Source organism: Balaenoptera borealis (assembly GCF_965194805.1).
Source record: "Balaenoptera borealis genome assembly, contig: HAP1_SCAFFOLD_905, whole genome shotgun sequence".
NCBI classification, from domain to species: domain Eukaryota; kingdom Metazoa; phylum Chordata; class Mammalia; order Artiodactyla; family Balaenopteridae; genus Balaenoptera; species Balaenoptera borealis.
Window position 1 is genome coordinate 96815 of NW_028123299.1, and position 60948 is coordinate 157762.

The 60948-nt window shown below is 41.9% G+C and overlaps 1 long non-coding RNA gene and 2 pseudogenes across 3 annotated transcripts; 2 read left to right on the plus strand and 1 right to left on the minus strand.

Moving 5' to 3' along the window:
- Positions 1–5825: 5825 nt before the first annotated feature.
- Positions 5826–17261, plus strand: LOC309621709 (mitochondrial import inner membrane translocase subunit Tim8 A pseudogene; annotated as a pseudogene). Its single transcript has one exon. The product of its transcript is annotated as a mitochondrial import inner membrane translocase subunit Tim8 A pseudogene (transcript).
- A 10685-nt stretch (positions 17262–27946) lies between these two features.
- LOC309621705 lies at positions 27947–35550 on the minus strand. The gene is made up of 2 exons (XR_014240198.1): positions 35414–35550; positions 27947–29623 (listed from the first exon to the last, which is right to left on the minus strand). It is a non-coding gene; the product is annotated as an uncharacterized lncRNA (long non-coding RNA).
- Positions 35551–39936: 4386 nt separating this feature from the next.
- On the plus strand, positions 39937–40908 carry LOC309621707 (heterogeneous nuclear ribonucleoprotein A3 pseudogene; annotated as a pseudogene). The gene is made up of 2 exons: positions 39937–40870; positions 40902–40908. The product of its transcript is annotated as a heterogeneous nuclear ribonucleoprotein A3 pseudogene (transcript).
- Positions 40909–60948: the final 20040 nt, after the last annotated feature.

Here is a 60948-nt window from a genome sequence, read left to right on the forward strand (position 1 = left end):
AACTATGGGATCCATTTTACCTTCTCTATAGATTATTGGTAATCAGAATTTTCACAAAATACTCTGGGAATCCCTAAGACAATTTCCCGAAAATATAGTGGGATACATGGAGTCTGCTTTTATATCTAAAGGATAAAAAGACTCTCAAACCTCCCAATGAACAAAAGTCCAGGACCAGGTGGCTTCACTGCTGAATTCTACCGAATACTTAAGGAAGGATTAATATGAAAGATTCTCAAACTCTTCCAATAAGCAGAACAGGAGAGAACACTTCCAAACTTATTTTATAAGGCCCACATTACCCTGTTATCCAGACGTTACCTAGATACCCAGTGTAGATACACTACAAAAAAATTACAAGCCAATATCCCTGATGAACATAGATGCAAAAAGAAACCAAACAAAACATTAGCACACCAAATTCAATAATATATTAAAAGGATTATACACTATGATCAAGTGGGATTTATTCCAGGAATGCAAGGATGATTCAACATCTTACAAATCAATCAATGTGGTACATGACACTAACCAAATAAAGGACAAAAATCATATAGTCAATAGATGTAGAAAAAGCATTTGAGAAAACTCAAAATCCATTCATGATAAAAACTCTCACCAAAGTAGGTATACAGGAAACATAGCTCACGACCATTTCTGACAAGACCATAGCTAACATACTCAATGTTGAAAAATGGAAAGCATTTCCTCTAAGATCAGGAACAAGACAAGGATATCCACCGGCATCACGTTTATTGAACACAGTATTGGAAGTTCTAGCCAGAGCAATTAGGCAAGAAAAAGAAACAAAAGGCACCCAAATCAGAAGAGAAGCAAAATTGTCACTATGTGAAAATGACATGGTTTTAGATATAGAAAACCCTAAAGACGCCACCAAAAAAACTGTTACAACTAAAACATTCAGTAAAGTTGCAGTATACAAAATTATTTAACAGACAAAGATCTGTTGCATTTCTATACATTAATAATAAACTGCCAGAAAAACAAATTAAAACAATCCTGTTCATAATTGCATCAAAAGAATAAAATACCTAGGAATAAATTTAACCAAGGAGGTGAAAGACCTGTATACTGAAAACATTGATGAAAAAAGCTGAAAAAGACATGAACAAATGGGAAAATATTCTGTGTTCACAGATTGGAAGAATTAATATTGTTAAAATGTCCATACTACTCAAAACAATCTACAGATTCAATGCAATCCCTATCAAAATTCCAATGGCATTTTTCACAAAAATTGAACAATCCTAAAATTTGTATGTAACCACAAAAGACTCCAAATAGCCAAAGCAATCTTTAAAAAGTAGAAGAAAACTGTAGGCATCACACTTCCTGATTTCAAACTATATTACAAAGCTACAGTAATCAAAATGGTATAGTACTGACATAAAAACAGACATGTAGATCAATGGAAAAGAATAGAGAGACCAGAAATAAACTCACACATATAAGGTCAATTACCTTATGACAAAGCAGCCAAGAATATACAATGGGGAAAGGATAGTCTCTTCAATAAATGGTACTGGGAAAACTCGATAGCCACATGCAAAAGAATGAAACTGAAGCGTTATCTTACACCATACACAAAAATCAATTCTAAATGGATTGAAGATTTAAATGTAAGGTCTGAAACCATAAAATTCCTAGAAGAAAACATAGGCAGTAAGAGCTTTGACACTGGTGTTAGCAATAATTTTTTGAATTTGACGCCCAAAGCAAAGACAACAAAAGCGAAAGTAAATAGTAGGAGTACATCCAACTGAAAGGCTTCTGCACAGCAAAAGAAACCATCAGACTACTGAATGGAAGAAGATATTTGCAAATGACATATCTGACAAGGGGTTAACATCCAAAATAGACAAAGAATTCAACTCAAATAAAAACAAACAAACAAACAACCCAATTAAAAAATGAGGGCACAGGATCTTAATAGACATTTTTGTGAAGAAGACATACGAATGGCTAACAAATACAGGAAAAGATGCTCAGCACCAATAATCATCAGGGAAATGTAAACCAAAACCACAATGAGATATCACCTCACACCTGTTAGAATGGCTATCATCAAAAAGACAAGAAATAACAAGCATTAGTGAGGTTATGGAGCTAAAGGTTCCTTTTTCTGTGCACTGTTAGTGAGAATGTAATTGGTGTTGCCACTATGGAAATCAGTATGGAGGTTACCCAAAGAGTTAAAATGCAACTACCATACGATCCAGCAATTCTGCTTCTGGGTCTACACACAAAACAATTGAAAGCTTGGTCTTGGAGAGATATTCGTAGATCTGTGCTCACTGCAGCATTATTTAAAATAGCCAAGACATGGAAACCACCTAAGTGTCCACTGATGGATGAATAGATAAGGAAAGTGTGGTATGGGGGGGGGTGGGAGGAATTGGGAGATTGGGACTGACATATATACACTATTGATACTATGTATAAAATAGATAACTGATGAGAACCTACTGTATATAGCACAGGGAATTCTACTCAATGCTCTGTGGTGACCTAAATGGGAAGGAAATCCAAAAAAGAGGGGATATATATATATATATATATATATATATATATATGTATAGCTGGTTCACTTTGCTGTACAGTAGAAACTAACACAACACTGTAAAGCAACTATACTCCAATAAAAATTAAAACAAAACAAAAAAAAAGAAAATGTGGTATAGAGGAAAGTGGGCAAGATGGCAGAGTAAAAAGACCTTGAGCTCACCTCCTCTCACAAGCACACCAAAATCACAACTATCCGCAGAGCAACCAATAAAAAAAAAACGCACACACACAAAACACTGGAACCCACCAGAAAAGATCTCCTACACCAAAAGACATAAAGAAGGAACGGCAACAAAACCGGTAATAGGGGGAGACTCACAATATAATCAAATTCCATAACCCCTATGTAGGCAACGAAAACTGGAGAGTAAATATATTCCAGAGGTTCTCCCAGGTTGGGGGTCTGGCATTGTTGAGATGAGCCCACAGAGCATTTGGCTTTGAAGGCCAGAAAGGCTTAATTGCAGGAGCCCCACAGGACTGGGGAAAATAGAGATATCACCCTTAAAGGGTGCACATGAAATCTCATATACCCTGGGACACAGGGCCAAAGAAGTAATTTGATAGGAGCCTGGGCCAGACCTACCTGCTCGTCTTGGAGAGTCTCCTGGAGCGGCAGGGGTTGGGGGAGGGTGGCTGCGGCTCACCCTGGGGACATAGACACTGGTGGCAGACATATTGGGGAATACTGTTGGTGGATGACATATTGGCTCATTAGCTCCAAAACCTGGCCCCACCCAACAGCCTGCAGGCAACAGTGCTGGGACGCCTCAGGCCAAAGAACTAACTGGGTCAGGACACAGCTCCACCCATTAGCAGACAGGCTGCCTAAAGACAAAAAAGCTCACAGCTGCCTTTGGACTAGCCCCTAGATATGGCCCAGCCCACCAGAGGGCCAAGACCCAGCACCACCCACCAGTAGACAGGCACAGGACTCTCCCACCAGGAAGCCAGGCCAAGCTTCTAGACCAGTCTCATTCACCAGGATGCAGGCACCAAAAGCAAGAAAACTATGATTCCTCAATGCAGGCCAGAGCCTACCCTGGGACCAGCTGGGCCTTGGACTGGCCCACTAGCAGGCCAAGGAAACCTTCAGGACACTCCAGACCCTGTACCCAACTGTGTCAGGAACCGACACCACCCCCTCAACAATCTGAAATGAGCTCTGGGATCCCAGGACCCTGCAGCTGGACTCCAGGGACCAGCTCTGCCTGCCAGTAGACCAGCACTAACCCCATGATCTGGCTTCAACTACCAGTGGGTAGGCAACAACCCTAGGGTCTTCAGGACCCTGACTCCACCCACCAGTGAGCCAGCATTAGCCCCGGGGCCCCTAGCATTCTGCAACCAGCCACGTTGTGACCAGGCCCTGCTAAACAGCAGCCAGCAGCATCCACACAAGGCAGGACCTGGCAACCAACCAGACTAGGGGCCTACCAGACTGCCCACATAGTTAGCCCACCACAACAGAAGGCCCAAGTAGCCCTCTTAGGGTGAACCCCTAGAGCACACAGCTTGGGTAACGAGAGGGGAGCGTGCTGCTGAAATGCACAGGACGCCTCCTACAGAGGGCCACTTCTCCAAGGTTGACAGATGTAACTTACCTACTACATACATAAAAATACAAATAGCAACTTATTGACAAAATGAGATGGCAGAGCAATATGTTTCAGATGAAGGAACAAGATAAAATCCCAGAAGAAGAACTAAGTGAAGTGGAAATAGGCAATCTACCCAAGAAATAGTTCAGAGTAATGATCATACAGATGATCAAAGAACTCAGGAGGAGAATGGATGCACAGAACGAGAAGTTATAAGTTTTAAGAAAAGAGTTAGAAAATGTAAAGAACAACCAGAGATGAAGAATACAATAACTGAAATGAAAAATACAGTGCAAGGAATCAAAGTAGACTAAAGGATTCAGAAGAATGGATCAGTGAGCTGGAAGACAGAGTAGTGGAAATCACTGCCACTGAACAGAAAAAAGATTTAAAAAAGAAAAGAAATGAGAACGGTTTAAAAGATCTCTGAGACAACATCAAGAGCACTAATATTCGCACTACAGGGGTCCCAGAAGAAGAGAGAAAGAGCCCGGGAACATATTTGAAAGAAAGAGCTCAGGAAAATATTTGAAGAGATAATAGCTGAAAACCTCCCTAACCTGGGAAAGGAAATAGTCATCCAAGTCCAAGAAGCGCAGAAAATCCCATACAGGATAACCCAAAGAGGAACACACCAAGACACGCTGTAATCAAAATGTCAAGAATTAAAGATACAGAGAATACTAAAAGCAGCAAGGGGAAAGCAGCAAATAACATACAAAGGAACTCCCATAAGACTATCAGTTGACTTTTCAGCAGGCACTCTGCAGGTCGGAAGGGACTGGCATGATATATTTAAAGTGATGAAAGGGAAGAACCTACATCCAAGAATACTCTACTCAGCAAGGCTCTTGTTCAGATTTGACAGAGAAATCAAAAGCTGTACAGACAAGCAAAGGCTAAAAGAATTCAGCACCACTAAACCAGCTTTACAACAAATGTTAAAGGAACTTCTCCAGGTGCAAAAGAAAAGGCCACAACTAGATATAAGAAAACTATGGAACAAAAAAGCTCACCAGTAAACATACAGTAAAGGTAGGAAATCATTCGCAAACAAAGCTAGCAGGAAGATTAAAAGACGAAAGTAGTAAAATCATCTGTATCCACGATAAGCAGTTAAGGGATACACAAAACAATTTGATGTAAAACATGACATAAAAAACAGTAATCATGAGGGGAGGAGAGTACACATGGAGGGTAATGGCAAATGCATTTGAAATTAAGACATCAGCAATTTAGAAGAATCACCATATGTATACAGAGACTGCTATACAATAACCTCAAGGTAACCACAAGCCAAAAATCTGTAACAGATACACACATACACAAAAAAGGAATCTAAACATAACACTGAAGATAGTCATCAAATCACAAGAGAAGAGAACAAAAGAAGGGGGAAAAAAAGACCTACAGAAACAAATCCAAAACAATTAACAAAATGACAGTACGAACATACATATCGATAATTACCTTAAACGTAAACAGACTGAATGCTCCAACCAAAAGACACAAACTGGCTGAATGGATACAAAAATAAGACCCGTGTATTTGCTGCCTACAAGAGACTCACTACAGATCTAGAGACACATACAGACTAAAAGTGAGGGGATGGAAAAGGTAGTCCACACAAACGAAAATCGAAAGAAAGCCAGAGTACCAATATTTATATTAGATGAAATCAACTTTAAAATAAAAACTGTCACAGGAGACAAAGAAGGACACTACAGAATGATCAAGGGATCAATCCAAGAAGAAGATATAACAACTGTAAATATATATGCACCCAACATAGGAGCACCTGAATACAGAAGGCAAAATATTAATAGACATAAAAGGAGAAATCAACAGCAGCACAATAATAGTAAGGACTTTAACACCTGACTTACATCAATGGACAGATCATCCAGAGAGAAAATCAACAGGGAAACACAGGCCTTAAATAACACATTAGACCAAAGGGACTTAACTGATATTTATAGAGCATTCCACCCAAAAGCAGCAGAATGCACATTCTTTTCAAGTGCACATGTAACATTCTCCAGGACAGATCACATGTTAGGCCACAAAACAAGCCTTGGTAAATTTAAGAAAACTGAAATCATATCAAGCTTCTTTTCCAACCACAACTCTATGGAACTAGAAATCACCTACAAGAAAAAAAACCTGCAAAAACCACAAACACGTGGAGGCTAAACAATATGCTACTAAACAACTGATGGATCACTGAAGAAATCAAAGAGGAAATCAAAAACTACCTAGAGACAAATGAAAACGAAAGCACGATGATCCAAGACTTATGGGACGCAGACAAAGCAGTTCTAAGAGGGAAGTTTATAGTAATACAGGCTTACCTCAGGAAACAAGAAAAATCTCAAATTAACAACCTAAACTTACATCTAAAGCAAGTAGAGAAAGAAGAATAAATAAAAACCAAAGTTAGTAGAAGGAAAGAAATCATAAATATCAGAGCAGAAATAAATGAAATAGAGACTAAAAAAAACAATAGGAAAGATCAATGAAACTAAAAGCTGGCTCTTTGAAAATATAAACAAAATTGATAAACCTTTAGGAAGACTCATCAAGAAAAAAAGGGAGAGGGCCCCAATCAATAAAATCAGAAATGAAAAAGGAGAAGTTACAACCGACACCACAGAAATACAAAGGATCATAAGAGACTACTATGAGCAACTACATGCCAATAAAACGGACAACCTAGAAGGAACTGATGAATTCTTAGAAAGGTACAACCTCCCAAGACTGAATCAGGAAGACACAGAAAATATGAACAGACCAATTACCAGAACTGAAATTGAATCAGCAATTTAAAAATTCCCAACAAAGAAAAGTCCAGGACCAAATGGCTTCACAGGTGAATTCTACCAAACATTGAGAAGAGTTAACACCCATCCTTCTGAAACCCTTCCAAAAGTTTGCAGAGGAAAGAAAACTTCTGAACTCATTCTAGGAGGCCACCATCACCCTGATACCAAAACCAGATAAAGATATTACACAAAAGAAAACTACAGACCAATACCACTGATGAACATAGATGCAAAAATCCTCTACAAAATACTAGCAAACCGAATCCACTAATAAATTAAAAGGCTCATACACCATGATCACGTGGGATTCATCCCAGGGATGCAAGGATTTTTCAATATCTGCAAATCAATCAGTGTGATACACCGCATTAACAAACTGAAGAATAAAAACCATATGATCGGGCTTCCCTGGTGGCACCGTGGTTAAGAATCCACCTGCCACTGCAGGGGACACGGATTCGAGCCCTGGTCCCGGAAGATCCCACATGCCGTGAAGCAACTAAGCCCGTGTGCCACAACTGCTGAGCCTGTGCTCTAGAGCCTGTGAGCCACAACTACTGAGCCCGCGTGCTACAACTACTGAAGCCTGTGCGCCTAGAGCCTGTGCTCCGCAACAAAGAGAAGCCACCGCAATGAGAAGCCCGCACACCGCAACAAAGAGTAGCCCCCGCTCGTTGCAACTAGAGAAAGCCCGCACACAGTAATGAAGACCCAACACAGCCAAAAATAAATAAATAAAATAAATTTATTAAAAAAAAAACATATGATCATCTCAATAGATGCAGAAAAAGCTTTTGACAAATTTCAACACACATTTATGATAAAAACTCTCTAGAAAGTGGGCACAGAGAGAACATACCTCAACACAATAAAGGCCATATATGACAAACCCACAGCTAACATTATACTCAATGGTGAAAAGCTGAAAGCATTTCCCCTAAGATCAGGAACAAGACAAGGATGTCCACTCTCGCCACTTTTTTTCAACATAGTTTTGAAGGTCCTAGTCACGGCAAGCAGAGAAGAAAAAGAAATAAAACGAATCCAAATTGGAAAAGAAGAAGTAAAACTGTCAGTTTTTACAGATGACATGATACTATAAAATCCTAAAGCTGCTACCAGAAAACTACTAGAGCTCATCAGTGAATTCGCTAAAGTTTCAGGATATGAAATTAATACACAGAAATCTGCTGCATTTCTACATACTAACAACGAAAGCTAAGAAAGACCAATTAAGCAAACAATCCCATTCACCATTTAGAACTAATAAACGAGTCAGCATCGTTGCAGGATAAAAGTTAAATATTAAAAAAATCAATTGTATTATGATATACTTGCAATTAACAAACTGAAAATGAAATTAAGAAAACCATTCTGGGGGAATTCTCTGGCAGTCCAGTGGTTAGGACTCTGCAATTCCACTGCAAGAGGGCATAAGTTAGATCCCTGGTTGGGGAACTAAGATCCCTCAAGTCAAGCAGCACAGCCAAAAACAAAAAGAAAAGCAAAAGGAAACCATTCTGTTCACAACAGCCTCAAAAAAATTAAAATATTAATGTAAATTTAACATAAGAAGAGAAAAACTTCTACTCTGAAAGCTACAAAAAATGACTGCAAGAAATTAAAGAATATCTAAATAAATATCTAAATCAATAAATATCTATCTAAATCAAACATCCCAAGTCCACGGACTTACTGTTAAGAAAGCAATTCTCACCAAAGTGATCACAGATTCAACACAATCCCTATCAGAATCCTAGCTGATTTCTTAGTAGAAATTTTGCAAGCATATGGAATTGTCAAGGACCCAGAAGAGCCAAGACAATCATGAAAAATAAGGTCATGTTGGAGGACTCATACTTCCCAATTTTAACTCACAGAATGGGAGAATATATCAAAATCAAAATTTTGATAAGAATGTGTATCTAGAATACATAGAACTCTTAAAACTCAATAAAAAAGAGAAATAGCCCAAATAAAAACCAGGCCAGGATCTGAATACACATTTCTCCAAGGATAACACACAACTGGCCAATAAGCACACAGAAAGATGTTCAACATCATAATCAGGAGGCAAATGCAAATCAAAAGCAAAATGAGATACAACTTCACGTCCACTAGAATAGATCCAATGAAAAAGTCAGATAATAAGTGTTGGTGAGTTAGTAGAGAAATTGAAATCCTCATACATTGCTACTGGGAATGTAAAATGGTGCAGCCACTTTGGCAAACAGTCTGACAACTCCTCAGATGATGAAATATAAAGTTATCACATGATCTAGGAATTCCATTCCTGGGTACGTACCCAAGACAAATGAAAACATATTGTCCATATAAAAACCTGTACATGAATAGAAAAGCATTTATATTTTATAAATATAAAATCATTATTTTATAAAAGCATTATTCATAGTAGCCAAAAGGTGGAAACAACCAAATGTCCATCAACAAACAGATAAACAAACTGTGATACATACATACGATGAAATATTATTGAGCCATTAGAAGGAATAAAATAATGATACAAGCCCTAACTTGGATGAACCCAAAAACATCATGCTGAGTTACAAGAAGCCAGTCACAAAAGTCCACACATTAAATGATTCCATTTGTATTAAGGTCTAGAATAGGAAAATTTATAATAGAGACAAAGTAGATCAGTGGTTGACTTAGGGCTTGGGGGGAGGTGGGTGATGAGGAAATAGAGGGGTGATAGCTAAGGGGTATAGAGTTTCTTTCTGAGGTGATAAAAATGTTCTAAAGTCAACTGTGTTGATGGTTGCACATATCTGTGAATAGGGTAAAAATCATTAAATGGTACACTTTAAGTGGGAGAATTATATATGTGCATTACATATTAAAAAAGCTGTTTGAAAAAAAAATGTTCTATGAGCATTTGAAAGGTTGTGTTTTAAAAGCATACAAACATTTATACACATCAACCTCAATATTTCCAGATGTTTCTCTAACTCTGCTTTTTTTTTTTTTAATTTCATTTCTATGGTCTGTCATGGGCTAAGTATGTGTGTTCAAGCTCTCTAGTGTTCTGTATTATCCATTTCTCCTTGAGGGTCCTCTAGGGCAGCGGTCCCCAACCTTTTTGCCACCAGGGACCGGTGTCATGGAAGACAATTTTTCCACAGACGGGGTTGGGGGGTGGGGGGATGGTTCAGGCGGTAACGTGAGGAATGGGGAGCGATAGGGAGCTGCAGATGAAGTTTCTCTCGCTCGCCCGCCCGCCGCTCACCTCCTCTGTGCGGCCTGGGCTAGAGTATGCTTCTGCAGGTTATATTTCCATCTTTCTTTTCCAAGCTATGTCTCCTAGACTACCCACTGCAGAATTGCAATGTTGTTTTTTCATCTTACACATTCTTTTTTGTGTGTGATAAACACAGAAGATTAAATTTACCATCTTAACCAATTTTTAAGCATACAGTTCAGCAGTGTTAAGTATGTTCACACTGTTGCACAACAGATCTCTAGAACATCTTCATCTTGCAACACTGAAACTCTATACCCAATAAACATGAACTCCCCCTCCTTTCTCTCCCCAGCCGTTGGCAGCCACTTTTCTACTTTGTTTCTATGATTTTCACTATTTCAGATACTTCACGTAGGCGGAATATACAGTGTTTATCTTTTTGTGACTGGCTTATTTCACTCAGCACAAGGTCCTTGAGATTCACCTATGTTATAGCATGTGACAGGATTTTCTTCTTTTAAGGCTGCATAACATTCTATTGTATAGATATCACATTATATTTATCCATTCATCTGCTGATGGACGTATCTTGATTATCGTGAGTAATGCTGCAATGAACATGGGTGTGCAGATATCTGTGAGATCCTGCTTTGAATTCCTTTGGATATACACCCAGAAGTGGGATTGCTGTATCATATCGTCATTCTATTTTTAATTTTTTAGGAACCTCCACACTGTTTTCCATAATGGCTGTGCCGTTTTATATTTCCACCAGCAGTGCACAAGGGATCCAATTTCTCTGCATCCTTGACAACGATTGTTATTTTCTGTTCTTTTGATACTACCCATCCTAATAGGTGTGCAGTAGTATCTCATTGTGGTTTTGATTTGCATTTCTTTGATGATTAGTGATATTAAGCATCTTTTCATATACTTGTTGGCCATTCATATATACTCCCTGGAGAAGTGTCTATTCGAGTCCTTTACCCATTTTTAAATTGGGTTTCTTTGTTGTTGACTTTTAGAAGTTCCATATATAATCTGGATATTGGTCACTTATCATGATTTGCAAATATTTTCTCCTATTCCACAGGTTGTCTTTTAACTCTGTTGATTGTGTCCTTTGAAGCAGAGTTTTAAATTCTGATATAGTATAATTTATTTATTTTTGCTTTTGTTGCCTATACTGTTGGTGTCATAGCCACGAAATCATTGCCAAATCCAATGTCATGAAGCTTTCCCCCCATGTTTTCTTCTAAGAGTTTTATAATTTTAGCTCTTCTGTTTGGATCTTTGATCCATTTTGGGTTAATTTTGTATATGGTAAAAGGTAATGGTCCAAATTAATTCTTCTGCATGTGGATATCCAGTTTTCCTTTGACAGCTAGGTAGTAATGGCTTGTGTCCTATACACTTTTCTTTTATGTTATTAGAAAAAGGGGGCCATGGGTGAACATAAATAGATTTGATCTTGGGTCTTTTTTATTGTAATTTTTTAAAAGTTTGTATTGAGATTCTTTCTGTCTTTGTCACAGTCATCTGGAATGCCTTAAGCTTTCCCTCCCCTGTTTCAGTGTTGAGACATGATACTTCACTTCTAATACTATCAGCCTTGGGTATTTAATTGTAATTTTGTTTCTAAATTGCCAGTGTCTTTTCCCAGAAGTAACAATTATCTTACAAATAAATACATACATCCACACAGACAAAGAAGCACTGAAGTGATATGCATAAGAAAGCAAAAAATAAAAAGATGGAACTCTGTTTAAATTGTGAGACTATAGTCTCATCAGAATTAAGTGGAAACACGTAGACACAGGCGTTTGCGTGTGCATGCTCTCTCTCTCTCACACCCCCTACCCCACTCCCCATTACCTGCAATATCTATTTGCAAGGATTTCTTCTCTTCGGGCCAGGCTTCCTTAGGAACGGTCCTCTTACTGTGGATCTCCCCTTTCTGTTTAATGGCTTTAGTGTCTGCTAGATTATCAATCTTCGTGTCTTGTAGTTGAGCTGACTGCTCTGAAGCAGCAGCAGCCCTGGAACCTAAGAGAGGGAAATCACGATTCAGACAGGAAGCTGACAAAAATTATTTTAAAATACCTCTCAAGCATCTACTAGTGTGAGAAGAGAGTTACACTGGATAAACAGTGAGATGGATGCAGGACAGGAATAAAGACGCAGACGTAGAGAACAGACGTGAGGACACGGGGAGGGGGAAGGGGAAGCTGGGACGAAGTGAGAGAGTGGCACGGACTCATATACTACCAAATGTAAAATAGATAGTTAGTGGGAAGCAGCCGCATAGCACAGGGAGATCAGCTCAGTGTGGTGTGACCAGCTAGAGGGGTGGGATCGGGAGGGTGGGAGGGAGATGCAAGAGGGAGGAGATATGGGGATATATGTATATGTATAGCTGATTCACTTTGTTATAAAGCAGAAACTAACACACCATTGTCAAGCAATTATACTCCAATAAAGATGTTTAAAACAAAACCAAAAAAACTGAGATGGAAAGAGAAAAGCATTTTGGGCAAAGGTGAATACATATGAAAAAAAATGGAATCAGGAAAGCAATTGAACATCTAAGAAACAGTGCAAGTATATAATTTATTAGATTATAGAATTTGTAAGGAAAAGAGAAAAATTAGCATTTGAAAGGTTCTTTGGGAGCCCATTCTACTGTTCTGAAAGACTAGGCTTAAAAAGTTTAGTTTTCATTCTTTTTCTTTAATAAATGTATTTATTTGTTTATTTATTTGGTTGCATTGGGTGCTCATTGCTGCGCGCGGGCTTTCTGTAGTTGCGGCGAGCGGGGCTACTCTTCGTTGTGGTGCGCGGGCTTCTCATTGCGGTGGCTTCTCTTGTTGCGGAGCATGGGCTCTAGGCTCGCGGGCTTCAGTAGTCGTGGCATGCGGGCTCAGTAGTTGTGGTGCATGGACTTAGCTGCTCCACGGCATGTGGGGTCTTCCTGGACCAGGGCTTGAACCCGTGTCCCCTGCGACGGCAGGCAGATTCTTAACCACTGCGCCACCACGGAAGCCCCTCTTGTTTCCTGTTCTTGTTCTATGTTATTTTGCTTATTTTATATACTCAACAATAATTTGGAAGACAGATATCTAGTTTTAAAATTCTTTTCGAGTTTCATTTTTTGGTAGCTTTTTTCCATTGTGGTAAAATATACATAAAATTTACCATTTCAAACATTTTTAAGTATACAAGTTAAGGCATTAAGTATATTCACATTGTTGGGCAACCATCACACCATCCATCTCCAGAATTAACTCATTTTCCCAAATGGAAACTCTGTACCTATTAAACAATAACTCCCTTTTCCTCCTCCTCCAACCCTTTTGTGACTGGCTTGTATTACTTAGCACAATGCCTTCAAAGTCCATCCACAGTGTAGCATGTGTCAGAAATTCACTCCTTTTTAAGGCTGAATAATATTCTATTGTATGTATGTATCACATTGTATTGATCCATTCATCAGGTGGTAGACATCTGGATTGTTCTCACCCTTTGGCTATTGTTAATAATGCTGCTATGAACCTGGGTGTTCAAAATCTGTTCAAATCCCTGCTTTCGATTCTTTTGGGTATATACTTAGAAGAAGAATTGCTAGATCATATAGTAATTCTATGTTTCATTTTTTGAGGAACCACTACACTGTTTTCCACGGTGGCTATACCATTTTACATTCCCATCAGCAATACACAAGAGTTCCAATTTCACCATATCCCTGCCAACCCTTGCTCTTTTTTATTTCATAAAAGCCATCCTAATGGGTATGAAGTGGTATCTCTTTGTAGTTTTTATTTACATTTCCTTCATGACTAATGAAGTAAAACATCTTTTCACGTTCTTTTTGGCCATCTGTATCTTTCCTGGAGAAATGTCTCTTCAGATTCTGTACTCATTTAAAAATTAGATTGCTTTTTGCTGTTGTTGAACTGTAAGAGTTCTTCATATATTATGGATAGTCATCTCTCATCAGATATATGAATTGCAAATGTTTTTCCCAATTCTGTGTGCAACCTTTTTACTATGTTGATGGTGTTTTTTTTTTTTTTTTTTTTTTTTGGTGCACACAAGTTTTAAATTTTAATCAAGTCAAATTTATTTTTTATGAAAACTTCTTTAACCTATCTGATCACCAAGTCATGAATAAAATGACAGCTCTTTAGTCAAAAAGACAAAAAAATACAATTGTTTTTTCTTTTCATGCCTTTCATTCCAAAATTAACTTTTGGCATTTTTTTTTCCACCTTGTAACTAAATTTGCTATTTAGATGAGTGTTGTGTCAAACTGACTTCAAAGTTCACCACTGATCACTTTCAGCATTGCTTCATTTCTCTGTAATGAATTCTTCATTTTGATTCATCTCTTCAGCTGGGTGAGTCTTCAAGTGAATTTTTCAAGAAGGTACAGAGGTTGAATATACTTTCTAGCTGCTGTGTACTTGTGAAAATGTCTTTTCATTGTCATAGTGCTTAATGAAAATGCACTGGGTCCATAAATCCTTGAATTATATAATTTCCCCAATAAATACAGATTTGGTTCCATTATTTTTACATTTAGTATTTTAAATAAGCCTGATATCAGACTAAATTTTCTTCTCTTAACTTTTTTTTTTAAATTGTATATTTATGGGATTTTCTTCTATTTATTTTGACTCAAAAATCTTTTTCTGATATGTGTCTCAGTCTCTGATTTTTCCCTGGATTTTTATGGCAACTTTCAATCTGCATACAGTGTTCCCCTTTTCAGGAGGAGGATGTTTTATTCAATTAAGTGTTTGAATATTACTTTCTTCTTCAGCTGCAGATATAATTCTTGGTTTGGTTTACTTAGCTATGTTTCTTATGTCTCTCATCATCTTTCACAGCATTTTCATTTTCTTCTCCTTTTTCCTCTGTAATTTTGCAGACTCTCAGATTTGTCCTCATCACTAATTTAACTTCCTTCATGTTAATTCCACCCTTTCTTGCCTGCAAAATGTATTTTAAATCTGTTACCAAATCTTTACAGTTTTAGGCAGTCTTTTCCTTCATATGTTCATTCCTGCCCACCCCCTCCCCCACACACACACACTTTTTTTCTAAATTGAGACAAAACATGAAATTCACCATTTAAGGGTTCTGCCGCGGAGACACGTGAAGGTCGGTGACTTGGTGCGGAGTTTGTCTCGGCACGCGTGGCCGCGCTGGGATGGCGTCCTCCTCGTCTTCCTCCGCAGCGGGTTTGGGCTCGGTCGACCCGCAGCTGCAGCATTGCACGGAGGTAGAGACTCAGAAGCAGCGCTTCCAGCAGCTGGTGCACCAGATGACGGAACTTTGTTGGGAAATGTGCATGGACAAGCCTGGGCCAAAGTTGGACAGTCGGGCTGAGGCTTGTTTTGTGAACTGCGTTGAGCGCTTCATTGATACAAGCCAATTCATCTAGAATCGACTGGAACAGACCCAGAAATCCAAGCCAGTCTTCTCAGAAAGCCTTTCTGACTGACCTGAGTATTACCTCTCTGGAAAAGGAAGGTAGTTCAAGAAATGAAGAGCAGTTGATGGGATGGTTGAAGAAAAGGCTGTGGGGGGATCGGCTCCCACCTTTGTCACTCTTGGGACATCCTGTCATCTGAGAATGAATAAAGACCGATTTTTGTGTGTGGGGGTGGTTTGAGGGTCAAATGTGTTTGGGGTTGTGTTTTTTAATGCTAATCTTGGGAAAACAATTGACAGATGAATGGAAAACTCTACTAGGTGTATGTTACTGTATGTGGGACGATGCTTTCCTCATAGTCCCATTAACTGCTTCCTATAATTTTAATAGTGGAACTGCTCTATAATTTGATATGTGGGACCACATAGGTAATAATCTGTTATTTGTGTGGATTCCTTTCAGATTTCTGGAGAGATCGATATACATCTTTGTGTCTCTCAGAAAGGGCAGCAGTGGGGGAAAGAGTAATTTGGTACTTGACTGTAGGCCTCCTTATCTAGTGTTTGATTATCAGTGCTGGAAAAAAAATGTATGGAGTATTCATACAGTACATTTCACTTTTCTAGATTATCTCCCTCCCTTATACTGTGATTCACTTAAATTTCTATATATAAAGTACAGTCTTGAGCTAGTACAGGTAGCCTGAGAGTCTAGAGGACTTTAGTTAAAGGAATCTAGCCAGCGAACATAATTCTCATACTAAACTGCCACAAGGAAGACGTTAACTTACCCTGTATGTCAGGGTCCAAAAAAATTTAAAGATGTGCCTAAATGAAAAAATAAGTTATAAAGATTTAGGCCAGTCAAAAACTAACAGCAGTTTCAGGTAGAGGTGCATGCCTAACGTAAACCAGCATAGTTTCCATTTACTGCGTTCTTTTCATCACTGAAATAAAAACTTCTACAAGATTCAAAAAAAAAAATTCACCGATTAAAGTAAGTGTACAATTCACTAGTTCTTAGTATTTTCACAACCAATATTGCTATCTAATTCCAGAACATTTTTGTCACGCCCCCACAAAGAAATCTTGTATATGTTAGCTGTTACTCCCTATTTTCCCCTCCCCAACATCCCCTGGCATCCACTAATCTACTTTCTGTCTATATGGATTTGCTCATTCTGGACATTTCATATACATGGAATTATACAATATATGACCGTTTGCTATTGGCTTGAAATATTTCTCCGTTTAATAGTGTCAGTTTTTCGGACTTCCCTGGTGGTACAGTGGTTAAGAATCCGCCTGCCAATGCAGGGGACACGGGCTCGAGCCCTGGTCTGGGAAGATCTCACATGCCGCGGAGCAACTAAGCCTGCGCGCCAAAACTACTGAGCCTGCGCTCTAGAGCCCAAGAGCCACAACTACTGAAGCCCATGCACTTAGAGCCCGTGCTCCTCAACAAGAGAAGCCAGCACAATGAGAAGCCCGCGCACCACAACAAAGAGTAGCCCCTGCTCGCCACAGCTAGAGAAAACTCGCGCGCGGCAACGAAGACCCAGCGCAGCCAAAAATAAAAATACAAATAAATAAATAAATAAATTTATTTATTTATTTAAAAAAATAGTGTCAGGTTTTTTCATTTTAATTCTGTTAGTTTTTCTTTATGTATTTGGGACTTGCTTATACTGCATTTGTCTTTTAAGTCATATAGGAGAAAAACTGACTTACAAACAAAAATACATTTATACTGTCTTTTGTATTTACTTATGTAGTTACCTTTAGTACTTTTTTCATGTGGATTTAAGTTACTGTCTGGTGTTCACCATTCCATCTTGAAAAAAATCTCTTTAGTATTTTCTGTGGGTCAGTTTGCTAGCAGTGGAGTCTTTCAACTGTTGTTTATCTGAGAATGTCTTCATCTCTCCTTCATTTCTGAAGGGTAGTTTTGCTAGGTACAGAATACTTGGTAGGCAGGTTCTTTTCCTCAGCTCTTTGCATATGTCATTGCAATGCCTTCTGGCCTCTATGGTTTCTGATGAAAAATCAGCAATTAGTTTTATTGAAGATTCTTTGTACATGATAACTCCGCTCTTGCTGCTTTAACACTGTCTTTGTCATTTGATGGTTTATGATGTATGTAGATGTGGCTCTCTTTGACTGTATCATGCTTGGACTTCCTTGAGCTTTTGGGATGTGCAGATTAACAGCAGTCATCAAATTTGTGAAATTTTAGGCCATTATTTCTCCAAATACTCCTTCAGTCTCTTTTTCTGTCTCTTCATCTGGAACTCCCATTATGTGTATAATAGGATGCTTGAAGGTGTCCCATAGGACTCTGAGATTCTGTTAATTTCTCTTCATTCTTTTTTCTTTCTGTTTCTCACACTGGATAATCTCAATTGGCCTATCTTCAAGTTCACTGACTCATACTTCTGCCTGTTCAAATCTGATACTGAGCTTTCTCCAGTCAATTTTTTATTTTAGTTATTGTACTTTTCAACTACAGATCTTCTATTTGGTTCTTTTTTGTAATTTCTCTTTATTGATATTCTCTATTTGGTAAGACACTGTTCTTATACTTCTTTTTTTTTTTTTTAAACATCTTTATTGAAGTATAATTGCTTCACAATTGTGTGTTAGTTTCTGCTTTATAACAAAGTGAATCAGCTACAGATATACACACGTTTCCATATCTCCTCCCTTCCGCATCTCCCTCCCTCCCACCCTCCCCATCCCACCCCCCCCCAAGGTGGTCACAAAGCACCGTGCTGATCTCCCTGTGCTATGCGGCTGCTTCCCACTAGCTATCTATTTTACATTTGGTAGTGTATATATGTCCATGACACTCTCTCATCCTGTCGCATCTCACCCCTCCCCCTCCCCATATCCTCAAGTCCATTCTTTAGTAGGTCTGTGTCTTTATTCCCATCTTGCCACTAGGTTCTTCATGGCCCTTTTTTTTTCCCTTAGATTCCATATATATGTGTTAGCATACTGTATTTTTTTTTCTCTTTCTGACTTACTTCACTCTGTATGACAGACTCTAACTCCATCCACCTCATTACAAATACCTCCATTTCATTTCTTTTTATGGCTGAGTAATATTCCACTGTATATATGTGCCACATCTTCTTTATCCATTCATCCGATGATGGACACTTAGGTTGCTTCCATGTCCTGGCTATTGTAAATAGAGCTGCAATGAACATTTTGGTACATGACTCTTTTTGAATTATGGTTTTCTCAGGGTATATGCCCAGAAGTGGGATTGCTGGGTCGTATGGTAGTTCTATTTGTAGTTTTTTAAGGAACCTCCATACTGTCCTCCATAGTGGCTGTATCAATTTACATTCCCACCAACAGTGCAAGAGTGCTCCCTTTTCTCCACACCCTCTCCAGCATTTATTGTTTCTAGATTTTTTGATGATGGCCATTCTGACCGGTGTGAGATGATACCTCATTGTAGTTTTGATTTGCATTTCTCTAATGATTAATGATGTTGAGCATGCTTTCATGTGTCTGTTGGCCATCTGTATATCTTCTTTGGAGAAATGTCTATTTAGGTCTTCTGCCCATTTTTGGATTGGGTTGTTTGTTTTTTTGTTATTGAGCTGCATGAGCTGCTTGTAAATCTCGGAGATTAATCCTTTGTCAGTTGCTTCATTTGCAAATATTTTCTCCCATTCTGAGGGTTGTCTTTTGGTCTTGTTTATGGTTTCCTTTGCTGTGCAAAAGCTTTTAAGTTTCATTAGGTCCCATTTGTTTATTTGTGTTCTTATTTCCATTTCTCTAGGATCTGGGTCAAAAAGGATCTTGCTGTGATTTATGTCATAGAGTGTTCTGCCTATGTTTTCCTCTAAGAGTTTGATAGTGTCTGGCCTTACACTTAGGTCTTTAATCCATTTTGAGTTTATTTTTGTGTATGGTGTCAGGGAGTGTTCTAATTTCATACTTTTACATGTACCTGTCCAATTTTCCCAGCACCACTTATTAAAGAGGCTGTCTTTTCTCCACTGTATATGCTTGCCTCCTTTATCAAAGATAAGGTGACCATATGTGCGTGGGTTTATCTCTGGGCTTTCTATCCTGTTCCATTGATCTATATTTCTGTTTTTGTGCCAGTACCAAACTGTCTTGATTCCTGTAGCTTTGTAATATAGTCTGAAGTCAGGGAGCCTGATTCCTCCAGCTCCATTTTTCGTTCTCAAGATTGCTTTGGCTATTCGGGGTCTTTTGTTCTCCATAGAAATTGTGAAATTTTTGGTTCTAGTTCTGTGAAAAATGCCAGTGGTAGTTTGATAGGGATTGCATTGAATCTGTAGATTTCTTTGGGTAGTAGAGTCATTTTCACAATGTTGATTCTTCCAATCCAAGAACATGGTATATCTCTCCATCTATTTGTATCATCTTTAATTTCTTTCATCAGTGTCCTATAATTTTCGGCATACAGGTCTTTTGTCTCCTTAGGTAGGTTTATTCCTAGATATTTTATTCTTTTTGTTGCAATGGTAAACGGGAGTGTTCTCTTAATTTCACTTTCAGATTTTTCATCATTAGTATATAGGAAGGCAAGAGATTTCTGTGCATTAATTTTGTATCCTGCTACTTTACCAAATTCATTGATTAGCTCTAGTAGTTTTCTGGTGCCAGTTTTAGGATTCTCTATGTATAGTATCATGTCATCTGCAAACAGTGACAGCTTTACTTCTTCTTTTCCGATTTGGATTCCTTTTATTTCTTTTTCTTCTCTGATTGCTGTGGCTAAAACTTCCAAAACTATGTTGAATAATAGTGGTGAGAGTGGGCAACCTTGTCTTGTTCCTGATCTTAGTGGAAATGGTTTCAGTTTCTCACCATTGAGGACAATGTTGGCTGTGGGTTTGTCATATATGGCCTTTATTATGTTGAGGAAAGTTCCCTCTATGCCTACTTTCTGCAGGGCTTTTATCATAAATGGGTGTTGAATTTTGTCGAAAGCTTTCTCTGCATCTATTGAGATGATCATATGGTTTTTCTCCTTCAATTTGTTAATATGATGTATTCACGTTGATTGATTTGCGTATATTGAAGAATCCTTGCATTCCTGGAATAAACCCCACTTGATCATGGTGTATGATCCTTTTAATGTGCTGTTGGATTCTGTTTGCTAGTATTTTGTTGAGGATTTTTGCATCTGTGTTCATCAGTGATATTGGCCTGTAGTTTTCTTTCTTTGTGACATCTTTGTCTGGTTTTGGTATCAGGGTGATGGTGGCCTCGTAGAATGAGTTGGGGAGTGTTCCTCCCTCTGCAATATTTTGGAAGAGTTTGAGAAGGATAGGTGTTAGCTCTTCTCTAAATGTTTGATAGAATTCGCCTGTGAAGCCATCTGGTCCTGGGCTTTTGTTTGTTGGAAGATTTTTAATCACAGTTTCAATTTCAGTGCTTGTGATCGGTCTGTTCATATTTTCTATTTCTTCCTGGTTCAGTCTCGGTGGGTTGTGCATTTCTAAGCATCTGTCCATTTCTTCCAGGTTGTCCATTTTATTGGCATAGAGTTGCTTGTAGTAATCTCTCATGATCGTTTGTATTTCTGCAGTGTCAGTGGTTACTTCTCCTTTTTCATTTCTAATTCTATTGATTTGAGTCTTCTCCCTTTTTCTCTTGATGAGTCTGGCTAATGGTTTATCAATTTTGTTTATCTTCTTGAAGAACCAGCTTTTAGTTTCATTGATTTTTGCTATTGTTTCCTTCATTTCTTTTTCATTTATTTCTGATCTGATCTTTATGATTTCTTTCCTTCTGCTAGCTTTGGGGTTTTTTTGTTCTTCTTTCTCTAATTGCTTTAGGTGCAAGGTTAGGTTGTTTATTCGAGATGTTTCCTGTTTCTTGATGTAGGCTTCTATTGCTATAAACTTCCCTCTTAGCACTGCTTTTGCTGCGTCCCATAGGTTTTGGGTCGTCGTGTCTCCATTGTCATTTGTTTCTAGGTATTTTTTGATTTCCCCTTTGATTTCTTCAGTGATCACTTCGTTAATAAGTAGTGTATTGTGTAGCCTCCATGTGTTTGTATTTTTTACAGACCTTTTCCTGTAATTGATATCTAGTCTCATAGCGTTGTGGTCAGAAAAGATACTTGATACGATTTCAATTTTCTTAAATTTACCAAGGCTTGTTTTGTGACCCAAGATATGATCTATCCTGGAGAATGTTCCATGAGCACTTGAGAAAAATGTGTATTCTGTTGTTTTTGGGTGGAATGTCCTATAAATATCAATTAAGTCCATCTTGTTTAATGTATCATTTAAAGCTCGTGTTTCCTTATTTATTTTCATTTTGGATGATCTGTCCATTGGTGAAAGTGGGGTGTTAAAGTCCCCTACTATGATTGTGTTGCTGTCGATTTCCCCTTTTATGGCTGTTAGTATTTGCCTTATGTACTGAGGTGCTCCTATGTTGGGTGCATAAATGTTTACAATTGTTATATCTTCTTCTTGGATCGATCCCTTGATCATTATATAGTGTCCTTCTTTGTCTCTTGTAATAGTCTTTATTTTAAAGTCTATTTTGTCTGATATGAGAATTGCTACTCCAGCTTTCTTTTGATTTCCATTTGCATGGAATATCTTTTTCCATCCCCTCACTTTCAGTCTGTATGTGTCTCTAGGTCTGAAGTGGGTCTCTTGTAGACAGCATATATATGGGTCTTGCTTTTGTATCCATTCAGCCAGTCTGTGTCTTTTGGTGGGAGCATTTAATCCATTTATATTTAAGGTAATTATTGATATGTATGTTCCTATTCCCATTTTCTTAAATAGTTTATGTTTGTTATTGTAGGTGTTTTCCTTCTCTTGTGTTTCTTGCCTAGAGAAGTTCCTTTAGCATTTGTTGTAAAGCTGGTTTGGTGGTGCTGAACTCTCTCAGCTTTTGCTTGTCTGTAAAGGTTTTCATTTCTCCATCGAATCTGAATGAGATCCTTGCTGGGTAGAGTAACCTTGGTTGTAGGTTTTTCTCCTTCATGACTTTAAGTATATCCTGCCACTCCCTTCTGGCTTGCAGAGTTTCTGCTGAAAGATCAGATGTTAACCTTATGGGGATTCCCTTGTGTGTTATTTGTTGTTTTTCCCTTGCTGCTCTTAATATGCTTTCTTTATATTTAATTTTTGATAGTTTGATTAATATGTGTCTTGGCATGTTTCTCCTTGGATTTATCCTGTATGGGACTCTCTGTGCTTCCAGGACTTGATTAACTATTTCCTTTCCCATATTAGGGAAGTTTTCAACTATAATCTCTTCAAATATTTTCTCAGTCCCTTTCTTTTTCTCTTCTTCTTCTGGGACCCCTATAATTCGAATGTTGGTGCGTTTAATGTTGTCCCAGAGGTCTCTGAGACTGTCCTCAGTTCTTTTCATTCTTTTTTCTTTATTCTGCTCTGCAGTAGTTATTTCCACTATTTTATCTTCCAGGTCACTTATCCGTTCTTCTGCCTCAGTTATTCTGCTATTGATCCCGTCTAGAGTATTTTTAATTTCATTTATTGTGTTTTTCATCGTTGCTTGGTTCCTCTCTAGTTCTTCTACGTCCTTGTTAAATGTTTCTTGCATTTTGTCTATTCTATTTCCAAGATTTTGGATCATCTTTACTATCATTATTCTGAATTCTTTTTCAGGTAGACTGCCTATTTCCTCTTCATCTGTTAGGTCTGGTGTGTTTTGACCCTGCTCCTTCACCTGCTGTGTGGTTTTTTGTCTTCTCATTTTGCTTATCTTACTGTGTTTGGGGTCTCCTTTTCACAGGCTGCAGGTTCGTAGTTCCCGTTGCTTTTGGTATCTGTCCCCAGTGGCTAAGGTTGGTTCAGTGGGTTGTGTAGGCTTCCTGGTGGAGGGGACTAGTGCCTGTGTTCTGGTGGATGAGGTTGGATTTTGTCTTTCTGGTGGGCACGTCCACGTCTGGTGGTGTGTTTTGGGGTGTCTGTGGCCTTATTATGATTTTAGGCAGCCTCTCTGCTAATGGATGGGGCTGTATTCCTGTCTTGCTAGTTGTTTGGCATAGGGTGTCCAGCACTGTAGCTTGCTGGTCGTTGAGTTAAGCTGGGTCTTGATGTTGAGATGGAGGTCTCTGAGAGATTTTCACCGTTTGATGTTACGTGGAGAAGGGAGGTCTCTTGTGGACCAGTGTCCTGAAGTTGGCTCTCCCACCTCAGAGGCACAGCCCTGATGCCTGGCTGGAGCACCAAGAGCCTTTCGTCCACATGGCTCAGAATAAAAAGGAGAAAAAAATAGAAAGAAAGAAAGAAAGAGGATAAAATAAAATAAAATAAAGCTATTATAATAAAAAATAAGAAAAAAAATTAAGAATAAATGTATTCAGAAAAAAAATTTTTTTTAATTTTTAAAAATAGATTTATTAATTTTTTGTAGTAAAAAATAAGAAAAAAATTATTAAGAAAAAAATTTATTAAGAAAAAATGTTTAATTTTTTAAAATAAAAAATATGAAAAAACTTATTAAAATTTTTTTTTAATTTCTAAAAATAGAAAATAAGGGAAAAAATATTAAGAAAACATTTATTAGGAAAAAAAATTTTTTTGAGTGAACAAAAAAACAAAGAAAAAAAACATGGACGGACCTAACCCTAGGACTAATGGTGAAAGCAAAGCTATACAGACAAAATCTCACCCAGAAGCATACACATATACACTCACAAAAAAAGGAAAAGGGGAAAAATTAATATATTCTGCTCCCAAAGTCCACCTCTTGAATTTGGGATGATTCGTTGTCTATTCAGGTATTCAACAGATGCAGGCACATCAAGTTGTTTGTGGAGCTTTAACCCACTGCTTCTGAGGCTGCTGGGAGAGACTTCCCTTTCTCTTCTTTGTTCGTACAGCTCCCGGAGTTCAGCTTTGGATTTGGACCCGCCTCTGCGTGTAGGTCGCCTGAGGGCGTCTGTTCCCCGCCCAGACAGGACGGGGTTAAAGAAGCAGCTGCTTCGGGAGCTCTGGCTCACTCAGGCCGGGGGGAGGGAGCGGTATGGAGGAGGCGGGGCAAGCCTGCGGCAGCAGAGGCCGGCGTGACGTTGCAGCAGCCTGAGGCGCGCCGTGCGTTCTCCCGGCGAAGTTGTCCCTGGATCACGGGACCCTGGCAGTGGCGAGCTGCACAGGCTCCCGGGAGGGGCGGTGTGTAGAGTGACCTGTGCTCGCACACAGGCTTCTTGGTGGCGGCAGCAGCAGCCTTAGCGTCTCCCGCCCGTCTCTGGGGTCCACGCTGATAACCGCGGCTCACGCCCGTCTCTGGGGTCCGCGCTGTTAGCCACGGCTCGCGCCCGCCTCTGGGGTCCGCGCTTATAGCCGCGGCTCGCGCCCGTCTCTGGAGCTCGTTTAGGCGGCGCTCTGAATCCCCTCTCCTTGCGCGCCACGAAACAAAGAGGCAAGAAAAAGTCTCTTGCCTCTTTGGCAGCTGCAGACTTTTTCCCGGACTCCCTCTCGGCTAGCACCGAAGCCCGAGCCTCAGCTCCCAGCCCCCACCCGCCCCAGCGGCTGAGCAGACAAGCCTCTCGGGCTGGTGAGTGCCACTCAGCACCGCTCCTCCGTGCGGGAATCTCTCCGCTTTGCCCTCCGCACCCCTGTGGCTGCGCTCTCCTCCGTGGCTCCGAAGCTTCCCCCCTCTGCCACCCACAGTCTCTGCCCGTGAAGGGGCTTCCTAGTGTGTGGAAACCTTTCCTCCTTCACAGCTCCCTCCCACTGGTGCAGGTCCTGTCCCTATTCTTTTGTCTCTGTTTTTTCTTTTTTCTTTTGCCCTACCCAAGTACGTGGGGAGTCTCTTGCCTTTTGGGAGTTCTGACGTCTTCTGCCAGCGTTCAGTGGGTGTTCTGTAGGAGCAGTTCCACGTGTAGATGTATTTCTACTGTATCTGTGGGAAGGAAGGTGATCTCCTCGTCTTACTCTTCCGCCATCTTGCCCCTCTCCCTATACTTCTTTAGACATGGTTTCATTTAGTTCTTTGAACATATTTTAAATAGCTATTTTAACATCTTCATTTAGTAAGTCCAATGTCTGAGATTCCTCACAGACAGTTTCTAAACTTTTGTATGGTCCATATATTTTGTTTTTACTTTGAATTTCCATATCTTGTAACTTTTTGTTGAAAACTCGACATCTTAAAAAATATAATGTGACAACCCTGGAAATCAGAGTCTACTACCTCCCTACAGTTTCCTGCTGTTGCTTTACGCTGTTTTTTTTTTAAGTAACTTTTCTGAACAAATTCTATGAAGTCTACTGAAGCTGCCACTCAACTAGCTTAGTGGTCAGCTAATGCCTAGATGGAGGTATCCTTAAACATCTAGAAACAATAAATCTCCCAGTCTTTGCCGAGGGACTACGTGCACATAGCCATCAATGCTGAGGGCAGGGAGTTATCAATTCTGCCTTAGCCTTCCCTTTCTTCTTGCCCAGAGCCTCAAGGGCAGCCAAAGGTAAAGGGTAGGCCCCTCTCAGATCTTTCCTGAGCATGCACTCAGGCCTGTGCACACTTGTGGTCTTCTAGAGTCCTAGGAATATATCAATGCTTTTCAAAATATCTATGGACATCTCATCCTCAGTTTTTCCGTTAAAGCTTTTGGTTAGTCTATTGTTTGTCTAAAGTGTTATCCACTGCCTCCTGCATTGTGACATTAAAACAGTTGCCTGGGGACTTCCCTGGTGGTCTAGGGGGTAAGACTCCGGGCTCCCAATGCAGGGGCCCCGGGATCGATCCCTGGTCAGGGAACTAGGTCCTGCAACTAAGGAGTCCGCATGCCGCAACGAAGATCCTGAGTGGTGCAACTAAGACCCGGCGCAGCCAAAATAAATAAATAAAATAAATAAATATTTAAGAAACTAAAATAAAACACTTGCCTGTAAGTGTTTTTTGACAAACACCTCACACATAGACACAGAGGCTCATACGCACTGGATAGCTCTGGGTAAGGTCAAATAAAGATAAGCCTTTTGAGTGGAGTCTTCCAGAGAGCCATCAGACAGATCAAATACTGACAATTCTTTGGGAATGAAATTGTGAAAGAGGTCCAGCTCTGTTCTGCTCCCTCCAGTCCTGGGAATGCAGGCTGATATTTTTCAAGGTTATCACTGAGCTGAGTGTGGCAATGAGAATAGGGCAAGGTAAAATGCCACAAGCTTACTATTCTTATCAAGGTTCAGCCATTTTTCTTGAATAAATGCTTACTACAAAAGCTACAAGCCTTTGGTTAATTTCGAGTTTTGGAAAAGTTTTCCATAAAGTTTTGCCAAAATTCTGTTGCTTTTATCACAGGGCAAAATGTTGGAGGTCTTTACTCCACCATTTTTTTCTGCTATTAACTCCTCACTTTGTTTTAAAAATCCCAACCAGTTCTCTCCCCATGGCTTTTTGCTCCTATTGACAGTACTAGTACACAAAATATTTAAATGTCTTTAAATGAATATAAAAATAACATCTATATTATATATTGGTATGAGGTATAAAATGGCTTACAAAAAAAAAGACATAGTACCTATCTTCACAGAACTTACTGTCAGATATAAATGAAATCCTGTTACTACTTCAGAGTGTTACTTGACCTAATGAGTAAATCTCTAACATCTATCTCTTTCTTTGCGAGGTTACCTTTGCCTTGTTTTTTTGTTTTTGTTTTGTTTTTAATTTATTTATTTTTATTTTTGCCTGTGTAGGGTCTTCGGTGCTGTGCACGGGCTTCCTCTAGTTGCGGCGAGCGGGGGCTACATTTCGTTGCAGTGCGCGGGCTTCTCATTGCAGTGGCTTCTCTTGTTGTGGAGCACGGGCTCTAGGCATGCGGGCTTCAGTAGTCGTGGCTCGCAGGCTCTAAAGCGCAGGCTCAGTAGTTGTGGCGCACAGGCTTAGTTGCTCTGTGGCATGTGGGATCTTCCCGGACCAGGGCTGGAACCCGTGTCCTCTGTATTGGCAGGCGGATTCTTAACCACTGCGCCACCAGGGAAGTCCCTTTGTTTTTGTCTCTAAAAGAATTTTATGAGTTCAATTGTTTACTCATTCTCAACTGAGGAGAAATTATTTGGTCCAAATATCTGCAATGGTTTATGACTTGCCCTTGGCCCCAAACTCTAGTTGGATCTTTCTAGTATCTATAGAATCACAACATACTAATAGACACTATCTATCAGAACAATTCCTAGGCTTTCATCTAGATCAGCTCTACTGGTCTAAGAAACTATTATTTTCTACTGTCAACTCCCTCACTCTCAGAATAGATGCAGAACATGATAAATGACAACCTCAAGTATATATAGCCAACAGATCTCTTCTTGTCTAACTGATGCATTCAGTACTTTATTTATACGGACAGTATTTCTCAGGATACAGTGTACCATCCCTGAGTCATTTCCTCTTCCCACTACTGTCCAATTTTTCTCAAAGTTAATGTCTCCAAAGGGAAGAGTTAGGATGTAAATGAATAGAAGTACACAGGAGGCCTCAAAAAATACTGGAACACCTGATTAGACTTCTATTGGTACATTCTGTCTTCTGAACTAGGGGGCTGAAAGTGAGACTGAGATAAAAGATTTTCCTACCTACAATCAATTAAGTAAGCTTGTTTTATGTCTCGTAGCCACTAAGTGAGTTTTTAAAATCATAGCCATGCAGGTAGTGAAAATTTCTTCCAGTTCCTGGTTATAGGCTTCATAATCAATCCTAACATATGAGCATTTTGTGGTTCTTTTTTTCAGTGGCATCACAGTGGGAAATCAGGAGCAATTATATCGGGGCTTTAACTCAGTTACCATTAGATACTAGTTGGGTCCTCTTAAAATTAACAGAAAATCTGCGTAAGACCAGGGACAACTACTTTCTTTTTAATTTCTACACCTATAAAGATGTCTATTGACAAATCATGAACAATTTATATCTAAACTGAACCAAGTCAACTCCTGTGGACCAATCAATATGTTATCCCAACAATCAAAACCCCGCACCATACCAACTCTGTATCCTTATAATTTTCCACAGAAAATATTTATTCAGTTCCTCCACAGGATGCTATTCATTTTCTAAATCTGCAGTTCTATTGTGGTGATCTCACAGGGATGTTGTGGGATATTTTAAAATTCTAGAGAAAGAGTGATATGTAATATCTGGTGTACAGGACAAAAACTAATCGCTAAAGATAGTTTAAAGTTTCAACATTAGATACTGCTACATTCCTTTCAATGCTGCTGTCTGTATCTCTGCAGAGTTGGATTTTTGACGGTTTCTGTAACAAAAGCAATAAATGAGGGTGGTTGTGTCCAATCTCATCTCAAGGTTTGAGAAACTGTGCCCTAATAGCCACACATATCTCGTTAGCAAGTAATTATGCATATTTCTGAACAAAGTAAAATGTTTTCTTTCAAACACAAAACGAAAAATATTTTTGCTTATTAAGCTGTAAGATCAAAACGCTAAGTATTTTTATACCCTAATAACATAATAGCTTAGTGTCTGAAAAAATACTTCATGTATTTATATGCTGCTGATGATTTATATCCCCACGATGATGAGAAAAGAAATCACCCAAACACTAAGGTGACTGTGAACAGAGAAAACTTGGAAACCTTTGTCCTAGATGGAGTCCACTAACCCAAACAAGTAACTGTTCATACAATTTTCTTCAAATATTTATCAAATGTTTGAGTGTACACAATACATCTGACCAAATAACTCACCTATCTGAACCAGAGCCTGTGTCATGAAAATCTCCATGTTTCACTTAAAGATTAAAGAGCACTGAGCTTTCATATGTCATCCAGAATTAAACAGCCAATCCACAAATAAAATTTCAAAAAATAAAATTTTGAATAATTTCTGCATAATACCTGAGTGTGAGCTCTCAATGGTGGTGTCTGACTTGGAATCCAGAGATGAAGGAATTTGTCTTAATTGGGGAACATAGTACATCTTTGTACTACCAGAAGGCTTATATGGCAACAGTAAAGGCTGGCCTAAGGACATAAAGATCAGAATAATTAATAAGAAAACATTTATTAATTAACTGAACAAATATTAAGCACCTTTAATGTGCCAAGCAGTGGTCAAGATTCTTGGAATGTATCAGTAAACTAGCATTCTAGAAGAGGGAGATAGACAGTAAACAATTAGCATACTAAATAAGTAAATCATCTAGTATTTTTATAAATTATTAGTGACATAAAAAATTAGAAAATACTGGGACTTCCCTGGTGGTGCAGTGGGTTAAGAATCTGCCTGCCAATGCAGGGGACAGGGGTTCGATACCTGGTCTGGGAAGATCTCACATGCTGTGGAGCAACTAAGCCTGTGCACCACAACTACTGAGCCTGCGTGCCACAACTACCAAAGCCCGCCCGCCCTAGAGCCCGAGCGCCACAACTACTGAGCCCATGTGCCGCAACTACTGAAGCCCACGTGCTCTAGGGCCCTTGTGCTGCGAGTACTGAGCCCTCGTGCTGCAACTACTGAAGCCTGTGCGCCTAGAGCCCACGCTCTGCAACAGGAGAAGCCACCACAATAAGAAACCCATGCACCACAACGAAGAGTAGCCCCTACTCACCACAGCTAGGGAAAGCCCGTGTGCAGCAACAAAGACCCAAAACAGCCACTCCCCCCCCAAAAATTAGAAAATGCTGAGGAAGATTAGAAGTATTTGGGAAATTGCAGCAGGATGCAGTTTAAATAGAGTGGTAAGGGTAGGATTCATTGAGAAGACGACTTCCTAGCAATCTATTCCATATTTAGATGGCTCTAACTAAGAAACACTTTATCTTATATTGAACCCAAACCTGGTCGTTGTTAACCCCTACTACTGATCTTTGAAGGTTCTCCCTCCAGAGTCATAGAAAGTAAATCTAATTCTCTTCTATGTGGCAGATTTTCAAAATAAGTTTCCCATTAAAAAAGTATAACTTCTCAATATTAAAAAAATACACAGAAATAAAAAAGACAAAGTCTTACCACTCAAAGATAACTATTATTAATATTTTAATGTATTTCTACAGGTCTTTCCTCTGTATTTCTTATTTGTTTACATAGTTGTGTATAGTATGTATAATGTGGAATTCAGTTTTTCTACTTTACATTGATAATAAAATATTCATTTTATTTCCTATCGTCACATTTTTTATCATTCTACTACACATTAAGTGTATTTAACCCTTCTCATAATGTTAAAAATTTAGGCTGGATTAAATTTTCAATAATAAAGAATTCTGTAATAAAGACTTCCTGTTTATAGCATACCCATTCTCCCCTGCTGCCCCATTTCACATAAGTTTTCTGATTTCAGAGTGAAAAATTATGTCATTTATAAAGTTTCTTTTTTTTAAATACTAACTGCTAAAATTCTTTCTAAAATGTCTGTGACATGGTAGTAATTTGATTATTATAGAAGATGAAATCTTTTTCTTCTTCTTCTTATTTTTTTGCTTCATTGGGTCTTCATTGCTGCACGCGGGCTTTCTCTAGTTGCGGTGTGGGGGGGCTACTGTTCGTTGTGGTGCGCGAGCTTCTCACTCTTCTCACTGCAGTGGCTTCTCTTGTTGTGGAGCACAGGCTCTAGGCACGCAGGCTTCAGTAGTTGTGGAGCATGGGCTCAGTAGTTGTGGCTCGCAGGCTCTAGAGCACAGGCTCAGTAGTTGTGGCACACGGGCTTAGTTGCTCTGCGGCATGTGGGATCTTCCCGGACCAGGGCTCGAACCCGTGTCCCCTGCACTGGCAGGTGGATTCTTAACCACTGCGCCACCAGGGAAGTCCCTGAAATCTTTTTCTATACACTTGTTTTTCTTTCATGATGTGGTAGAAACTCTCTCTCTCTCTGTAACAGCATTTTGATATTTAGCTGGGTACATACTGCTCATCTGTACACTGTATTTCCCAATCTCCCTTGCAGACATGTATGGACATATGACTAAGTCTGGGCCCATAGGTCAAGGGTGAGAATAATGTCTGCAACTTCCAGGCATCCCATTAAAACACTCCACCGGCTGCTGCTAAAATTTATCCTCCCCATTACTCTTCTTTTCCAGTATTTTCTTTATTAGTCTTCCGGAAAAAACTTAAGATCAATTAAACAAGTTCAAAAGAACAATTCCATTAGAATTTTGAGTAGAATTACATTAGAGTTTAAATTCATTTGGGAATAAATGACATCTTTAAATATTCAATTTTCCCATTCAGAAATATCCCATCCCTCCTTTTAGTCTACTCTCCTTTTCTATGCCTACACAAAGGATTAGTATTGCCATCACATGAGTCCTATAAAATTCTTGTTTAGGTTACTCCTCAGTATTCATGGGGTTGTACTGCTCATTCAAATAGAATTTTGTAGATAGCTACCACTTCTCCTGATTAAACACAACAGCTTCTTCAGTTTATCCTTATGGACCATGGTCTTCTCTTGCATCCTGTAATCACCTCTAGATGGACTCCTAGTTGCCCATGTCTAGTTTATAAAAATCAAAATACTCTAGACAGAGTCTGATAGTCCCAGAGTAGAATGAGATCTCCTTCATTCTGGACGCAATAACAACTTTTATATTACTTAGAATTGTGTTACCATCCTTGACCACTCCATCATTCTGATGATTTGACATGGAATCCATATTACTAGTACCCTGCTTCCAACCAAGGAACTGACTTCATAGTGAAGGAAATGAGACAACAGGCTGATGCCTAAAGGGAGTCACTGTTCTCCTCACAAGCCTGATCACCCACAGCTATGGTAAACTCAAAAACAAAAAAGCGAGTGAACAATTTACTGATAACTGTCATGGCACAAGCTGGGAGGCATCACTTTCTGAGGCTGGAATGCTAGCTTGCCAAATACGGCATGTGCTCAGAACCACATATGGCACTTGCCTATCCTACAGACAGAATGCATATATTTAGGAACAAAGGCAGAAGCCTTTAAAATCTTTTGCTTTCTATCTCTGTGACTCTGCTTTGTTTGATGGAAGATCTTAGAAATAAGGGAGGGGCACTTCTACCGGGAGACAGGAGCCATCTAGTCATTTTACATTCTTTATGTCACTGAAACAATACAGGGAATAGGATGCCATAGTGTTGACTAAAACTACAATTGACCTTAACTATCAGGGAGAAATAAGGTTACCTTAAAAGAAGAAAGTCAGTAGGAGTATGGCTTACACCTAGGGGACCACTTTACCAAGCCTGGTCATAGAAATTAACAAAAAATGACCTTAAACCTATGCAGGGCTAGCAAAGCCTTAGACTACTTAGGAATACTTGTACCAACCTATCAGGCAAAGCCCCAGCCAATGAGAACCTGGCTGAATTCAAGGAGAATGAAGAAATGTATAGAGGCTGGAAGAATTTAAATAACAGGAAAAATAGGCTGTAGCCTCTACTTCTCTTTGGACGTTGCTGTAGTCATTATTGTTAGAATATTGACTTAGTAGTTTTCTTCCTCCACCAGTGTATATAAAGCTTGGTGGTGATGGTTAAATTTACCATTTAGTTCAAAGTTTGCAGAAAATGGACAACAACAATTGGGCAGAATTACAATGGACCCAGGGCAAGAATGGCTACCATGTGGAGATGGAGAATTCAGAGGCAAGATAAGTGGCTTTTTGAAATTCTCAACAACTTTCTGTTTGGATGCAGAAGTCTTAAAGTTACTTTGGACTGCCTATCTCTGGGGGAAGAAGCGACTATTCAGCAAATAATGGTTGTTCCTGGGAGAGAAAGAAAGGACTGCAGAAGGGTAAAGAAGAAAGTCCAACCATAAACTTTATTCCTTCAAAAAACTTGCAAATGGAACTAAATATAAACATATAGCATATTACTCTTAATTTGTTAATTCAGAGCAGTGGACACATAGTCATAAATTCAACATGCTATTCTGTATACTTTTAAAATATTTTTAAAATTTTACTTCTGAATCCACAGAGTTAAAAATCTTTTATTATTAAACCAAATAATATTTCTCTTTTAAAGGAGTCTTTTCTACCAAGTACCTGTATGTAAAGGTAAGACCGTGAACTGTGGGCTCTATGTAGACCGATCCATTTGATGTCAGAAGAGGTATAAAATACACTTTCACAGTTGGATTTCCTCTCCTGTGCTCTGCCACCAACATGAAAACAGCATACCCAGAGTAGCCTGGGTTTCAGTACAAGGCATGTGGAACAGACCCAAACCGTTTTTGCATCCTGATGCCAAACTCCAACTGACTCATAAGCCCATGAGTGAGGAAAGCAAATGTCTGTTGTTATAAAGCACTGAGATTTTCGAGGTTCTTATACAGTATCACGGTGGCAATAGGTAACTGACACATTAAAGGTGTTCTGTGTGATATTGATTAGACTATACATTTGGGGGGCATAATTTTATATCACAATAAAAATGTATAAGAAATATAACCATCTCGGGTTTCCCTGATAGCGCAGTGGTTAAGGATCCGCCTGCCAATGCAGGGGACACGGGTGCCAGCCCTGGTCCGGGAAGATCCCCCATGCCGCGGAGCAACTAAGCCCATGTGCCACAACTACTGAGCCTGCGCTCTAGAGCCCGCGAGCCACAACTACTGAGCCCATGCACCGAAGCCCACGCGCCTAGAGCCCGTGCTCCACCACAAGAGAAGCCACCGCAATGAGAAGCCCGTGCACCGCAACGAAGAGTAGCCCCCGCTCGCCGCAACTAGAGAAAGGCTGCACGCAGCGATGAAGACCCAACACAGCCAAAAATAAAATAAATAAAAGTAAAAAAAAAAAAAAAGAAAAGAAATATAACCATTTCAACATATAAATGTATTTATTCAAATTAAATTCAGTGCAATTTACATGTGGAACTAAGCAATTTTCTTTATACATTTAGGCATATTCCATTTATACCTACAGACAGGTAAACTTTTTGCACAAGTAGGAAAACTTAAAATATATTTTGAATAGATTTGTACAAACTGTTGAATACTTTAAAATTAGTAATTGAAAGTTCCCACCCTCATTTGGAGGTAGAATGGGAACTTAACTTTCCAGTTACTGGTCTGAAAAAGAAAATAACTTGCTATAATTTTGAATGTTATATAGTATAAGCACTATAAAAATATCACTGTCATGATAGCATAGGAACACTCTAAATGTAGACCTTATGGTAGAAATTGCTAGCTGTTCACCAAAACTCATTTCTTCTTCATCCTGGAAAGCACAGCTAAACTATTCCTAGTCAGTGGAAAGTGATGTGGGCCACACCTAGGCCTAGCCCATAAAAGCCTCCCAACATGTGCTCCTCCATGCTTTTCGTCCCTTCCAGTTGACTATGATGATGAATCCAAGGTTCCATGTTTTAAAGAAAGCAGAGTCACAGTCAACCTGGGTCCCTGCTCAACGTTTCTTGAGCAAGAAATAGACTGGTATTGTGTTTGCTATCTGTTCACTGTATCATGCAAAACAATAGTAAAAGAAACAATGCCAAATAGTTATCTACCTCCCTAAAATTGAACCTCTATAGTTTTTATGTTTTCATGAACTACTTGCATTCTTATGACAAGTATTATGAGTTGAAAATACGTCAGCCACAAGTAGCATGAGTTTCACATAGGTTGTTAACTTCACTAGAAATTGAAGTAAAAACATAATAAATTATATTCTCTTCATAGCTATGTAAATAAAAGATGTTTTAATCATGTACAACCTAATGCTTAAAATTAAAATTAGGTTTTCTAACTAGAAAGACCCAATCAAGAAATTTCTTAGTTAATGACACACAAAAGTTGGTAATGTGACCTAAAATTCTCTTACCATCTGTGCCATGAAGAACAGTAATCTGTTGGACTGAAGATGATGAAGCAAACTTGACAGGAACTTTGCCCAACTTCTGTGTACTGAGGTCTGGAATATCATGTCCACGATCTTCAGCATTAACAAAAATCTCAGATGAAAACATGGTTTTTCCTGGACTCTCTGTTGTTATCTGAGTGACTGCATCAGATGATAATTTTCCAGAGAAGGGAGAAAACGGGGTCTTAATCTCCTTTGGTGATCTGAACAAAAAAGAGAAAGCACACAGCAGGTCATATCCTTGGCTTATCAAATACTGTAATTTCTTTCCAAATGTGGCTTCAATATTTTTTGGAGACACATCCAACTCAAATGGTTAAGTTATTTCTGCAGTACCCTGTGCTTTTTTACATACTTATTACAGGGTGATCATGCATGAGTTTACTTTTACTTATTTTAAAATCTACTTTTATTTTGGATTTAGAATGCTATTATATAAGGAAAGGGTACTTTTCAGTTGAAGTGGAAAGATATCCATTAAAAAATAATTACTGGAAGTCCACTATAAATTAGGGGACTATGCTAAACGCATAGAGTGTACAAAAATAAAAAAGAAACAGAGCCTTTCCTCAAAAAGTTTATATGTCAGTGGGGGAACCAGAGGTTTTTAAGGTTGTAATTATGTATATAGATTATAAAGAATCCATATTAAAACATAATGGAGTAAATAAATGAGTGTATAAATAAATAAATAATAGGAGGGAGGGAGAAGACAAATCTTGCCAACAGAAGAATTCCATATGTAGGTAACCTCCCCCCCGCCCCCCCCCGGCATCCATCTCCTCCCCAAGGAGGTGGAGGTGAAGCTTAATCTTCCCCTTAAGTCCAGTCCTGGGCTGGCCTTAATGATTGAATTCCAGAGACAGTATAAAATGGGAGAAAAAGTAACTTTACAGTGGAGAAACCAAGCAAACACCATGTTATGCAAGTGATGATGTTTCACATCACCAGTGATGTCACGGAGACACTACATACTCTCTGTTATGATGTGATGAGACGGTTACTTCGCTTCTGCGGTATTCTTTGTCAAAACCTATAACTCCAGTCGAATCATGAGAAAAACATCAGCCAAACCCAGACTGAGAACAATTCTACAAAATATCAGACAAATATTCCTCAAGACTGTCAAAATCATGAAAAACAAGGAAGGAATGAGGAACTGTCATAGACCAGAGAAGACTAAGGAGACATGACAACTAACTAAGTGGAATGTGATATACTGGATTGGGTCCTAGAACAGAAAAAGGTCATTAACAGGAAAACTGGTGAAATCCAAAAAAAGTCTTAAGTTTAGTTAATAGTAATGTATAAATGTTGGCTTTTTAATTTTGAAAAATATACTATGGTAGTATAAGATGTTAGCAATAGGAAAAACTGGGAGAGAGGTAAAGGGAACTCTGTTTGTATCTTTTCTGCAGATTTGAAATTATTTGAAAATGAAAAAGGTCATTTTTAAAAAATGGAGTAATACTGTATTGTATTATATCACAGAAGAAGAAGACCTTTTAAAAGGTCTTTTAAATCTCTACCCTCTATATACTATTCACTAATTAAAAGGACAATTATGAGAAAAGAAAATAGGCCCATCTCCCTTATGTATACAGAAGCAAAAATCATACACAAAATGTTAGACAATCAAATGTAGAGTGTGTGAGTGAGTGAATGTGTGTGTGTGTGTGTGTGTGTGTGTGTGTGTGTGTGTGTGAATTCCTACCAAGTTGTTTTACTCCAGAAATGCAAGGTGAGTTAACATTCAAATATCAATAAATGTCATGCACCACATCCATAAAATAAAGGAGAAAATGTATATGATCATATCAGTATAGTCAGATAAAGCATTTGATAAAATTCAATAATTATGTATGATTAAAAACTCATAGCAAAGGGAAACTACAAAAAACTTTAGAGCCACCATCCTATTTATAGTGAAATGTGGAGAACGTCCACTGTAAGATTAGGAACAAAATAAGAATGCCAACTCTTACCTTTTCTATTCAACCTATTAGTAAAAGTATTAAATGGCATTAGCAGTAAGGCAGGAAAAAGAAATCAGAAATATAAGGCTAAGAAAGGAAGAAATCATACTGTCACTTTCCATAGTTGATATAATTAAGGATACAGAAAATCCAAAACCATCTACAGATAACTTATTAGAATATCAGTTAGTTTTTAGAAGAGTTGCCAGATAAGAGACCAAACATTAAAAAATTCCACTAACATTTTTCTGTGTCTGAAAAGTTATAAAATTAAAAACTAAAAAATATGCCATCTACATTATCATCAAAACATCATATACCTAATAATAAGTGTAATAAAAAATGTAAGAACCCTATTAGAATAGAAAACTATTGATATATCATAGAGAGAAATTAAAGGTGATCTAAATAGGATTTCTGCTTTGAGGCAGGATGTATAGGCATACCTCACTTTATTGCACTTCACTTTATTGTACCTTGCAGATAATGCTTTTTTTTTTTTTTTTTTTTTTTTTTTTTTTTTTTACAAATTGAAGGTTTGTGGCAACCCTGTGTCAAGCAGCTCTACTGGTGGTGCCATTTTTCCAACAGCATTTGCTCACTTCGTGTCTCTATGTCATGTTTTGGTAAGTCTCACAATATTTCAAACTTTTTCACTATTATACTTGTTACATGATCTGTGATCAGTGATCTTTGATGTTACTATTGCAAAAAGATTACAGCTTGCTGAAGGCTCAGATGATGGGTAGCATTCTTAAAGTCTACTTTCAAATTAAGATATGTACTTTTTTTAGACATAATGCTATTGCACACTTAATAGACTACAGTATAGCATAAACATAACTTGTACATGCACTGGGAAACCAAACAACTCGTGTGACTTGCTTTCTTATGATATTCTCCTTATTGTGGTGTCTGGGACCAAAGCCATATCTCCATAATAATATGCCTGCACTAGGTAGGCACAGGCCATCACTCCTGCTGCAACGAGCAAACAAACTTGAATAAAAGATCATCGAGCTAAGGAAGCAATCAAGAAACAATATCAACTAATATGCTAGAGAGGGACATTTAGAGATTTGGAGCAGGGGTTTGGTGTAGGGAGACATACTCCACTGGAAAAGAGAAATCACCATATCTTTTGATGAACTCATTTGCTGGCATGATGGAGTGAAATCTAGCAGAATGTCAAGCCGATTTCCCCCACAGGACATTTCCTTAGTGTCAGGGTGGTATAGGATGATGGGGGACTGAGCCAAGAAAGCAGAGTGAAATTTCCTGCACAGTCATGGCACTAACAAACCAAATCCCGCTAGATAAAGGGGCCTGTGACAATCATTAGGTCTCCTCTTCAAGACATTTGCCAGTTTTTGAACCTATATAAAGCAGGAAGCTAAATACCTAATGCCTGAGGGAGAGAACTTTCCAAAGTGAGGAATTAGAGACCTACCAGACTCACAGTAAAAACCCAGAAGTGCCATCCCCAAGAAGGGGGCTGAGTCAGAAAAAGTGAAGTCATCTGCAATGTTTCAGTGTTTATGAGACAAATTTTCACTGAGAAAGTGTAACGGCAACAAATACATAGCTGGTCTCTCCTTACATTTGCCATACTCTGAAGCTGTGAGAACTGAGAGCCTAAAGAGCTGAATTCAAACATCTGAAAGACTGAAGTCAATAACTGACTGTATTTATTGAAGAATCAAAGACCTGTCAGGCTCACAGCAAAAATCCAGGGAGGCCACAAATTAGGAAAAATCATAGGTAGGATGAGACAACTAAAGCTCCAACCCAGTTCTGACCTAGTAAAATTCCTGAAATGACTGAAATGATCAGCCACTCTGATTAACAGAGAAAAGGGTAAATCTTCTCTGGTGCAAAGTAATAGCATCTTCAGTCTCTATGAATTTTTTATTCACCACGTCCAGCACACAATCAAAAATTATGAAATTCCTGAAGCAGGAAAAAGTGACTAAAACTTAAGACAAAAAAAAAAAAAAAAAAAAAAAACCAAGAAAAATTGATTTAGAGGGAATTCAGATTCTGGAGTTAGCACAGAACTTTAAAATGACTATATTGAGAGTAAAAGATGGGGATTAATAGATTAAAATATGGAGAATCTCAACAGAAAATTGGAATCAATTTTAAAAAATCAAATACAGATAAATGAAAAATAAGAAAACTGATCCCCAGCAGACCTTAGGGAATACTAGAAGAAATTTTTTTGGGCTGAAGTAAAATGGCCCAACATAGAACAGAGCTGGGCTCTCGGTCCCATATTGAACTCGAGTTGGAAGAGGCGAGTCCGGTCTCAAAACGGAGGTAAAACCGCCGCCCGGTCGCCCCCAGCCCGACTCCGGCCGCCGCCGCCGCCGGGGGGAGGAGGGCCATGATCCAAAGGAACCAGAACAGTTGAGAAAACTGTTTATTGGTGGTCTGAGCTTTGAAACTACAGACGATAGCTTAAGAGAACATTTTGAGAAATGGGGCACACTTACAGATTGTGTGGTGATGAGAGACCCCCAGACAAACCGTTCCAGGGGCTTTGGTTTTGTGACTTACTCTTGGGTTGAAGAGGTGGATGCAGCAATGTGTGCTCGACCACACAAGGTTGATGGGCGTGTAGTGGAACCAAAGAGAGCTGTTTCTAGAGAGGATTCTGTAAAGCCTGGTGCCCGTCTAACAGTGAAGAAAATTTTTGTTGGTGGTATTAAAGAAGATACAGAAGAATGTAATTCGAGAGACTACTTTGAAAAGTATGGCAAGATTGAAACCATAGGAGTTATGGAAGACAGGCAGAGTGGAAAAAAGAGAGGATTTGCTTTTGTAACTTTTGATGATCATGATACAGTTGATAAAATTGTTGTTCAGAAATACCACACTATTAATGGGCATAATTGTAAGTGAAAAAGGCCCTTTCTAAACAAGAAATGCAATCTGCTGGATCACAGAGAGGTCGTGGAGGTGGATCTGGCAACTTTATGGGTCGTGGAGGAAACTTTGGAGGTGGTGGAGGTAACTTTGGCCGTGGTGGAAACTTTGGTGGAAGAGGAGGCTATGGTGGTGGAGGTGGTGGCAGCAGAGGTAGTTATGGAGGAGGTGATGGTGGATAAAACGGATTTGGAGGCGACGGTGGTAACGATGGTGGTGGTCCTGGTTACAGTAGTAGAGGAGGCTATGGTGGTGGTGGACCAGGATATGGAAACCAAGATGGTGGATATGGTGGCGGTGGTGGAGGATATGATGCTTACAATGAAGGAGGAAATTTTGGAGGTAACTATGGTGGTGGTGGTGGGAGCTATAATGATTTTGGAAATTATAGTGGACAACAGCAATCAAATTATGGACCCATGAAGGGGGGCAGTTTTGGTGGAAGAAGCTCGGGAAGTCCCTATGGTGGTGGTTATGGATCTGGTGGTGGAAGTGGTGGATATGGTAGCAGAAGGTTCTCAAAACTCAGAAGAAAAGGGCTACAGTTCTTAGCAGGAGAGAGAGCGAGGAGTTGTCAGGAAAGCTGCAGGTTACTTTGAGACAGTCGTCCCAAATGCATTAGAGGAACTGTAAAAACCTGCCGCAGAAGGAACGATGATCCATAGTCAGAAAAGTTACTGCAGCTTAAACAGGAAACCCTTCTTGTTCAGGACTGTCCTAGCCACAGTTTGCAAAAAGTGCAGCTATTGATTCATGCAACGGAGGGTCAATTAGATGTACATTCCTGAGGTCTTTTATCTGTTGTAGCTTTGTCTTTTTCTTTTCATTACATCAGGTATATTGCCCTGTAAATTGTGGTAGTGGTACCAGGAATAAAAAATTAAGGAATTTTAAACTTTTCAATATTTGTGTAGTTCAGTTTTTCTACATTTTAGTACAGAAACTTTAACAAAATGCAGTTTTGAAGGTGTTTCCTTGTGAGTTAACAAGTAAAGAAGATCATTGTTCATTAATATTTTGTATGAATTTTGCTAAAGTTAACTGTAAAGAAACACCTGCTGACTTGCAGTTTAAGGGGATCTATTCTCCCCATTTCCAAACCATGAAATGAATGGGCTCTGACATGTGGAGAGAATAGATATTTGTATGTTTGCAATGTGTGTTTTAGATAATAGAATTGGGTATTTAAATTAGCATATTTGTGAATTTAATAGCTTTAAGATTTACTTCAAATGAAAAATCTCAGAATTCAAAAAAAAAAAACCAAAAGAACAGAGCTGGGAGCGCGATTGGCGCTGCCTGCGGGGGAGGAGCGCCGCCGCCGCCGCGAGCTGGGAGCTCGATTGGCGCTCCCTGCGGGGGAGGAGCGCCGCCGCCGCCGCCGCCGCCGCGAGCTGGGAGCTCGACTGGCGCTCCCTGCGGGGGAGGAGCGCCGCCGTCGCCGCCGCGAGCCGGGAGCTCGATTGTCGCTGCCTGCGGGGGAGGAGCGCCGCCGCCGCGAGCTGGGAGCTCGCTTGGCACTGCCTGCGGGGGAGGAGCGCCGCCGCCGCCGCCGCCGCCGCGAGCTGGATTGGCGCTGCCTGCGGGGGAGGAGCGCCGCCGCGGCCGCCGCCGCGAGCTGGGAGCTCGTTTGGCGCTGCCTGCGGGGGAGGAGCGCCGCCGCCGCCGCCGCCGCGAGCTGGGAGCTCCATTGGCGCTGCCTGCGGGGGAGGAGCGCCGCCGCCGCCGCCGCCGCCGCCGCCGCCGCCGCCGCCGCCGCCGCGAGCTGGGAGCTCGACTGGCGCTCCCTGCGGGGGAGGAGCGCCGCCGCCGCCGCCGCCGCGAGCTGGGAGCTCGATTGGCGCTGCCTGTGGGGGAGGAGCGCCGCCGCCGTCGCCGCCGCGAGCTGGGAGCTCGCTTGGCGCTGCCTGCGGGGGAGGAGCGCCGCCGCCGCGAGCTGGGAGCTCGCTTGGCACTGCCTGCGGGGGAGGAGCGCCGCCGCCGCCGCCGCCGCCGCCGCGAGCTGGATTGGCGCTGCCTGCGGGGGAGGAGCGCCGCCGCCGCCGCCGCCGCGAGCTGGGAGCTCGTTTGGCGCTGCCTGCGGGGGAGGAGCGCCGCCGCCGCCGCCGCGAACTGGGAGCTCGATTGGCGCTGCCCTGCGGGGGAGGAGCGCCGCCGCCGCCGCCGCCGCCGCCGCCGCCGCCGCCGCCGCCGCCGCCACGAGCTGGGAGCTCGATTGGCGCTGCCTGCGGGGGAGGAGCGCCGCCGCCGCGAGCTGGGAGCTCGATTGGCGCTGCCTGCGTGGGAGGAGCGCCGCCGCCGTCGCCGCCGCGAGCTGGGAGCTCGGTTGGCGCTGCCTGCGGGGGAGGAGCGCCGCCGCCGCCGCCGCGAGCTGGGAGCTCGACTGGCGCTCCCTGCGGGGGAGGAGCGCCGCCGTCGCCGCCGCGAGCCGGGAGCTCGATTGTCGCTGCCTGCGGGGGAGGAGCGCCGCCGCCGCGAGCTGGGAGCTCGCTTGGCACTGCCTGCGGGGGAGGAGCGCCGCCGCCGCCGCCGCCGCCGCGAGCTGGATTGGCGCTGCTTGCGGGGGAGGAGCGCCGCCGCCGCCGCCGCCGCGAGCTGGGAGCTCGATTGGCGCTGCCTGCGGGGGAGGAGCGCCGCCGCCGTCGCCGCCGCGAGCTGGGAGCTCGATTGGCGCTGCCTGCGTGGGAGGAGCGCCGCCGCCGTCGCCGCCGCGAGCTGGGAGCTCGATTGGCGCTGCCTGCGTGGGAGGAGCGCCGCCGCCGTCGCCGCCGCGAGCTGGGAGCTCGATTGGCGCTGCCTGCGTGGGAGGAGCGCCGCCGCCGCCGCCGCCCCCGCCGTCGCAGTCGTCGTGAGTGAAGAAGCGCCTCGGTGACGCCTGGTGAGGGCCCTCGCCGACGCCTGGGCTTACCTGCCGCCCGGCCAGCTCCGCTCGTTTCCCGTCCCCCGCGGCCCGGCGCGGGGCAGGCCTGCCAGGGCCATGGAGGACGAGGTGGTCCGCATTGCCAAGAAGATGGACAAGATGGTGCAGAAGAAAAACGCGGTGAGCGCGGCGGGCGGCGCGGGCCGGAGGGAGGCCGGGCGGCGGGCGGGGGCCAGTCGGCCTGAGGGGGCTCCCGGCCCGCGGTGAGCGCGGCGGGTGCTGCGAGACGGCGGCGAGGCCCGCGCTCTGGGGAGGGGTTCCTGGGGAGGGGGGAGCTTCGTGTCCCGCGGCCGCGTCCCGGGCAGGGGTTCTGGGGGGCGTCCTGTCCCGTAGCTGCGTCCCGGGCAGGGGTCTGGGGGGCGTCCTGTCCCGCAGCTGCGTCCCGGGCAGGGGTTCTGGGGGGCGTCCTGTCCCGCGGCCGCGTCCCGGGGAGGGGGTCCTGGGGGGGTCCCGGGGAGGGCGTCCGGTCCCGCGGCCACCGGCGCTGGGATCCGCCCTGGGCGCCCGAGGCCCCTCGTGATTAGCGCAGCCCGGTAAACTCTATGGAGGCATCCTCCTCATTATTTTAAACGTGACGGTGGTAAAGCCTCGCTGGTTTAGCTGAAGAGTGCAGAGAGCCCTCCCTGTTTGAAAGAATTGGTTCTCTTTCCCGGGCTCATTGGCCAGCAGCGAGAAAACAACATCAAACAGAGGTTTGTGATCAGTTTTAGACATGAAACTGTTCAAGCAAAACGTGAATTTCCTGGATCTTATTTTTGAGGAAGGCTGAACATTCCCTTGATTGTCTCAACTCCCCTGCATGTTTGCTTAGCAATTAAAAAAGGTGAACTACGCCAGTGTACTTGGCAAGTTGCTAAACTTTTTGGAAAAAGTGGATCTTGTTAGGCCGCGGAGTGCGGGGAGCTGTGTTTAAGGCATTGCCGCCGACGAGGCTGTGCTGCCGGCTGGATTTGGACACATGTCGTTGCTGGTCCTCTCAGTGGTTTACAGTTGCTACCGGTGGCGTTTTCTGTCACTGATAACGTGTGCACGTGAACGTGGTCTCTTGCGGTTTGTATGAGGTGCTCCAGTTTCTGCATTTCTTTCCACCTGTGTGGGCCACTCTCAGTCCCTTGCTTCCGAGTCGTCTGTATTTTCAGCTAAACTTCTGAAATTCTAAGTCCAACGAATGTGAAGGAGAGAAGGGCTGCTCTGATTTGCACAGCACTTTGGAGTTACAAAGCGTTTGTGCAGAATTCTTTGGGGACTCACGACAGCTGTGTTGCATTCATTTTACAGAATAAGAAACTGAGTCAGACCAAGCAGTTCACCTCCTTAAATGAAGTGTGCGTTGTGGATTAAGCCAGGACCCGAGTTTTCTGCTGGGCAGCATGCAGAAGTAGTGTTAAACACCGAATTCTTAAGACTTCAGACTTGGTGTGCGCCTCTTTTCCTTTAACAGGTGCATTGCCCGGCGTGTAATTTCATACCCTGTTCATCTGTCTTTGCAATTTTGGCTTTTTAAAGGATTTCCTGTTTGTTTTCTGTTGCAGACGTTGCCGGTGCCATTTATTGTTTCTGTTGATACAGGCCTTTCATTCCTCACTGCAAGTGATGAGTTCTGTATATTTGATTGGCTGAACGTTTCTGTTATTCTGTTTAAACTGGCAAGTTTTTTTTCTTTGCCTAGAGAACCCTAGACTCCCCTAGTAGAAGCTGGCTCCTAGGGAAAAAGGCCGTTTCTTGGGTAATTTTTTTCTCGAACTCAGGCTATAAAATGTGTACCTTTTAATCATCTAGTGCACTAGGTGTTTTTGTTTTTTTCCTTTCCTTGAAATAGACGTTTCCTAGAAATGAGGAATTCCTTAGTGAGCAAGTATGGAGAAGACCAGTTTGTATTTATCTGCAGTTCTCAAATTATAAACATATAATGCGTCAGCAGGAGAATGAGGATAAGCTCCACAGATGATCCTCAAGTCTCACTTTTCTTTTCAAATCTTATATTTCTAGTAGTACAGAACTTTACCAATATAAAAACTTGCCCCCCCCGCCCCCCAAAAAAAAGAACACAACTGCAGGAAAGAACAAAGAGCACTTAAAGTGTGTGTGTGTCTAATATATACATGTACATATACCCAGGTACATACACCTTTATATTTATATGTTATTTTGTAAATAAGTGACAATAATAATGTCTTGTGGAGATGTAGAACAGAAGTATACAACGAAAGCACAAACAGCAGGAGGGGCAAATGGAGTTAAACTGTTCAACCTCCATGGGATGGTTCCATGGAGGAGGCAGAGAGGGGGATGGGATCCTCGAAGAGCTGCTGAAGACCTTGCATTTTTTGCAGATCTCTTTAGAATGCTACTTGCATATTGTGCTCTCACTGAATGCACCTGGCTGAGCTATGGCACATTAGCACGGTAAACATTTGTCAGATTTGCCCTAGTCAGAAAATTTTCTATACCTGCCATCCTGCTTGGCACTTAAAAAAAAATTTTTTTTTTTTAAGCTCTCTATGATATAGGGATGATGGGTGAAGAAGGTAGGCTGCAGGGTAATATGTAGTATGTATGATCCCATTTTGATACAGTAAACAGAAAGTATTAAATGCATGCCTGTTTGTATGAGCAGTGAGTTTGCATGGTTATCTCAAGAGGGAGGGAATGGGACGGGTAGAGAAAGAGACTGACCACAGACTATTGTTTTACTTGTTACAAGAGGCATGTGTTGCCTTCATTTCTGATTAAACTTTTTGTGTACAGATTATTGTAGGTTTACATGCAGTTGTAAGAAATAATAGTGCGATAGCTCCTGTGTGTCCTTTACCCAGTTTTCCCCAATGGTAACATCTTACAGAATCATAGTATACTGTCACAACCTGGGTATTGCCATTGACACAGTCAAGATAGAGAACATTTCCATCCCACAGGATCTCTCCTGATGCCATTTTATAGCCACTGCTGCTCCCCCACTCCCCACCAAATCATAGTGATCTGATAGTGCAGTGGATAAAGTTGCAATTAAAGTTTTTGTGCAGATGATCAAGGGAAAATACCCCCTGGGGAAGATGGCCCATCTCCCACTCCCCCGGCCCTATCTGTCCCTGGCAACCTGTCATTTCAAGAATGTTATGTGGGACTTCCCTGGTGGCGCAGCGGTTAAGAATCTGCCTGCCATTGCAGGGGACATGGGTTTGATCCCTTGTCCGGGAAGATCCCACATGCCGCGGAGCAGCTAAGCCCATGCGCCACAACGACTGAGCCTGCGCTTTAGAGCCCGGGAGCCACAACTACTGAGCCCACGTGCCACAACTACTGAAGCCCGCGTGCCTAGAGCCCGTGCTCTGCAACAAGAGAAGCCACCGCAGCGAGAAGCCCGCACACTGCAACAAAGAGTAGCCCCCGCTCGCCGCAACTAGAGAAAGCCCACACGCAGCAACGAAGACCCAACGCAGCCAAAAATAAAATAAATTAACTAATTAATTAAAAAAAAAGAATGTTATGTGAATAAAATCATATAGTGTGTAACCTTTTTTTTTTTTTAAGTAAAAAAAATTTTTTTTTGGCTGCGCTGCCGGTTGTGCGATCTTAGTTCCCCGACCAAGGATTGAACCCAGCCCAGGTAGTGAAAGTGCTGAGTGCTAAACACTGGACCGCCAGGGAATTCCCAGTATGCAACCTTTTGGATTGGCCTTTTTCAATCAGTGTAATTCCCTGGAGAGTCATCCAAATTGCATGAATCAACAGTGCTCCTCTTTTTTAAAAAAAATATTTATTTATTTATTTATTTGGCTGTGCGGGTCTTTAGTTGCAGCATGCGGGATCTAGTTCTCTGACCAGGGATGGAACCTGGGCCCCCTGCATTGAGAGTGCAGAGTCTTAACCGCTGGAACACCAGAGAGGTCCCAGTGCCGCTTTCTTTTTAATTGCTGAGTAGTATTCCATGGTTTGGCTGTACTTCAGTTTGTTTAATCACTTGCCCATTGAAGAACATCTGAGTTTTTTTCCCATTTCCTGACTATTACTGATAGAGATGCTGTGGACATTTGTGTACCTTTTTTTGTGCGAACATGCGTTCTCTGGGATAAATGCCGTAGGGTATGTGTTGCTTTTTTTGTTTTTTTTCCGGCTACGCTGTGCCACATGTGGGATCTTGGTTCCCCAATCAGGGATCGAGCCCGTGCCCCCTGCATTGGGAGCTTGGAGTCTTAACCACTGGACTGCCAGGGAAATTCCTGTATTGCTCCCCCCGCCCCACTTGATTGATTGATTGGTTGATTGGCTGTATTGGGTCTTAGTTGCGGCACGCGGGACCTTCGTTAAGGCATGTGGGATCTTTATTGTCGTTGCGGCGCACGGGCTCTTCGTTGCAGCATGAGAGCTTCTCTCTAGTTGTGGCGTGCGGGTTTTCTCTCTCTAGTTGTGGCACGTGGGCTCTGTAGTTGTGGCGTGCAGGCTCCAGAGCGCGTGGGCTCTGTAGTTTGCTGCACGTGGGCTACCTCATTGAGGTGTGCGAGCTCAGTAGTTTGGTGCGAGGGCTTAGTTGCCCCGCGGCATGTGGGATCTTAGTTCCCCGACCGGGAATCGAACCCGCGTCCCCTGCATTGCAGGACGGATTCTTTACCACTGAACCACCAGGGAAGTCCCTGTATTGCTTTTTTAAATTCAAAAAAAAAAAAAAGGAAAAGCAATTAGAGGTGAAACAACTAATTATATGATGGCCTTTCAAAGTACATATTCAAACCCTACATTCTTGGTGTACATAAGTTATTTATGTTGATTTGTGGTGTTTAGCTCTAGCAACAAGGCAATAATAATAACGCTGTAGTTTTCCTTGTTTCTTTCAACTGATGATCTGTGTATTTATTACAAATATTAATTAACACTCACAAGCTACCAGGAGGCAAGTAATGGTTAGCGCTGGTGTGGTTAACTCCTTTATAGATAGGGAGGTTGAGGCATGGGTATTGTGGAATTTGCCATGTTGAGGCATGGGTATTGTGGAATTTGCCTAAGGTTATATAGCACTGTGTTCTGACTCAGATTCATTCAGATTTATTCCTTCCCTTTCTGTCTCCTGAATTAACGCTTTGTAATTTTGACCTAGGTGTGAGGACACGAAAAGGGTTTTTTTCTGTATCTGAGGTTTAGTGCTTGTTTTATAGAAGCAATATAGTATAGTGGTTAGAGTAGGCACTTTAGCATCTGAGTTTTGTTTTTTTCTTAAGTCTTTAATGAATTTGTTACAATATTGCTTCTGTTTTATGTTTTGCACATGCCGGAAAGGTAATAGGCCTTGGCCCCTGGGCCTGGGCTTCGTCTCTTGTGCTGTCTCCTGTCCCTGTTGCCCCCGCGCGCTGGCCCGTCCGCGCTGTGCCAGGGGGTATTGGTCGTCTCGCGGCTCAGTTCACAGTAGCTGAAAGGGACTGTGTGTGATGGTCTCATTTCTGCCCATCGTTTTCAAAGGGAGGCTCTGGCCATTGCTCCTCGGGTAAAATGCAGAGGGAGTGCTTTTTAAGATGGGACTGTCAGTGTTGGGGACACTCCTTAATTACCAAAACGGAATCCCCTTCAGTTCCTCCAGCTGTGTTGTTTTGGCACAGAAGATGTGAGTAATAGGAACTGGAGCTAAGTTGGAGTGAAAAAACGCACCGGTCCCGCCGAATTTTCCATCGAAACAGTTGATTTGTGTTGTCTGTAGGAATTCTAAAGGGCGTACCGTTGCTTCCTAACCGGAGTCATTTGAGAGATCTACCTCTGTACGTTCAAATGATTAATTTTGAGACTTTGCTCATGTGTGCAGTAAACCCTTTAATTCCCTAAGACCTTCCTTTCCTCCATCTCCTACCCCATTAAGCCCGCTTCAGTTCATCTCCTGAATTTCTTTGGAATCTGTCAGCTCTCCCTCAACACCCTAATACTGAACTTGCCTGTGTGTTGCGATTAGGTCCTAACTAGTGTCCATATATCTTGTTTCCTTCCAATCCATTCTTCACACAAAAAACCTTCAAGGCAAGTTGGAACATTGCTCATAAACATCGCTCACAAACATTGTTTTGAGAATAGAAAACACAGTGTTTGTTGGCCTTTAAGACTCTGCGTGGTCTAGAATCCTCTCTGCTTCTCTAGCCCCATCTTGTGCCACTTGTGCCCTCACTTTCTATGCTTCAGATACACTGAATTAACCTTAGTTCTCACTCATCTGACAGAAGTCAGTTCAGATATTATTTTTCACTGTGATCCCTAGCATTAAGCAAGTTGATTATCACGTTTTGTATGAGGACTAAAACTAAACTGGGAAGTGGAAGAATTGAGTTTAAACTGTTTCAGTCAACACGCATGTATTAATGATACCTACATATTGAACACCGGGCTAGGTTTCATGAGGGATACAGAAGTTCTGGCCATCTCTGGTTTTGGATATCCCTTATTTGTTGAGACCTTTGCGTTGTTTGGTTGCCTTTTGTCTGTTTTCAAGATGGGAAAACAGGAACGAGGGAAGTATAGGTTATTACTAGGTGGGGTTGAACAAGTGGAGCAGCAAACTGCAAGGCAGAAAGAAGAGGGACGTACTATAGAGGGATATGATTTCCATTCTCAAGGCGCCTGCATCCTGTGCAGGGAGACAGCCTAACATAAAATGTGCCTAACAACAAATATATTGACTTCTTACTAAAAATCTGCAGTTCATATAACCAAGGGGTTTATAACTTCTCCTTTAAAAGTGATATTCCTGGGACTTCCCTGGTGGTCCAGTGGTGAAGACTCTGCGCTTCCAATGCAGCAGGCGTGGGTTCAATTCCTGGTTGGGGAGCTAAGATCCCACATGCTGCGCAGCCAAAGAAATTTTTTTCAAAAGTTATACTCCTGTATTATTGAATTTAGTGGTTTAGATTTTGTTTTAATGTTAAGAAGATTTCAGTTTATTTACCAGGAACAAACAAAACATAATGTAAAAATAGTTTCCCAGAAACGATTTCCATCATTCTCTTCTTCCCTTTCTCCCGCAGACTGGTGTTTCATCTTTACAAGCTCTCTGTCTTTCCATAGGAAAGCTGTCTGGCTTGGAGGTTGCAATCCCAGGGAATTTTTCATCAGCGGGGAAGTCTCCATCACTACAGAGGGATCAAGGGAGAAGTCAGTCCCTGGTAAGTGAGATGCTCCCCCTAAACACCAACACAGCAGTCGTGTACCTTTTAAGGGGTTCAAGGGCAAGATGGGCTAGGCATTTCTACTAACTCTTCTTAAGGACCATGGACAGTGCCGTAAGCTACGAGGTAAGCGGTGACTGTTGTAATTCTTACTGGTGATCATTTCCTGTCACTGATTCTCGGCTTTCTTTGTATTTCATAGGACTGTTGTCAGTCCAATAGAAAATGAGTCTTATTTTTAAAAAACTGAAATGTTTTACAAAGCCTAGCATTCTCATATAGAGTCCTTTCAATTCTCCCCACTTTCCCAAGAGGCTATGAACGCTTCACACCATGAACTAGGAGAGGGGGTAGAGCCCTTTCTGATGAAATACATCAACAAAGACAGAGTCTTAGCCTGCTTGCTCTCTGGACAGGATCTCGGACTACAAGGTCTTCAATCCTGGTATAAATGAAGGAAGTGAGGACAGTTCAACTGGCACTCTCATAACAAGAGTTGTGAAACACCTTCCAAAGAGACTATAGCAGTAGATGAGGGAAGGGAGTGCTACAGTGTGGCAGTACAGGGGGAACGATCGGCTACAGCAGTGAAAAGTGTGGTACCGATTGGTGTGCTCTCGGCGTTCTTGTACATGTAGCATAGATGACCTCTACAGTGGCCCTCCCACCTTCCCACCTGCATTAGGTGTTCTTTTTTTTGTAATTTATGTTTATGTATTTATTTACTGTTTGAACTTATTTATTCTACGTATTTATTTTTTTGGCTGCACTGGGTCTCTCATTGCTGTGCACGGGCTTTCTCTAGTTGGCGGCTAGCGGGGGCTACTCTCGGTTGCGGTGTGCGGGCTTCTCATCGCGGTGGCTTCTCTTGTTGCGGAGCATGGGCTGTAGGCACGTGGGCTTCGGTAGTTGAGGCTCACGGGCTCTAGAATGCAGGCTCCGTCGTTGTGGCACATGCGCTTAGTTGCTGCACGGCATGTGGGATCTTCGCAGACCAGGGCTCGAACCCGTGTCCCCCGCATTGCATTGGCAGGCGGATTCTTAACCACGGCGCCACCAGGGAAGCCCTAGGTGTTCTCATATAGAGTCTAAAAACAGAGGGCACTGAGCGAAGGTAGTGGTTATTAAAGGCTCAGGATCTAAATTCTACCTGCCTCTACACCCCTTCCCAGCTGTCGATTTGACCCCATTTTTGAATGCCGACCTCATTCTTCAACTTTCTCTGGCGTTTGTTATACTCACCTTGAAAACTTGTTTCTGTGATGCGTTGAGCAGACACAGGGTGGCAGACTGCAGAGGTGGAAGCTGGTGGTCGGATATTTGTGGGCTGAATCTCCTTCAGTCCCATTCCCATTTCTGGTTGCCCAGAGGCCCGACTTCCTGTGTATGACGCCGAGCCGTAGGATTGCGGGCAGGAGCCAAGTTCTCCATACAGTAAAGACCCCAGTGTGCCTTGGTTATAGTAATATACCTGGCTTCCGTCCTGGCAGGGAAGTGACAGGCGGCTCTGCCCCTGATTTGGAATCTGAGATGGTGTTCCCTGAGCAAGGCTGGCAGAAAGCGATGGATGTAGAGGGACCATGTTCTTGGCGTCTGAAGTTTTATCATACTGGGCTGCCAGAAACATGGAGGAGGCAGCTGTGTGGCGGTCAGTGAGTGCCAGAGTAAAGTCTCCGAGTGAAGAAGAATTCTTTTCAGTGCTTGCTGTGATGTCCCACTCAAGAACACCTGGATAGGAAGCAGCTGAAGTGGAGATCTGGCTGTGGTCAGTAACTCCAGATAACATAGTCGTGCTAGAATGTTGGTAAAGGTAGGCACTACCCATGAGTGTCTGGAAAGGGGTACCAGTAGCCGATGCCGAACTGACGGCAGGGGCAGAGACTCTGGAGAAGTTGCAGACACTTCGTGTTAGGGAAGTTGCATTGCTCACCACAGGAGGAGAATGCTGCAGAGAATTTAGAGTTCCAAGTAGAGATGGATGTTGGAAATTTTCTGTAAGAACAAGAGGGTCATGAAAAACTCAGGGAGGTTGAGAAATTCTCACTACGTTTGAGGAACGGCATCATCTGAAGGTTCTTGCTATCAGGACACCTCTACTATCACTACTTCCTGAGAAACCCAAAATCAGACAGTTAATGATGGCTGTAAGGACTGAGCAGTTTTCCACTCTTCTCTATTAACTGCCTGTGCTCCCATCTTGGGCACAGACGGGCAGAAGAGCCAAGTGGTGTGGTTCAGAGATTGTTCTCTAGGCTGGAAGCAACCTTCTCCCTGCCCTGTCTTTCCCTTCAGCCTGCACTCGTATTGACTTCTATGCTATTTCCTAGACTGGAAGCATTTTAGAACTAGGAGGCCCTTAGAGAACTTCGATGTTCTCAGTCTCATTTCGTGAGTAAGGAAACTGAGGCTCAGAGAGGTCGGGTTGACTTGTTCAAGTTCTCTCATTATGTTAGTATCATTACCAGGTTTCAGAACCTAAGTATCCTGACTTCCTTGCCAGGACTCCACTCTGAGCATGATACTGCCAGAAAGCAGGAGAAATAGAACTTATAATATAGGCATTTTTTTTGTCCATTAGAAAACAGTACGGCTGTTACCATTGTCGTCTTCAGTGTCTCCCTTTGCTTGTGCAGTTCCCACGCTATTACCTAGAGGTGACGTACAGCTCAGTCCAACTGGTGAATTGAAAGAGTCATTTTTGCCCTCTTCAAGCCTGGTTTCTCATCCTACCTCAAAATGATTACCCGAAAGTGGATTTCTTAAGTGCTTTTGGAAAGGGAAGAGTTATCTGATTACTTCAGATTCCTCACCTGTAAAGTGGTTATAACACCACCACCAATAATAATAGCAGTAATAATTAATAGATGAATAAGCTGATCTATTGCGTATGATTTATATGGAGGAAGATACAATAAGTTCTAGAAAGACAAAGAAAAATCATGACAAGCATATTACGTTAACGAAAAAGAAATCCATAGATATTAATGAAAACTGGGGTATGTGGCAAGTATCGAAGCCTAATGAATTTACTAACAAATGGCATTCTGTACTATCCATGCAATATTATGAAAGTGAATTTTGCCCACTCTAGTTTAGTGAATACTATTAACCAGAAGACACGATGGAGGTGATAGAGGTGAATGAATTCCTAGCCAATGCATACAGACAGAGAAGGTATGTCAGTAAAAAATGCATAACAAGCAACAGAATGCAATAAATGTGCATGTATAGGTAGCCACAACACATATAGACAAGTATTTCAATGAAAACCGGTACGAAGCAGACAGCAAAATAATAAGTGTAAAAGAGTTTCATTATTGTGCTCCTTCATATTTTTACCCAGCAAGTAAGAGGTATTAAGCCTAGGAGAAATATATATTTCAATGAATATAGCTTATATAATAAGCAGAAAGGAAGCTTAAAATGTATCAGGAAGGTTTTTGGATTTATCCTAGAACTTAGATTAGAATCATCTTCAGCATCCAAGAAGATGGCATCCCAAAACCTCAAAAAACCATCATGCCTAGAATCCAATTAAAAAAGATTTTCAAATGTAAGAAAATCCACAGGACTCCACAATATGGTTTTCGATAAACGTGGATGTTTGTTTGTTTTGTTTCTTTGGCCGCGCCGCGTGGCCCTGGCCGTGAAAGCACCGAGTCCTAAGCACTGGACCGCCAGGGAATTCCCTAAGTGGGGGGAATTAGAGATGTGGGGCTTGACTTTTTCTTCTTCTTCTTCTTCTTCGGTAGCTAAGCTCTACAAGCGAACGATGGCTGTTGATCAATGTGCTCTCTGTGTTAGGAAGGAAATAACTGTAAAAATGAAAAGCAGCCTTGCCTTAGAACCTACATATCACACCAAGGAAAATAGTCCTTCTGATTCAATTTAGAAGATATCACTTAAAATGTTGAATTGGTGAAATGTCTACCTAGTTTAAAAATTAGAAAGAATAAAACACTGAAAAGCAGCCCCCTAGATAACCACTGTGGTTGCTTGTTTATAGGAGGCATCATTTCTAAAACGTATTTCTAAAATGTTTATATTCAAAACTGTCAAGTGGCCAACTGTATTCAGAGAGGCAATAAAAGAAAGAAAACGGAGTATGACTTTTCTGATAAGCTGCCTTTCCTGGTGATCCCCTGTTCTGGCCTTACTTTCCTTCTTAGTCTATTAATGTAAGGGTTTGCTACCATCAACTTGGTTTTGCCCTGCTCTGAGCAGGTTTCCCTCTGTGCTGTTTCTGCTTTAATTGAAAATCTTTGGTTCCCATCAGCATTCCATTGCAAACTCCGTTTTTCTTGAGAGCTCCTCTATGCTTTCCCTCTTCATTCTTACATTTTCTCCCATCTCTTGGTGCCTGTTGGCCTGTGCTAATGAAAACCATCCTAAACTTCCTTACGCTCGACTCTGTGCCTCCCTGTAGAGCCCAGTACTCTCCATCCTCTCTCCCTATTCTCTCTTTTCAACTAGTCGAAATCCTAGTGGAGGGAGACCATTAGAGATGAAACATCTTGGTATATATTGCTAGTTTTCTATGTCCCCTGGCTTTTCTGTGTTTCTGTTGAAACACTCTTGAGAAGTGTCTGATTTCGTTTTCTACATGGGTACCCTTTAAGGCTCAATACTGGAAAAGAAGGGGATCAGAGTGATCAACCCAACGTGGTATCCTAACGTAACAGTTAAGGAAAGCAACAGGCTTTGTGAGACAGCCAGTGATTTGTCCAAAGTCACACAGATAGTAAACGTCAAAGTCAAAAGTGAAATTAGGTCTCCAGACTTGTAGTTCAATACTTTCCCTCATTATTCCATGCTATTTTGAATCTCCTACTCAATTTAGGGGCAAAAGAAATCGAACGCAAAACTTTCCAACGTTTCTTTTCTTACCTGACATGGTCAGAGAAGAGGAAGCATCCACTGCAGGTACAAGGGATGAGGAGACAACACTAGAGGATGTCTGAGTGGCTGCAGCTGAACGGCGCACGTGTCCAGTACAGAGGTCACTGGTTACTGGTCCAAACAGCTCCACGGAAACCCCAAGGCTCTACCAAGTGGTAGTAGGTTTGGTAGGAGAGTGATGTCACAAAGCAGGCAGTTGAAAGGTATGAGAGAGCCAATAGGGAGGTCCGATCCCCAACAGGAAGGCGGGCTTGGGTGAAGAGAGTGTAGGAGAGCTAAAACAACACCTGAGTTTCTGAGCTCTGGGGAGGAAATCCTAGAAGACAGATTTACCTCCCCCAGGCTCTTCCATTAGGGAAATCATTGCCACATTTCTTACAGACGTTCATTAATACACTGAACTAAGAGTTACTTATATTCTACAGAGTATTCTATTTTATGTATCATATACTTAGAGCTATATAGATCTTCTTTAATTAATAATCCTTAGGAAGGAAAGAGCCATCTAGTTTGAACTATTACAGTTGTTCTGAAATCATATGTGTCTAATGAGTGAACTGATAGCAGCTTTTAAGGAGCCAAAGTAGGGATTAAGAAGCTCTCTTTGTAACTTGGTTCAAGAGTAGGGTGAAGTTTGTTGAGTGTACCTTGTGGAGAATGTTGTGGTCCAAGGCTCTTCTCTTTTAGTTTCTTCTCCTTGACTCCTACCTTCCTTGGGCTGGGCTAGGCTGGGGGCCAGGTTGGACTTGCGACTTAACATTTCTCTTCCGCTTTCTCTTTTTTTTTTTTCTTCCATTATGGGCATTGCTTCGAGGACAAGCCTTGATCTTGCATTGGACGTTACTTCCTGTCAACTTCCAGCAGCAGGAGTCTTCTTTTCAGTGCTTGATGCTTCACGAAATAGACTCTGCCCGTTGGCAGCAAATACCAGAGAGCTAGGAGACAGAGCTGGTTGCAGACCTTTCCTCTTCCAGCCTTTGGTTGCAATTGTTTGGCCCATAATTTGCTAGCTCTAGTTCCTTGGGCCACACAGGTATCCTGCCATCTCCAGCTCTTGTTATATGTGAGAGACATTCTGAACACTGTCCCTTTTTCTTTGCACAGAAGTATATACAGTGTGGCAGTTACTGTAATCTCCTCCGCCTTGCAAACAGCCACTCTAGAATCTTGGACCTCTAGGACTCTCTGTCTTGCATGCTTGGGGGCAAGGCCAAGCAAAATGAAGAGGAGAATAATTAGAGAAAGAGGAGGACGTTGGTGGAGAATTGGGAGCAGGTAAGGTGAAAGGGCACAGGAGAAAAGAGATGCATGTAGACTTTTTGGTTTCTGTGGGAAACAGGTTGACACACTTGGGCCTCATTTGGTATTAACAGAACAGAGAGTTAAAGATCTAAGTAGCTAGATAGTGTGCAGCAACTGCCATGAAGTCTGTACACTGAAGAGAACAGTCTCACATCTAGTTTTCATTTTGTTTTATGTCATAGTACCTTATTTATAGCATTCACTGGTGTGTTTGTAGAATACAGATGTTTTCAAATGCTCTGGTTTTGTCTACATGGTTATCTCCTTGTCCTGTTTGTAAGGAATCCAACATTGTAAGACATATTGCATGTTTTTCTCTTGACGATTGTTGACCTTGAAGCGTCATGAACTAACTTGAGCTGTTGGATTCTGTGGAGAAACGTTCAAAAGGGTCTGTGAAAAAGGCACTGTGGTGAGTCGCATTATGCACCCGAGCATAAGGAGCAGATATCTGCCACCAGCCCAGCTTGGCCTGGATTGCCTCTGTTTTAGTTCCCCTGGTTAGTGCTTTTCTCCCTAACCACTCTTGTGACTGTGATAATGTGAGTAAGGGCGGAGTTGCTAATGATCTATGTGTGAGGTAAGCTGGTTTGAGGGAGGAAATCTATGGACCTAGTCATTTTCCTTGGTGGTAAGCTTTCAGGGGTGCAGAGATGGATCTTCCTGGGGCCTTTTCTGGTCCCAGGAAGATATCGCATAGATGGGACCTCCCAAGACACACATTGAATCTTTAGGCCTGTTTTTCCTATTATGAGGTACGAACGAGTTTCTTCACTGATGGGGATGATGCTTATCTGAGAAGAAATTGTGAAAGGTGGTGTAGTGTAGAGGTGTGGCTTAAGCTTTTAAGTTTTCCTCCAGGTTTTTCCCCTAAGCTTCCTACTTCGGACGGCCTACTTACATGATACTAGTAGGTGATGTCCGGCTAACAACTTCCTAAATATACCTGCAAGCCAGATCAGTGTCTCTTTTCTCTGTATTCCCATGGAAATCAAGAGTCCCGCCGAATTTTCCATCGAAACAGTTGATTTGTGTTGTCTCTAGGAATTCTAAAGGGCGTACCGTTGCTTCCTAACCGGTGTCATTTGGGAGATCCGCCTCTGTACGTTCAAATGATTAATTTTGAGACTTTGCTCATGTGTGCAGTAAACCCTTGAATTCCCTAAGACCTTCCTTTCCTCCATCTCCTACCCCATTAAGCCCGCTTCAGTTCATCTCCTGAATTTCTTTGGAATCTGTCAGCCAGCTCTTCCTCAACTTCCTAATACTGAACTTGCCTGTCTGTTGCGATTAGGTCCTAACTGGTGTCCATATATCTTGTTTCCTTCCAATCCACTCTTCACACAAGAAACCTTCAAAGCAAGTTGGAACGTTGCTCATAAACATCGCTCACAAGCATTGTTTTGAGAATAGAAAACACACTGTTGGCCTTTAAGACTCTGCGTGGTCTAGAATCCTCTCTGCTTCTCTAGCCCCATCTTGTGCCACTTTTGCCCTCACTTTCTATGCTTCAGATACACTGAATTAACCTTAGTTCTCACTCATCTGACAGAAGTCAGTTCAGATACTATTTTTCACTGTGATTCCTAGCATTAAGGAATTTGATTATCAGGTTTTGTATGAGGACTATTTCATCAGGGGTACAGAAGTTCTGGCCATCTCTGGTTTTGGATATCCCTTATTTGTTGAGACCTTTGCGTTGTTTGGTTGCCTTTTGTCTGTTTTCCAGATGGGAAAACAGGAACAAGGGAAGTATAGGTTATTACTAGGTGGGGTTGAACAAGTGGAGCAGCAAACTGCAAAGCAGAAAGAAGAGGGACGTACTATAGAGGGATATGACTTCCATTCTCAAGGCGCCTGCATCCTGTGCAGGGAGACAGCCTAACATAAAATGTGCCTAACAACAAATATATTGACTTCTTACTAAAAATCTCCAGTTCATAGAACCGAGGGGTTTGTACCTTCTCCTTTAAAAGTGATAGTCCTGGGACTTCCCCGGTGGTCCCGTGGTGAAGACTCTGCGCTTCCAATGCAGCAGGCGTGGGTTCAATCCCTGGTTGGGGAGCTAAGATCCCACATGCTGCGCAGCCAAAGAAATTTTTTTCGAACGTTATACTCCTGTATTGTTGGCTTTAGTGGTTTAGATTTTGTTGTACTGTTAAGAAGATTTCAGTTTATTTACCGGGAACAAACAACACATAATGTAAAAATAGTTTCCCAGAAACGATTTCCATCATTCTCTTCCTCCCTTTCTCCCGCAGACTGGTGTTTCACCTTGACAAGTTCTCTGTCATTCCATAGGAAAGCTGTCTGGCTTGGAGGTTGCAATCCCAGGGAATTTTTCATCAGCGGGGAAGTCTCCATCACTACAGAGGAATCAAGGGAGAAGTCAGTCCCTGGTAAGTGAGATGCTCCCCCTAAACACCAACACAGCAGTCGTGTACCTTTCAAGGGGTTCAGGGGCAAGATGGGCAAGGCATTTCTACTAACTCTTCTTAAGGATCACGGACAGTGCCCTATGCTACGAGGTAAGCGGTGACTGCTGTAGTTCTTACTGGTGATCCTTTCCTGTCACTGATTCTCGGCTTTCTTTGTATTTCATAGGACTGTTGTCAGTCCAATACAAAATGAGTCTTATTTTTAAAAACCTGAAATGTTTTACAGAGCCTAGCATTCTCATATAGGGTCCTTTCCATTCTCCCCACTTTCCCGAGAGGCCAAGAACACTTCACACCATGAACTAGGAGAGGGGGTAGAGCCCTTTCTGATGAAATACATCAACAAAGACAGAGCCTTAGCCTGCTTGCTCTCTGGACAGGATCTCGGACCACAAGGTCTTCAATCCTGGTATAAATGAAGGAAGTGAGGACAGTTCAACTGGCACTCTGATAACAAGAGTTCTGAAACACCTTCCAAAGAGACTATAGCAGTAGATGAGGGAAGGGAGTGCTACAGTGTGGCAGTACAGGGGGAATGATCGGCTACAGCAGTGAAAAGTGTGGTACCGATTGGTGTGCTCTCGGGGTTCTTGTACATGTAGCATAGATGACCTCTGCAGTGGCCCTCCCACCTTCCCACCTGCATTAGGTGTTCTTTTTTTTTGTAATTTATGTTTATGTATTTATTTACTGTTTGAACTTATTTATTCTACGTATTTATTTTTTTGGCTGCACTGGGTCTCTCATTGCTGTGCACGGGCTTTCTCTAGTTGGCGGCTAGCGGGGGCTACTCTCGGTTGCGGTGTGCGGGCATCTCATCGCGGTGGCTTCTCTTGTTGCGGAGCATGGGCTGTAGGCACGTGGGCTTCGGTAGTTGAGGCTCACGGGCTCTAGAATGCAGGCTCCGTCGTTGTGGCACATGCGCTTAGTTGCTGCACGGCATGTGGGATCTTCGCAGACCAGGGCTCGAACCCGTGTCCCCTGCATTGGCAGGCGCCACCAGGGAAGCCCTAGGTGTTCTCATATAGAGTCTAAAAACAGAGAGCACTGAGAGAAGGTAGTGGTTATTAAAGGCTCAGGATCTAAATTCTACCGGCCTCTACACCCCTTCCCAGCTGTCGATTTGACCCCATTTTTGAATGCCGACCTCATTCTTCAACTTTCTCTGGCGTTTGTTATACTCACCTTGAAAACTTGTTTCTGTGATGCGTTGAGCAGACACAGGGTGGCAGACTGCAGAGGTGGAAGCTGGTGGTCGGATATTTGTGGGCTGAATCTCCTTCAGTCCCATTCCCATTTCTGGTTGCCCAGAGGCCCGACTTCCTGTGTATGACGCCGAGCCGTAGGATTGCGGGCAGGAGCCAAGTTCTCCATACAGTAAAGACCCCAGTGTGCCTTGGTTATAGTAATATACCTGGCTCCCTTCCTGGCAGGGAAGTGGCAGGCGGCTCTGCCCCTGATTTGGAATCTGAGATGGTGTTCCCTGAGCAAGGCTGGCAGAAAGCGATGGATGTAGAGGGACCATGTTCTTGGCGTCTGAAGTTTTATCATACTGGGCTGCCAGAGACATGGAGGAGGCAGCTGTGTGGCGGTCAGTGAGTGCCAGAGTAAAGTCTCCGAGTGAAGAAGAATTCTTTTCAGTGCTTGCTGTGATGTCCCACTCAAGAACACCTGGATAGGAAGCAGCTGAAGTGGAGATCTGGCTGTGGTCAGTAACTCCAGATAACATAGTCGTGCTAGAATGTTGGTAAAGGTAGGCACTACCCATGAGTGTCTGGAAAGGGGTACCAGTAGCCGATGCCGAACTGACGGCAGGGGCAGAGACTCTGGAGAAGTTGCAGACACTTCGTGTTAGGGAAGTTGCATTGCTCACCACAGGAGGAGAATGCTGCAGAGA